This window comes from Pyrus communis, chromosome 13, assembly GCF_041283825.1.
Source record: "Pyrus communis isolate YQ-2024b chromosome 13, ASM4128382v1, whole genome shotgun sequence".
NCBI classification, from domain to species: Eukaryota; Viridiplantae; Streptophyta; class Magnoliopsida; order Rosales; family Rosaceae; genus Pyrus; species Pyrus communis.
Window position 1 is genome coordinate 2,606,925 of NC_142577.1, and position 55,692 is coordinate 2,662,616.

Genomic DNA, 55,692 nt, shown 5'->3' on the forward strand with positions numbered 1-55,692 from the left:
ACTATTTGTTTTCATAAAACAAATCAATATCAAAAACGAATTTTTTCAAATATTGGAAGTAACTACTACTACTACAGTTTTTGCATTCCCTTGAAATTGGACTTTATAGTCATCTTAGGCTCTTGGATGACCATGGACTTATTGGTTAATTCAACAACGAGCCAACATTGTTGAATAAGATCTCGGGGAGGTTGTGTCAATTTAATTACGTGCTTTCAATTCAATTAAAACATTTTTGATTGAGCCATTAGAAATGAAAGACAATGATTCATTGCTAATTAGGGCGTTGGACCCATTTAATCTTTTTATCTCATGTCAAAACCCTCTTTTAAATATGTCTCCTTACCAATAGTTAAAGAAACTCTAGTCTAGTACTAGAGGGAATCAACTAACTAAAAGAGATTAAGAAGTAATAAGAATTACAAACCGATTTGTACAAATTCCTACAAATTACACATACTAAGAAGGAGAGATAGATTAATGTCAAACATGATAAGGTCCAATTGAAATAGAAATTAAAACACATTCCCAAGGTTCAAACAATTTGAGTTTAGCGCCTTATTCTCGTAGCTCAATTATCGTTCAAGGCATAAGTCCATAGTCACCCATTTTTCTAATTACTTAATCACATTAAATGATTAAATGGAATGCAACATAATCAATTAGATTTAGTGCATATGGGCATAATTAAATGATGAGTTTAAACATTAAACAAAATTAAAATCAAACATTTCAATTTTTAAATAGTAGGGGTCTAAATGCAAATATGAAAAAGTTAGGGGTCAAACCATAAATACTAAAAGTAAAACCAAACTTTTCATGATTACAAAAGGACCCTCAAGTGGGAAAACTATTGAGTTTGGCCGGCCAAATGAAGGGGAAGGTGGGTAGGTCTCACCCACCTTGCATTATTTCAACATAAAGAAGAAAAAGAATTCAAATTATGCTTGCACTTGATTTTGCTTTAAGGAAATTAGGGAAAAATTTTAAAATATCCTAAAGAAGTCTAGGATTGAAAAAACCTTTTGTAATAAATATTGATGATAAGAATATCATCCAAATCCATAAAACAATTTATGAACTTAAATAAAACTATTTTCCAAAAAAAAAAAAAAAAACAAAATCATGAACACCAAGAACTTCAAGAACACATTTTTCTAGCTTCAAAGTGTGTGTGTGAGGTTCAAAACAAAACACAAACACATAGCCAAAAAATCCCCTTTTTGCCGTACCCTCCCTATGATTCAAAACCCCAAAATTTGTTCTAAACTCACTCTTCATTCATGCATCCAAAACACCTTTTGCATACATATCTTTTTCAACTATTGATTCACAATTTTTCAACATTTGAAAAACAAAAGATAAACATACTTTGAATGAAGAACTAATATGTCAAACATAAAATTAATACCCATATGCATAAAATCCAAAAGGACACATCAAATATAAACCTTTGGCTCTTGATACCACTTGAAGGGAAAATATGAGATTTATGTGGGATTTCTATTGACTAGCATGCATATACCATTCAAAATTTATATACGAAAACAGCGGAAGCATGTCATCAATTAATATCAAAGCTCTAGTCATGAAAATCCCCTTCAAGATTCATAGGTTTATTTATGATGCATCAAAAACAATTTATTGAAGAACAAAGTTTAGGAGTAGTTTTATACCTCTTGATCTAGATCTTAGACCAAGGATGGACCACCTCCAAGCTCTTTGCTCCTTGAACTCCTTGAGCCTAGCCTCCCTCCTTGCCTCCTCCACTTTGTTGAGAATGAGTGCTCCTAGGTCCTCTTCAAGTTTCCAAAATTGAAAACCTCTAAAGATCCTCACCCACTAGTGTAGTGAGAAGGATGAAGGAATAACCAAAGGGGGGATAAAATGATTAGCTAAAATCCCCTTATGGTGGCCAGCCCTTTGAGTGTTAGAGAGAGTTATTTTCTTTTCTCTTTTGTTGTTTTGAACACTAAAACAAAACCCCCATTAAACTTTCATTATAAAGTTCCTTTTATAACATAAAGAAACAAGTCAACAATTGACCTTCTCTCTCCCTCTCTTTGGCCGGCCTTCTTAGTGTTGTTTGGGCCTTGGGCTTTTATTATTTCAAGTCATCCAATGCTTGAATAAAAGCCCAGTGGGTTTAGGCCCAATGGGCCCAATTAAACCCGAACATTTCTTTAAGCCCAAAACAATCTTTTATCGCTTTTATGATTTCTTTAGACTTTCTAAATTAATCACAACACTTAATTAATCCAATTAATTATTTCCATCATCCATTAGTTACTCACTACAAGAGTGTATTGGTGAACAATCTTTTAGGTTCTAATTAGCAAGGCAGTGAGGTGATTGGCACCAATCCAATTGATTATATTTAATCCATCCACTTAGTGAATTAAAACTTACTTTTAATTCACCTTCTTCTTTGATGACTACATTTAATCATCTAGAAGAACTCACAAGCCATGAGTGACATCTAAACATATATCATGGCTACCCAAGCTAATGTAGAAGTTTATTCAGAGAACCTATTCAGTTGGAATTACAATGTAATTCGATCCTTCTCTAAAACAATACTCTCAATCACATCACTAGGGTATGGATATACTATGTCAAACCCCTAATGTGATTATGCTTTCTTATATTGTTGTGTAAATTACTTGACACACAAATTAAACCCTATTTGTGACAATTGTAGTAATGAAGTAAGTAGGGATCGTTCTAACCGGGGATTAACTAGGGGTGCTAAAACCTCTAAACTGACTTAGAAACACAAAAAATAAACTTAAAAACGTTTGAAAAGACTCAAGGGACTCAAAACAGATTCACAAGACTCAAAACAAGCTAAAAACTCTCAAAACTGTCTAAAAACACAAACTGGGCAGTTTTGACACTAAACTCAACTTTGGACGAAAATTAGGTTTGAGCTTGACTCAAAATGCTTCAAAACACAAGATAAGACAGATTCTAAGCCTAAGACTTAACAAAATAGGGGGGGGGGATTTGTGTTTGGACGAAATTCAATTAAATGGACAAATTGTAAAGAAAACAGATTGTAAAGCAAATTGATGTAAACCAATGGATAATGGAATGGCTAAGGGATTCTTCTCCACACATGAAATATATGCAACTTAAATCAACTTCCAGTTATCGATTCGACAAGTTATGAACCTCGACACTGCAAGTTAATTAGGTCCGCTTAAATTAACCTTAAGATTTCCCTAAGATCATTGAATTGAATGAATATGCATTGCAACCAAATTATTCCTAACAAGTTCTCTATATGAACAGCATGATAAAGATACAAGTTAGAATCATTACGTTCATTGGAAATCATAAGCATCGACAAGGCAATTGTAACTATGAAAAGCATGATACTTTCGCCAGGAATCTACTTAACACGATCATGACTAGTGACCTTCACTACTTGTGGATATAAACTCATAACGATTAGGTGAAACAAATTCATATCCTAGCACCAGATTCAAGCATGCAAATTAAGTGTGCACTCTCAATCAACATACAAGAATAAGTTCTAAATCACATAGTTAAACAGATTGTATTCATGACTTATGCAATGATAACTGGAGTAATCAACTTATTTCACATATATATCCATGGTTTCGAATACACCCTTAGCCAAAAACGAATTTAGCCAATCATACTCAGAGCAAAACAGAGATTACATGAATTAGACATTGAAATATAAGAGAGAATACACCTAAAATCGTTCAACAGCTCAGAATGGAGAACCAAACAATTTTGCGCATCTGTCTCCTTCCTCTTGCTTGCGGCAGATTGGATGGGGATGAATTCTGGGACGTTTTGATGATGTAGAACAGTTTGTGGGATGTTTAGAGACACGGCAAGGGATGTAGGATGGGTGTGGATGAGTGTTTGATGGTTGGGAAGTGGTGGAATGGCTGATTGTATCTCTAGGTTGAAGAATGGTGTTTTGGGGTCAATGGATGCGGCTGGAATAGAATGGACGAATTTTGATGATGAATGAGTGATGTGAAGGGTTTGTGAATTTCTCAATGCCTTTGTGATGCTTGCAGCTGCCTTATTTATAGGGCTAGGAAGGGTTTAGAACTTAGTTGAAACCAAAAGGTTTTGTACTAGAAATTCTATACATGAAACACTTAAAGGATATATGTGTGTAGCTTGGACAAGGTAGGAGACAAGGTAGGACGGCTAGGAGACAAGCTAGGACGGCTAGGAGACAAGGTAGGACGGCTAGTGACAAGCTAGGACGGCTAGGAGACAAGGTAGGACGGCTAATGACAAGCTAGGACGGCTAGGAGACAAGGTAGGACGGCTAATGACAAGCTAGAAATTAGGCACCATGTGTGAATAGATAAAGCCTTAAGGTTTTTAGGCCCCCTTGCAGCTCCCTAACTGAATTCAAGCCTTCAAATTCGTCCATCCTCATGCCTCCATGCTTGCACTATCCAATCTTGGCCCAAAAATGCTCTAGAATGCTCCAAATTGCTTCTTTTTGCATACTTTGACACTAAAACCTGAAATTGCACGAAAATGACTTTAAACACTAAACTAACTGTTGTTTAAGCTAATTAAATGCAAGAAAACAAGCTAACTAAGTAGCATAAATATGCTCCTATCAAATTCCCCCACACTTAGCTTTTGCTAGTCCTCAAGCAAAACAAAGATATAAACATAACCTAACCTTCCAACATTTGCTTCAGGGATTTCCAATGATACATAACATGCCAAAGATCATTATTCCCACAGATTTTAGTCATCCCTACTCTTAAGCATATACTTAATCATAGTTACCATTCACTAGCTCACATTTAATCGTTTAAAATAACATTATGGAAGTAGTAACATGCCTTAGAGAATCCACTCAATTCCTTACTGGATACACTCTTATTTTTACACAGATTTTCTAACTACACTCCCTATACTAAGCATATGTGAGAAGATTGATGTAAATATGAAAACGAACACTCACACATGTTATAACAAAAGAAGCACTTTTCTGGAATGATTAAGCATTTATAGATATGATCTCATGAATGGAATGCTACTACTTAGATGCGAGAACCAGGGACACCATATGCTCAAACCAATCCCAAACTCCACATATTGAAATACATAACACTCAAGATAGATGTTAAGGATTGTAACGGGGCTAAGGGGTATTGGCTAACAAAGAAAGGTTAAGGATAAACAAAAGTTCTTAAAGCGATAGCAAACAAGTAATGAACTTGGCACTTAGAATTCACTTTTGCATGCAGAAAATCACTTAGACACACAAGGGGATGAAATACACAATACTTAGGGTCTAATTTAACTTTTTGGACCCTTTCTTCAACAACCAACACTTGTGAGTTCTTTCTCACTTATTTTGACCTCTTGTTCATTCTTTTCACATTTTTTTTTTTTTCGTGCCCAATTCTTGTTTTTGGCACAAATTCTCACACATAAATCCCTTCCCCAACACTTGTTTTTCTGCACAAGAATAATCAAAAGGAATTCATTCTAAGTCATGTTCACTATGCTTTAAGAACAAAGGCATGGATGGTTCTATTCTAGGCTAGGTAAGGATAACGTGGTTTAACAAAGAACATAGGCTAAACAAGGCTCAACGGGGCTTAAACCTACAAAACAAATGAACATGGGGTACAGCTATTTGGCTCTTGGTTCACAAACAACTTCATCTTGTTATGTGTTATGCTAATCAATTTTATGCTTTGAATGAAACTGGCATGAGTTCTAGTATTTGGAACTAAATGATGAAACGCCTTCTAAGTAGTAACCAAGCAAAGAATAATGAGATCATGCAACGACTTTAGAAGACAACAAATGCACAGATTATTAACTCTCCAAAGAACGTTAAAAGCTCAAGTCTCTCAGGGTTGTAGCGTTAGTTTGAGTTTCTTCCTTCAAGCATGTTACAAAAACTAATTTTTCTTTTGATTACAAGTGAATTCATGAACTATAATTACAACTAAGCATAAACCAAAGAGCATATCAAACTTTCATCCATGTTTGTAACTTACTTCAACAGTTATGCAATTAAAAACCAAATCCTCATCATTGTGTTGGAAGGTACCCTAAGACACAAAATGACTCAAAAACAACTCTTTTTGGTATTTTCAAAACAATTTTTCAAATTTTTATGTGATTTTCGGATTTTTAAGTTAAAACACATTAAAAAGCACCAAAACAGCTTAAAAACACCTTAAAACAGCAAGGAACAAGTCTATAAGTAATGGGTGATAAAATCCCACGAATTTGCATCAAAAACACTTAGTTACCCCCCCCCCCCACACTTCAATCAAACATTGTCCTCAATGTTTCAAGCATAAAATCACACAAAACACAAAGAAACGCACAAACAGCAAGTAAAACAACTAAATAGGCAGATTCTAAATAAACAACAAAGGGAAGGGTTTAGGAACGCAAATCTGGAATTGGAGTGAGTCCGAGAGCTTCCTTTGTTGAATTGCATGGGTTGCCTCCCAAGTAGCGCTTTCTTTTACGTCTTGCAGCCGGACGTTGCCACGGTGATCAACCTTCATGGAAACCCACGACATAGTGGGTTGTCTTCTCAACATCATGTTCTACAAAGCCCTCGTAGTAAGGCTTCAATCTGTGCCCATTCACTTTGAACTCTTGACCTGTTTTGAAGCTACGAACTTGGACTGCACCATGAGGAAAAACGTTAGTAATAACAAAGGGTCCAATCCAACGTGAACGTAACTTACCCGGAAATAGACGAAGACGAGAATTAAACAACAACACTTTCTGTCCAACAGAGAAGGACTTGGTGCGAATCATCTTATCATGAAAGGCCTTCGTCTTTTCCTTGTAAAGGCGAGCATTCTCATAAGCTTCATTCCGTATCTCCTCAAGTTCATTCAATTGAAGCTTACGATGAATTCTCGCTGCATCCACATTCATGTTGAACTTCCTCACGGCCCAATGAGCCTTGTGCTCCAACTCCACAGGTAAGTGACATGGCTTGCCATAAACAAGCCGAAAGGGGGACATTCCTATGGGTGTTTTGTAGGCGGTCCTATAAGCCCACAATGCATCTTCTAGCCTTAAGCTCCAATCTTTTCTTGTTGGACCCACTGTCTTCTCAAGAATCTGTTTTATCTCCCGATTCGACACCTCGGCTTGCCCGCTTGTTTGAGGATGATAGGGTGTGGACACCCTATGTGTAACGTTGTACTTCTTGAGCAAGGCCTCAATTGTACGATTACAGAAATGTGAGCCTCCATCACTTATAAGAACTCGAGGCATTCCGAACCTAGCAAAAATGTTAGACTTCACAAAATCTGCAACTACCTTGGAATCGTTAGTACGGGTGGCTTTTGCTTCCACCCATTTGGAAACATAATCCACCGCCAACAAGATATAGAGAAAACCATGTGATGAAGGAAAAGGACCTATAAAATCAATGCCCCACACATCAAATATTTCAACAGAAAGTATAGGGGTTTGTGGCATTTGATCCTTAGCACTTATATTACCCATTCTTTGACACCGATCACATGTAAGGCAAAACGTCCTAGCATCCCTAAAGATGGTTGGCCAATAAAACCCACATTCTAAGACTTTAAGGGCAGTGCGTTGGATGCCAAAATGTCCCCCACATGCATATGAATGACAAAATGTTAAAATAGATTGAAACTCAGATTCATTCACACAACGTCGGACAATCTGATCGGGACAAAATTTCCAAAGGTATGGGTCATCCCAAACATAAAACCTAGCATCCTTTCTAAGCTTATCACATTGATTCCTATTAAGTGTGCTAGGGGTATGTTTAGACACCAAAAAGTTCACCAAATCTGCGTACCAAGGCTCACTTACCTGGATAGACATTAATTGTTCATCGGGAAAGGTTTCAGAAATTGGCATTGCTTCCTCATGCACCATTCGGCTTAGGTGGTCAGCCACCACATTCTCCACGCCCTTCTTATCCCGAATCTCAATGTCAAACTCTTGTAGAAGCAACATCCATCGAATCAATCTAGGCTTGGCCTCCTTTTTCGTGAGCAAATATTTGAGAGCTGCATGATCAGTAAAAATAACAACTTTAGTACCAAGTAAGTAAGATCGGAACTTATCTAATGCAAAAACCACAGCAAGTAATTCTTTTTCAGTGGTTGAATAATTTAATTGAGCATCATTTAGTGTCCTAGAAGCATAATAGATAACGTGGGGTTGCTTGTTCTTTCGCTGTCCCAAAACAGGACCAATGGCATAGTCAGACGCATCACACATTAACTCGAATGGAAGGCTCCAATCTGGAGGTGTGATAATAGGAGCCGAAGTGAGAGCTTCCTTCAAGTGCTTGAATGTCGTGGAGCATGCTTCATCAAACTCGAAAACCACCTCTTTTTGAAGCAACCGGCATAGTGGCTGTGCAATCTTGGAGAAATCCTTAATGAAACGCCTATAAAAACCTGCGTGGCCAAGAAACGAACGAACCTCTCTAACCGAAGTTGGAGAGGGTAAGTGGCGAACAAGGTCTACCTTAGATTTATCTACTTCAATGCCTTTTTCAGAAATGATATGGCCTAGAACAATACCTTGCTTAACCATGAAGTGGCATTTTTTCCAATTAAGTACAAGATTCGTTTCAACACAACGTTTCAAGATTAAAGTCAGATTATTCAAGCAATGATCAAATGAATTGCCAAACACGCTAAAATCATCCATGAATATCTCAATAATCTTCTCCACATAATCAGAGAACATACTCACCATGCATCGTTGAAACGTCGCCGGAGCATTGCACAAGCCAAATGGCATGCGTCTATATGCAAAAGTGCCAAAGGGGCACGTAAATGTTGTCTTCTCTTGGTCCTCCGGAGCGATCACAATCTGGTTATATCCGGAATATCCATCAAGAAAGCAATAAAATTCATAACCGGCTAACCTTTCCAACATTTGGTCGAGGAATGGTAATGGAAAGTGATCCTTCCTTGTCATGGCATTTAACTTCCTGTAATCAATGCAAACACGCCAACCAGTCACAACACGAGTGGGAACAAGCTCTTGTTCTTCATTCTTCACCACTGTGACGCCAGACTTCTTTGGAACAACCTGCACAGGTGACACCCAACGACTATCAGAAATAGGATATATAACACCACAATCAAGTAATTTTATAACCTCCTTTTTCACTACTTCCAACATAGGTGGATTAAGGCGACGTTGAGCTTCACGAGATGGCTTGGCTTCCTCCTCCAAAAGGATGCGATGCATGCACGTGGTGGGACTAATGCCTTTGATATCCGCCAAAGTCCATCCAATGGTAGATTTGTGCTCTTTTAACACCCTTATCAACTTGTCTTCTTCTTGAGCCGTGAGTAAGCTTGAAATGATGACGGGTAGCGTTTGATCTTGGCCCAAGAACACATACTTCAAGTGACTAGGTAATGGCTTTAACTCAAGTATAGGTGGCTGCACAGTTGATGGAAGTAACTTGTTAGTCAAAACCGAATCTAAAAGTGAGATTGGAGACTTACCAGAGTGGGAGGGCAATGACTCGAGGGCAGCGACCATTTCAAGTACTTCATCACAAGAGGGCACGGCAATATGGTCAGATTGCATGCCGTGGGTTGCCAAGACTCCCTCACACTTATTTCTTGTTCCTATGTCGTGGACTAAGGCTACCTCAAGTGCATCTTCGTTCATTTGATCTAAATGCACCTGTGCCAAAGAATCAACAATGTCAATAGCAAAACAAGAATGGTCCTCAATTGGATGTTTAATGGTTTCAGAAAGATTAAAATGAATAATGTCCCCATCAAACTCCATGGTCAATGTTCCCGTATACACATCAATCTTTGTTCTTGCTGTTTTCATGAAGGGACGGCCTAGCAAGATTGGCAATGATGGAGCATGGCTTGAATCCTCCATGTCTAAAACATAGAAATCTGCGGGGAAAATAAGGTGATTGACCTGCACTAAAACATCCTCAAGGACTCCCTTGGGATAAGCGTTAGAACGATCGGCCAATTGAATTATAACGCCATCTTGTTTTAACTCACCAAGGTTCATTGATGCATAAATGGAATATGGCATTACATTGATGGATGCACCTAAATCTAACATGCATTGTTCAAATCTAGTGTTTCCAATTATACATGGGATAGTAAAACTCCCTGGATCCTTACACTTTGGAGGTAACTTGCGTTGCAAGACCGCGGACACATTTTCACTTACTTTGACAACTTCTTTGTTTGAAATTCTTTTCCTAGTTGTGCATAACTCTTTTAAAAACTTTGCATACCTGGGCACTTGCTTAATAGCATCAAGTAAAGGAATGTTTACTTGAACTTTGCGAAAGGTCTCCAAAATGTCCTTTTCGCCTTCTTCCTTCTTTGATTGTGCAAATCTGCGAGGAAAAGGAACATTGGGCAGATTAGTGTTTGAAATCACAACATTTGGAACAACATTACCTGAGGTGGACGGTTTGGAAGGTGTAGATTGCTGCGGCATGGTTGGTGCCATCTTTGCCGTGGGGTGGGATTGCTCCTCTTCTTCCAATTGTAACTTCTCATCTTCCTTGTTTGGGGCAGATGCATGTGCTTTGCTTCCCACTTCTTTTCCACTTCGTAAAATGATGGCTTTTGCAGATTCAAAACCACCCTTTGGATTGATCTCCGTAATGCTTGGTAACTTACCACTCTCACGAAATTGTCCCAAAAATTCGGCCATTTGGCCCATTTGCTTCTTGAGCTCATTCACCTCCTTTGCTTGATTTTGCATTCCCTGCGCCATTGTGGTTAATAATTGATACGTTTTATCATCATTCATGGACATACTTGAGTTGGTTTGGGATGATTGTGCTTGAGGAGGTGGTTGTGGTGCCATTGGCCTCGGGAAGAAACCCGGGGGTTGTCGGAATCCACTTTGTTGGGCAGGTTGTTGTGCATCCCTCCATCTGAAATTGGGGTGGTCACGCCATCCCGGATTGTATGTGTTAGAGAAAGGATCACCCCTTGGTTGGTTTGGATTCCCATAACCCACGGCATGGGCAAATTCCCACCCTCCATTTTCAATTAATTGAGGGCATTGATCAGATTGGTGTCCTTGAATGGAACATACACCACACATTGTAGTTCCTTGCGGTTTGGGGCCTTCAACAAACTGTGACAACATGGACGTAAGGTTAGCCATTTGGAATTGTAATTCAGAAATAGAACTTACCTCATTGACATGATGTGGCCGTAGGGCATCTCTTTGCCCAACTCCTTCATATTGTTGTGCGTTGAGTGCGCGATTAGCAATGAGAATTTTGGCATCCATGGGTGTCTTATCCACTAGAGCTCCTCTCGCGGATGCATTCAACATTTGACGTTCAATTGGTAAGAGCCCTTCGTAGAAATATTGAAGAAGAAGCTCCTCCTTCAATTGGTGCTGTGGACATGAAGCAACAAGGGTTTTAAAACGTTCATAATAAGTTGGGAAAGATTCACCTTGGTTTTGCTGAATTCCACTAATCTTCTTGCGAAGAAGAATGATTCGTGATGTTGGAAAGAACTTCTCTAAGAAAGCTCGCTTCATACTTTCCCATGATGTGACAGTGCCAGGAGCTAACTCGTACAACCAATCCTTGGCCTTTTCCAACAAAGAAAAAGGAAAAGCCTTCATCTTCAATATGTTGCTATCCACGTTCACCGGTGTCATACTTGAGCATACGACTTCAAACTCCTTCAAATGCTTATTAGGGTCCTCCATTGATAACCCATGGAACTTGGGTATATGATGTAGCAAACTGGACTTCAATTCAAATTCATCGGTCTTCTCAGGGGCTGCCCTAGGGTATTGGATGCAAAGAGGGGCTGCATTGTCCAAACCCGAGGCGGAAAGCTCCTTGATGGTTCGGTTGTCTACTGCCATGGTTGGTACTTCTTCTTCACACCTTGCCGTGGGCTCTTCTTTAACCTCCACTTCTTGCTCTTTGATTTCAGGTTCGGAACTAGAAGGATTAGATGCTTGTAGTTTCCTTTCTCTCCTCAAAGTCCTCTCAAAATCGTCGTTAAAGTCGAATATATTCTCACGAACAGGTTGTGAGCTACGAGTCATAAACTAGTACCTGCACACAAGAGCAAACAAGATAAGTAACACACTTAAAAGACTCGGCACAAGTAAGAAAACAATAGGCCTATACACGGCACAAAAACAAACACATACACACGGTGCAAAAATATAAAACAAAACAGAAACTAAACAAATTAAACAAGACTCAAGACAAGGGATTAGCAACTTTGCTAATCCCCGGCAACGGCGCCAAAATTTGTTGTGTAAATTACTTGACACACAAATTAAACCCTATTTGTGACAATTGTAGTAATGAAGTAAGTAGGGATCGTTCTAACCGAGGATTAACTAGGGGTGCTAAAACCTCTAAACTGACTTAGAAACACAAAAAATAAACTTAAAAACGTTTGAAAAGACTCAAGGGACTCAAAACAGATTCACAAGACTCAAAACAAGCTAAAAACTCTCAAAACTGTCAAAAAACACAAACTGGGCAGTTTTGACACTAAACTCAACTTTGGACGAAAATTAGGTTTGAGCTTGACTCAAAATGCTTCAAAACACAAGATAAGACAGATTCTAAGCCTAAGACTTAACAAAATAGGGGGGGGGGATTTGTGTTTGGACGAAATTCAATTAAATGGACAGATTGTAAAGAAAACAGATTGTAAAGCAAATTGATGTAAACCAATGGATAATGGAATGGCTAAGGGATTCTTCTCCACACATGAAATATATGCAACTTAAATCAACTTCCAGTTATCGATTCGACAAGTTATGAACCTCGACACTCCAAGTTAATTAGGTCCGCTTAAATTAACCTTAAGATTTCCCTAAGATCATTGAATTGAATGAATATGCATTGCAACCAAATTATTCCTAACAAGTTCTCTATATGAACAGCATGATAAAGATACAAGTTAGAATCATTACGTTCATTGGAAATCATAAGCATCAACAAGGCAATTGTAACTATGAAAAGCATGATACTTTCGCCAGGAATCTACTTAACACGATCATGACTAGTGACCTTCACTACTTGTGGATATAAACTCATAACGATTAGGTGAAACAAATTCATATCCTAGCACCAGATTCAAGCATGCAAATTAAGTGTGCACTCTCAATCAACATACAAGAATAAGTTCTAAATCACATAGTTAAACAGATTGTATTCATGACTTATGCAATGATAACTGGAGTAATCAACTTATTTCACATATATATCCATGGTTTCGAATACACCCTTAGCCAAAAACGAATTTAGCCAATCATACTCAGAGCAAAACAGAGATTACATGAATTAGACATTGAAATATAAGAGAGAATACACCTAAAATCGTTCAACAGCTCAGAATGGAGAACCAAACAATTTTGCGCATCTGTCTCCTTCCTCTTGCTTGCGGCAGATTGGATGGGGATGAATTCTGGGACGTTTTGATGATGTAGAACGGTTTATGGGATGTTTAGAGACACGGCAAGGGATGTAGGATGGGTGTGGATGAGTGTTTGATGGTTGGGAAGTGGTGGAATGGCTGATTGTATCTCTAGGTTGAAGAATGGTGTTTTGGGGTCAATGGATGCGGCTGGAATAGAATGGACGAATTTTGATGATGAATGAGTGATGTGAAGGGTTTGTGAATTTCTCAATGCCTTTGTGATGCTTGCAGCTGCCTTATTTATAGGGTTAGGAAGGGTTTAGAACTTAGTTGAAACCAAAAGGTTTTGTACTAGAAATTCTATACATGAAACACTTAAAGGATATATGTGTGTAGCTTGGACAAGGTAGGAGACAAGGTAGGACGGCTAGGAGACAAGCTAGGACGGCTAGGAGACAAGGTAGGACGGCTAGTGACAAGCTAGGACGGCTAGGAGACAAGGTAGGACGGCTAATGACAAGCTAGAAATTAGGCACCATGTGTGAATAGATAAAGCCTTATGGTTTTTAGGCCCCCTTGCAGCTCCCTAACTGAATTCAAGCCTTCAAATTCTTCCATCCTCATGCCTCCATGCTTGCACTATCCAATCTTGGCCCAAAAATGCTCTAGAATGCTCCAAATTGCTTCTTTTTGCATACTTTGACACTAAAACCTGAAATTGCACGAAAATGACTTTAAACACTAAACTAACTGTTGTTTAAGCTAATTAAATGCAAGAAAACAAGCTAACTAAGTAGCATAAATATTCTCCTATCATATATGTTTCATTTGAGTCGCATAGGAACGTTTTCCTTTATTACGCTCGAGACTTCGGCCGAAGATTCCTGAATCATATCTCAGAGTATTCTTCCTCTCATAACTAGGATCAGAGATTCCTTGTTGATCATTCACATGCCTACATGTTTAGATACCTTAACCCCAACAATGCCGTGGACACTCCAATGGAATGTCGTTTGACATGATCAAAGATCAAGGACCTAACCATTAGACATCTATGATGTCTTAGGTCAAAGGATTACTTACATTATTCCAACCTTCAGAGTTACTTGCTTGACATGTGAGTAGACCTCCATGCAAGTACTCTCGTTCGATTGTGTTCAGTGAACTCATTCCCTTAATGAGCACCTACATACTTGTCTTAGTGTCACTACACGAATGGGATGAGACTTTCCATCCTTCCATTTGAAGCAGACATAGTATGTACCGGTCTATGCATTGTCAGTATCCCTCCGACAATCCTATGACCAGGAACCTTTTTGGACATAATGGTTATGAGAAGAAGGTATCTGTATTCTAATCATCATTAGATTACTTCTTCCATCAATCCATTGTCCATGGATTCATCATTTAGGACATATTTCGTTCATTGAGATAATCCTAATTAGTATCTTTGCCTTCCGATGTATAAGAGTCATATATACATCATTACATTGTCCTGAAAGGTTTCTTCCAAAGATTGACTTTCAGGGCATATTTCCAACAGATGCGAGAACCAGTGACACCATATGCTCATATCAACTTCAAACTCCACAAATTGAAATGCACAACACTCAAGATAGAAGTCAAGGGTTGTAATGGGGCTTAGGGTATTGGTTAACAATGGAAAGATAGAGGGAAATAAAGGTTCTTAAAGCAATAACAAGCAAAGTAATGAAATCGAAACTTAGAACTCACTTTAAAACACAGAAATCAACTTTTAACACAAAGGGAAGAACTAAGCAACACTCAGGGCCATATTCAACATTTTTGGACCCTTTCCTCAACTACCACAAACATGTGAACTTATTTTCATTTATTTCATACTCTTTTTTCTTTCTTTTCACAACTTTTTCTTTTCTTTTTTCTTTTTCCACGAAATTCTTTTTTTTTTCCTTTATTTTCTTTTTCCTTTTCTCTTTTCCACCCGTGGCTATGGCACACTAACTCACATGAAACCTACTTCCCCCACATTTGGTTTCTGCCAAACATTAATCAAAGGGAGTTCAATTCAAATCATGCTTTGCTATGCTTCAAGAATAAGGGTATGGAAAGTCCTAATCTAGGCTAGGTGAGGATAGTGTGGGTTAACAAAGAATGTAAGCTTAACAAGGCTCAATGGGGTTAACTTAAACATATAATGAAGTAGGATACACGACAATTTGGCTTTGGTGGTGGTCACTACACAACTTCTTCTTGAATATGTGTTTATGCAAATCAATAACATGCTTTGAATGAAATGGGCATGAGTTCTAGCATTTGGAACTATATGATGAAACGCCTTCTAAGTAGTAACCAAGCAAAGAATAATGAGATCATGCAACGACTTTAGAAAACAATAATGCACAGATTTTAACTCTCCAAATAACGTTTAGGCTCAAGTCTCACAAGGTTGTAGCGTTTGTTTGAGTTCCTTCCTTCAAGCATGTTACAAAAACTAATTTTTCTTTTATGATTGCATGTGAAGTCATACATTATAACCATAACCAAGCATATACCAAGAGTAAATCAAACTTTTCTCCATGTTTATAACTCTTTCTAACAGTCATGCAATTAAAAACCAAATCCTCATCATTGCGTTGGAAGGTACCCTAAGACACAAACACACAAAAACGACTCAAAACACTCTTTTTAGGCTTTTCAAAACATGTTTTTTTTTTTTTCAAATTTTTATGTGATTTTCGGATTTATAAAACAGAACACACTAAAACACTCCAAAACAGCTTAAAAACACTTTAAAACAGCAAGGAACAACATTTGCAGTTATGGGTGATAAAATCCCACGAATTTGCATCAAATATACTTAGTTACCCCCCCCCCCCCAACACTTAAATCAAACATTGTCCTCAATGTTTCAAGCTTAAAACCACACTAAACACAAGCAAACACATAAACAACAACTAAACTCATTAAACATGGCAGAATGTAAATAACAAAGAGAAGAGGTTTAGGGACGCAAATCTGGTTATGGAGTGTAAATTCCTTCTTCTCCTTGGCGATTGCATTGGCGGTTTCAAAATTCAGACACATGGCAGACAAGCACGAGGTGGAGGTGATGACCTGTTTCTTTGTTCAATCTTTCCAATTCGTATTGAAGAGGGTTAGAGGATGACTCAACATATGCAGTTGTTGCGTTTGCTGACGATCCACAAGATTGATGTTTCATTGTCACTCGTCTTAGCTGTTCTTCAAGCAGATGTGGTCCCTTCTTTGGAAGTGTATCAACCGTTGAAGATGACTACTCGAGAGCAACGCTAGGTAAGCAACCAGGGAATAGATTCCAGGTAGTCGGTTCCAGATCGGAAGACTGACTCCAAGTGCCGGCTGATTGCTCCTTTCTCTTTGCCATGCGAGTAAGAACAAGGACAAAGGAAAAGACAGGGAAAGAGCATGATATGAGATACCTTTGCTTTCGCCCTTGATGATATGAGATACTTTTGCTTTTGAAGAAGCAGCGAATGAATCAGCACATATATTTGTTGCGCTTGTCTCCACATGCTTCGATCTACCGTTTCCTCCTGCCTCATCTGTACTCCAGGCATCTGGTATCTTCTATGGGGGTACATCAATGGTTGAATAGGTGTTCTCAAGGGAAGAAGAAAACTGAGCATGTTGAGAGGTTTGGTTGTAGCTACATTCTCGGCCGAGAAGAAAAGTCATGCGTCTTTGGATGTATGCCTTGCCATGAATGTTGACGTATATAGGAATTTTAATGGCAAGTAGTAGTGCCGAGATTGCAGCTTTGTCACCCACGCTTGTCGACAAAAGTGCGTTATCTGAAAAGCCGAGATTGTGTCTGAAGAGTGTTGACGAACTTTACGCAGGAAAATCCGGCTTTTAAGATTTGAAGAGTGGTGTCTCTTCAATTTTGAATCGGTGGTTGTGTCGCCTCTCCTTTTATAGAGGTATCGATCACCTCTAACATGCACACTTTGAAGATTGCCCATTCGTGAAAATCGCCTCCAGCCCTTTGAGATTTTACTCCATCCAACCCTTCTCTTTTAACATCTTTGAAAATGGCTAACCCATCTAACATTTGTTTAGATTTGAGTCTCGGCAGTGATACGGGTGCGCCGCGTCAGGGTAATGTCTGGTGCCCGTCTTTCTTATCTTCTCATGGCCTTGTTACAGGTGAAGACTCCATGATGACGGATGTAACAACAGCTGCGATAGTAGCTAGGAACCTCCTCACTCCTAAAGATAGTAGGCTGCTTTCAGGATGGTCCGATGAGTTGGCCGTTCAAGAGTCGCTAGCTCTCAGTGTTCAGTGTGCGGGCTCTATGTCCAACATGGGCCAACGCCTACTTGCTCGATCCCGTCAAGTTGAATCATTGATGGCGGAGGTGGAAAATCTTAAGCAAGAGATCAAACAGCTTAAGCACGAGAATAGAGGTTTGCACGTGCTTACAAATAATTATTCGATGAGCATGAAGAGGAAGCTTGATCAGCTGCAAGAATCTGAAGGTCGAATTCAAAGTGACCGTCAAAGGCTTGCAGCTTTCTTCCAGAGGCACCTTTTTCCTGCGTCATCTAGCGTTCCACCAAGTATTGAGGCCTCGAATGATCTATCTTCGATGCCTCCCGCTCCTGGAGTTTTGCCAAGTAGTGGGGCTTCACGTGAACAACCTTTGTGAAAGCTCCATCTTTCTTTTTTCTCTTTGTTATTTTTTTTTTTTCACGCACTTGTAATTTCTCGGAGATCAATGGACATGCTTTATTTTATTCAGTGTATTGGGTTGCCTCCCAAGTAGCGCTTTCTTTTACGTCTTGCAGTCGGACGAAGAACCCAATCACTCCAGATTGGAGCCCACGGCACCCAAGGGGGTGTCATCCACGGTGTGCTCCACAAAGTTCTCATAATAGGGCTTCAAACGATGCCCGTTCACCTTAAATTCATGTCCCGTTTTCAAGCTTTGGATTTGGACTGCACCATGAACAAAAACATTAGTAATAACAAACGGTCCAATCCACTCGAAACGTAACTTACCGGGAAACAAACGTAAACGGGAATTGAACAATAGCACTTTCTGCCCAATGGAGAAGGATTTCCCACGGATCATGTTGTCATGGAAAGCTTTGGTCTTTTGCTTGTAAATGCTTGCATTCTCGTACGCCTCGTGACGTATTTCATCAAGCTCATTCAATTGGAATTTCCTATGACTTCCCGCTTCATCTAAGTGCATGTTGAACTTCTTGACTGCCCAAAGAGCTTTATGCTCCAACTCCACGGGAAGATGACACGCCTTGCCATAGACAAGTCGAAAAGGGGACATCCCAATGGGGGTTTTGTATGCCGTACGATATGCCCAAAGTGCATCATCTAACCGTAAACTCCAATCCTTTCTTGTTGGCCCAACGATCTTTTCTAGGATTTGCTTGATCTCTCGGTTGGAAACCTCGGCTGGAAACCTCGGCTTGGCCATTTGTTTGAGGATGGTAAGGTGTAGAAACCCTATGGTTGACACTGTATTTCCTCAATAATGCCTCAATGGTCCGGTTGCAAAAATGGGACCCTCCATCACTAATGATCACTCGTGGCATGCCAAACCTTGCAAAAATGTTAGTTCTAATAAAATCTGCAACCACTTTAAAATCATTAGTCCGGGTGGCTTTTGCTTCCACCCACTTCGACACATAATCAACCGCAAGCAAAATATACATAAAACCATAAGATGATGGAAAGGGACCCATAAAGTCAATACCCCAAACATCAAAAATTTCAACATTTAGGATAGAAACCTGCGGCATTTGGTCCCTTGCACTAATACCACCCATTCTTTGGCATTTATCACATGTTAAGCAAAACGTTCTAGCATCCTTAAAAATACTAGGCCAATAAAATCCACATTGTAACACTTTAAGGGCCGTGCGTTGTGTGCCAAAGTGCCCTCCACATGCATATGTATGACAAAAACTCAAAATTGAATGACATTCAGAATCATGCACACAACGACGTATAATCTGATCGGGACAAAATTTCCATAAGTATGGATCATCCCATACATAAAACCGTGCATCATGCCTAAGTTTGTCACGTTGGTGCCTATTGAACTCACTTGGAATACGTTTTGACACCAAAAAATTGACTATATCGGCATACCAAGGTGTACTAACCTTTATGGATAGCAATTGTTCATCGGGGAATGTCTCTGCAATGGGTAGGGACTCCTGTCACGAATCTCGATGTCGAACTCTTGAAGTAACAACATCCATCGAATTAGCCGGGGCTTGGCCTCCTTTTTGGTGAGCAAGTACTTTAGAGCTGCATGATCAGTGAAAACAATTACTTTAGTACCAATTAGATATGATCAAAATTTATCTAAAGCAAAGACAACGGCAAGAAGTTCTTTTTCCGTAGTGGAGTAGTTCAACTGGGCATCGTTCAACGTCCGTGAGGCATAGTAGATGACATGCGGCCTCTTGTCCTTTCTTTGTCCGAAAACAGCCCCTAAAGCATAATCGAACGCATCACACATAAGCTCGAACGGGAGGCTCCAATCCGGGGGAACAATAATGGGTGCCGTGGTCAACAACTCCTTGAGTTGGTTGAATGATGTCGTGCACTCCTTAGTGAATTCAAACGCCACGTCTTTTTGTAGGAGGCGGCAAAGAGGTTGTGCAACTTTTGAGAAATCTTTGATAAATCGCCTATAGAATCCTGCATGGCCAAGAAAAAAACGGACCTCTCTAACCGAAGTAGGAGAGGGTAAGTGACGTACAAGATCTATTTTAGACTTATCAACTTCAATCCCTTTTTCAGAGATGATATGACCCAAAACTATACCTTGTTTAACCATAAAATGACATTTTTCCCAATTCAAAACAAGGTTAGTTTCCATGCATCTTTTCAAGATTAAAGTGAGATTATGCAAACAAGCATCAAATGAGTCTCCAAACACACTAAAATCGTCCATAAATACTTCAATTATCTTTTCAACATAATCAGAGAAGATACTTACCATGCATCGTTGGAAAGTGGCCGGTGCATTGCATAAACCAAATGGCATACGACGATATGCAAAAGTACCAAATGGACAAGTAAAGGTGGTCTTTTCTTGATCATCCGGCGCTATGACAATTTGATTATAACCCGAATAACCATCAAGAAAGCAATAAAAAGAATGACCGGCTAACCTTTCAAGCATTTGATCAATGAATGGCAAAGGGAAGTGATCTTTCCTTGTTGCGGCATTTAGCTTCCTATAGTCAATGCACACCCTCCAACTGGTTTGAATGCGTGTAGGCACAAGTTCATCTTCTTCATTCTTCACCACCATGACTCCGGACTTCTTGGGAACCACTTGGACCGGTGAAACCCAACAACTATCCGAGATGGGATAGATGACGCCACAATCTAGCAACTTGATGATTTCCTTCTTCACTACTTCCATCATTGGTGGGTTGAGTCGACGTTGGGCTTCCCTTGATGGTTTGGCGCCTTCTTCCATGAGAATTCGATGCATGCACGTGGTAGGACTTATACCCTTGATATCGGCCAAAGTCCACCCAATGGCTGTTTTGTGGTCTTTGAGAACCCTCACCAACTTCTCCTCCTCTTGTGCCGTGAGTGATGAAGTTATAATGAAGGGCAATGTGTCTTGCTCTCCCAAGAACACATACTTCAAGTGATTTGGCAATGGTTTGAGCTCAAGGGTAGGTGGTTGTTCTATAGAAGGAAGCAACTTATTAGTCGAAATTAGAATGGAAATTGGACTAGGGGACTTACCTTGGAGCCGTGGCAATGACTCTAGGGCTGCCACGGTCTCAATTACATCTTCATCAAAGGCCACGGTATAGTTGTTCAATTGTATGTCGTGGGGTGCTATGGTGCCCTCCATGTGACCCTTCGTTTCTATGCCATTTGTGATGACCGTTTCAAGTGCATCTCCATGTAATTGATCAAGGTGTACCTGCGCCAAAGAATCAAGAATATCAATAGAGAAACATGAGTGATCATCATTAGGAAATTTCATAGTTTCAGAAATATTGAAATCAATCACTTCCCCATCGAATTCCATCGTTAAAGTGCCTTTAAACAACTATCTTTGTTCGGGCTGTCTTCATGAAGGGCCTCCCAAGAAGAATCGGCAAAGATGGAGCATGGCTAGGTTCTTCCATTTCAAGAACGTAGAAATCCGCCGGAAATATCAAATTATTCACCTGCACTAAGACATCTTCCAATACGCCCTTTGGGTAGGCATTAGATCTATCGGCCAACTGAATAATCACACCATCATTTTTTAATTCACCAAGGTTCATTGAAGCATAAATAGAATATGGCATGACGTTAATTGAAGCTCCTAAATCTAACATAGCATGTTCAAACTTAGTTTGACCAATAATACAAGGAATTGTAAAGCTACCTGGATCTTTGCACTTTGGTGGTAACTTCCTTTGTAAAACAGCGGAAACATTTTCACTTACCCTTACTACCTCTTTATGTGACGCCCTCTTCCTCGTAGTACACAATTCCTTCAAGAACTTAGCGTATTTGGGCACTTGCTTTATGGCATCTAGGAGCGAGATATTGACTTGAACTTTCCTAAACGTTTCAAGAATGTCCTTCTCATGCTCCTCCTTCTTTGTTTGCAAAAATCTGTGAGGAAAAGGAACATTGGGTGGAACGGGGTTAGAATTAATCAAATTTGAACCCAACTTACCTTTGGTGGCCGAATGGGATGCATTGGATGAATTTGGGTCCTTGTGTGCTTGCGGCAAAGGATGTTGTGTCCTTGCCGTGGGCTTCCCTTTAGCCTTCTCTTCATGTTGCAATGTTTCTTCTTTGTTAGGACTTGTTTTGGGTGGTGTGGATGTGGTGCCAACCTCTTTTCCACTCCTCAAAGTGATTGCTTTGGCAGATTCGAACCCTCCCTTTGGATTGACAATGGTTGAGCTTGGAAGCTTGCCTTGGTCTCGGAATTGTCCCAAAAATTTGGCCATTTGTCCCATTTGCTTCTTTAGCTCATTAACCTCCTTTGCTTGGTTCTGCATTCCCTGTGCCATTGTGGTTAATAATTGATATGTTTTATCATCATTCATAGACGTACCTGAGTTGGTTTGGGATGATTGTACTTGAGGAGGTGGTTGTGGTGCCATTGGCCTTGGAAAGAAACCCGGGGGTTGTCGGAATCCACTTTGTTGGGCAGGTTGTTGTGCATCTTTCCATCTGAAATTTGGGTGGTCACGCCATCCTTGATTGTAAGTATTGGAGAAAGGATCACCCCTTGGTTGGTTTTAATTCCCATAACCCACGGCATTGGCAGATTCCCACCCTCCATTCTCAATTAATTGAGGGCATTGATCAGATTGGTGTCTTTGAATGGAGCATACACCACAGATTGTAGCTCCTTGCGCTTTAGGGCCTTCAACAAACTGCGACAACATAGATGTAAGGTTAGCCATTTGGGATTGTAACTCAGAAATAGAACTTACCTCATTTACATGATGTGGTCGTGGGGTGTCTCTCTGCCTAACACCTTCATATTGTTGTGCATTGAGTGCTCGATTAGCAATGAGAGTTTTGGCATCCCTGGGTGTCTTGTCCACTAGAGCTCCTCTCGCGGATGCATCCAACATTTGCCGTTCAAGTGGTAAAAGACCTTCGTAAAAATATTGAAGAAGTAGCTCCTCCTTCATTTGGTGCTGTGGACATGAAGCAACAAGAGTTTTAAAACGTTCATAATAAGTTGGAAAAGATTCACCTTGCCTTTGTTGAATTCCACTAATCTTCTTGCAAAGAAGAATGACTTGTGATGTCGGAAAGAACTTCTCCAAGAAAGCTCGCTTCATACTCTCCCATGATGTGACAGTTCCGAGAGCCAACTCATACAACCAATCCTTGGCCTTCTCCAACAAAGAAAAAAGAAAAGCCTTCATCTTCAATATGTTGCTGTCCACATTCACCGGTGTCATACTTGAGCATACTACTTCGAACTCCTTTAAATGCTTATTGGGGTCCTCCATTGATAACCCATGGAACTTGGGTATATGATGTAGCAAACTGGACTTCAACTCAAACTCATCGGTCTTCTCAGGGGCTGCATTGGCGTATTGGATACAAAGAGGGGCTGCATTGGCCAAACCCGAGGCAGAAAGCTCCTTGATGGTTTGATTGTCCGCTGCCATGGTTGGTACTTCTTCTTCAAACCTTGTCGTGGCCTCCTCTTCAACCTCAACTTCTTGCTTTTCTACTTCAGGTCCGGGACTAGGAGGCTTAGACTCTTGCAATTTCTTGTTCCTTCTCAAAGTCCTCTCGAAATCGCCGTCAAAGTCGAAGATATGCTCACGAACAGGTTGTGAGCTACGGGTCATAAACTAGTATCTACACACAAGAGCAAATAAGATAAGTAACCAACTTAATAGACTCGGCACAAGTAAGAAAATAAGTTGCCACACACGGCACAAAAAAAACAAAACACATACACACGCTGCAAAAAATTAAAACAAAACAGAAATCAAACAATTTAAACAAGACTCAAGACAAGGGATTAGCAACTTTGCTAATCCCCGGCAACGGCGCCAAAATTTGATGCGTTACGAATGTGACACACAAATTAAACCCTATTTGTGACAATTGTAGTAATGATGTAAGTAGGGATCGTTCTAACCGGAGATTAACTAGGTATTGCAAAATCACTTGGAAACTGACTCAAAAACGTAAAATAAAGTTTAAAACACTAAACTACACTCAAAGAATGCAAAACTAAACACTTAAAACACTAAAACAAACCAAAAGACTCAAACAGCACCCAAAACACTCAAAACTGCCCTAAAAACACTTTCTGGGCAGTTTTGAGCACTTTGACTACTTTGGACGAAATTGGGTAATAAAATGAATCAAAACACTTAGAAACACAAACTAAGACACTTTCTAACTAAGTTGGACACTAAAGCAAAGGGGGATTGAGTTTTTGACGAATTTGAAAACAAAACTTAAAACTTTGTAAAACGAACAGATTTTAAAACGAATTTGGATTTAATGAATGGAATGGAAGCTAGCTAAGGGGTTCATCTCCACACATGCCATACTTGCACACAAAACGATTTCTAATTGCTTTTCAATAACCCATGAATTCTCAACGCCCCAGATTAACCGTGAATTGCACTAATTAAACCTCAGATTTTCCTAACGTTATTGAATTGGATGATTGCATACGACAACCCAAAGCATTCCCCACAAGTTCCCTACATGAATTGCATAATAGAGATACAAGCAAGAATCATTAAGTTCTTTGAAAACCATAAGCATTGACGAAGCATTCGTTACTATGAATTGCATGAAACTTATGCCAAGAATTTACTTAACGCAATTGAGGTCATCAACTTTTACTACTTGTGAATATAAGTTTGTAACGATTAAGAGAAACTTCCTTATATCCTAGCATTAGATTTACGCATGATAATTAAGCGTGCGCTCTCAACCAACACACACAAATCAGTTTAATTCAAATAGATAAGTAAATTGAATTCACAACTTATGAAACGCAATTAGAGGTAATCAAATCATATAGCAAGCATGATCATGGTTTCGAATCCCCCCCTAGCCAAGGGGGGTTTAGTTCCTCATACGTACAAGACAAAGATAAGTAAATTTAGCCATTGAAATCAAAGAGAGGAAAACACCTAAAAATTCCAACAACTCAAACTTGAATTGTATGAACGTTTAAGCCCTCTTCTCCTCATCTTTGTTGCGGCACAAAGGTTTGTTGTGAGTTTTGGGGGTTATGGATTGTGTAGAATGATGTGTTTAGGATCGGGATGGATGTAGGGGACGGCAAGGCTTATTTCTGGGCAGAAAATATGAAGAATGGTGAAGTATGGATGTGTTATAGAGAGGGGATGAATTTCTGGCGTGAATGGTGAATGAATGGTTCTTTTGTGGCTTCAATGGATGTTTATTTATAGGTGGCTAAATGGATTAAAAAGGGAATGATGATGGGAGAGCATGTGAGTGAATTATAGAATGGGAAAGCATGTGAGTGACAGCTAGGGTGATTGGTGGATGCAATAATGAAAGGGGAAAGCTGGAAAGCTGCAGCAAGGTGTGTGGAGGTGCTGGAATTGATGGTGAATGCACGGCAAGGAAGAGGAATATGGCTTGGGTGATTAATCCATGGGAGAGGCAGCTAGGGGGGGAATATATGCATGATGATGGCTGAATTATATAATGAAAAGTGAATGACTAAAGCTCTAGTGTTAGGACAAAAGGTGCGGCTGAAATGTGTGTTTTGGGTCCCTTTAGAATGGATGGAAGATGTGGCTGATATTGGAGGAGAAGGCTTAGGGTTTTTGGATGGAAGTTATGGATTCTAGGGAAAATATGGAAGGGTGGCTGCAAGATGAAAAGAATGAATGATTGGGATTCTAGGGTGAATTAAAGGATGCGGCTGAGATTTAGGTGAAAAAGGAATGTGTTTTAATGACTTAGAATAGGAAATAAGGACCTCCCTTGCACGACAAGGAAGGGAACCACCTATGGGATGCACGGCAAGGCAATTAGGTTGCAAGGAAGGCTTGATTTGTGTTCTAAAATGCATAGGAGTCTTCAATGTTGCTCAAACATGAGGTCTTACTCAAAGAAGGTTTCCTACTTTTGATTAGGAATCCTCTTGTGATTAGGAATCCTAACATCTTTAGGTCTTCAATTTCGTCCATTCCTTTTGCTCCAAGCATATGCTATCCATTCCAAGCCCAATTTTGCTCCAAAATGCACCTTTTTGCTTCCTTAGCCATATGAACCTAGAAACACACGAAAATGGCATAAAAGACTAAAATAACTAAAGAAACACAACGTAAATGCATGAGAACAAGCCAATTAAGTCGCATAAATATGCTCCTATCAGCACCCCAATGTTAGTGCTTTGCCCAAGGCCAGGGCCTAGCCTTCACGTGATTGTTCACTTCCCGCACCACACGCTCACCTTAGATCCAAGACAGGTGCCAGCCTATTGTGTAGACCACATTAGGTGGTTCTGACTCGTAGTTGACTTGCGATTTATCGCACAAGCTTCACGTGATCGTAGCACTTCAGCGTACTTATTTACACCCACCCTGTCGTACAGACCACATTAGGTGGTTCCTACTCATGTGCAGGAATTGGTAGATGAGCTATAAGCTCAGCCGTACAGGTCAGGTTAGGAGACTCCGGCTGACATATCATTTTACATTGATTGATTTCCCCTGGCTTACTTATTTCATTGCTGAGATACTTGACATGGCATATACTTGGTTTTCACTACTCTCGAGCATGACTTCTATATACATATGTATTATTTTCTGGAAAATTATATGGTTTTACAGTAAGGGGTTATTATTTTCGGAAAGTGAAATAGTTTTAAAAAGATTTGTTTTTGCCCACTCATGTTGGTGGCTTACGAGGACTCTATAGTGGTTCTGATAGACAAATAATGTAATGATTTGTTTCGTGCCTTGTATAATTCTTACCTAGCTGGCTGGACTGCATCTAGGTTACCTATGCTCTGAATATGTGTATCTACACTTTAAATACCTTCACTCACACTTTTATACTTGTCTAGTGTAAGATAGCTAGTTTGGTTTTTATTTACTCATATTTTCATATCATTGTCACTTAGGTACTGCGTATATGGCTACGTCATCCTCACATGATGGCCAGCATGCCTTGATTTAGGTCGGGGTATGTCAGTTTGGTATTAGAGCCTAGGTTTGGCAGTCCTGCATATTGTTTGAATATTCTAATCATTTTGATGTCTTATGTTAGAACCATGCCGCCTTGTAGTGAGCCACGTACTTCCTCGGAGTCTAATTTTCCCGATATTGCCCAACTTGGTGAAGCCATAGCTAATGCTATTTAGTTTACACTTCGCCCTCCCTAGAGAACTCCCTTGGAGATGGTATATAACTTAAAGTTGAATAATTTTGTTGGCACTAAGGGAGCCGAATGAGCTAAGCATTGGCTCAATCATGTTGAGAAAACCTATTGAGTGATACAGTGACAAGGGAATTTCCCTGAGGATAAATGGGTCGAGATGACTACTTGATTTTTGGGTGAGGAGACTTCATCCTGATGGAGGCAGGAATCTTTTCAGTTGTCACCTAAAGAAGCTTCAGATTGGGAGGTTTTTAAGCATCTATTCCAGAAGAGATTTGTACCTTGAGAGTATTTGGTTGTAAGAAGGAAGAATTCTCGTATTTGAAATAGGAGAAAATGTCAGCTAATAAGTATTATCGAAAGTTTATTGACTTGTCCCGATATTGTCCGGAGATTGCGAAAAACCCTGCTAAGATGCTTCTACGATTTAAGTGGGGTAGTCGAAAGAAATGGTGTTCCATGGCGACTACGACTTCCTGTTCTACATATGAAGAGTTTTATGAAGTTCTACTTCGGGTTAAAGACTCTAAGAATGCTCCAGATGATAGTGAGAAGGAAGAAGAAAAATATAATAGCTAGAAGAAAAATAATAATAAAGATAAAGGCCAGTCATCACAAGGACCTCGCAAGACACAGAGTTCTAAGAGTAGTGGTACTAGTTCTGGTTTTTCTATGGGGACTCGAGTTCCACTGCACCACAGAAGGGTAGTTGTTCAGGAAGTTCCTACTTTCAGAGACAAAGAGAATTTGGTGGTTTTGGTGGTCCATTATGCCGTAGATGTAATAGTCGACATTTTGGGGAATGTAGTCAAGGCAACAGAGGATGTTTTATTTGTGGTCAGACAGGACATTGGGCTAATTAGTGCCCACAGACTCAGCAGAAGCCCCAGCCATCTGCCCTGCCACCACCAGTTCCTATTCAGCAAGTTCTAGGGCCTAGTGGTTATACCCCGATGGGTTATGGATGAGTATATCATTATCAGGGTGACATAGCTCTATATTCAGGAGGACAATATCAGTACCAACACAATCCATATCACCAAGGTGGTTAGGCACAGTACCCAGGAGGTTACAATCCATATCCACTATATCCAGGTGGTGGATCACAATGGTATCCAGGAAGGCAATCCTAGAACATTAAGGTTACTTCTAGCACTGCAGGGTCATCAAGGTAGCCAAATCCTCCTGGTCAGGGACATGGTTTGTAGGGATGTGGAAAACAAGCTAACAGAGGTCGTGGAGGACGGCAACAGCCACAGGGCCGTGTTCACCACATTACTCTGCAAGATGAGCAGAGTATTCCTGATCTTATTATGGGTATGTTGAATATTCTTGGCCATTTTGCTAGGGTATTAATTGATTCTGGTGCCACACACTCTGTTATTTCTCATACGTTTGTTAAGAAAACACAACCCTACCCTACACCTTTTGGTTATGAATTAGAGTTTTCTATGCCTAAAGGTGAGACATGTTATGTTAGCTGGGTATATCAAGGATGTCTTGTTCTGGTGGAGGACATCGTCATGCCAGCTAACCTTGTTCCATTAGATATCGTTAATTTTGATGTTTTTCTGGGCATGGATTGGTTACATTACAATTGTGCCAAGATGGATTGTTATGAGAAGACGGTCACTTTCCATCGGCTGAACTTGCCTGTGGTTAACTTTGTGGGTGTACGTAGTGGATTAAAACACGGCATCATTTCTGCTGTGAAGGCCAAGCGGCTATTAAGGAAAGGTTGTCAGGGTTATTTAGCTCATATGGTATTGAATAAGGATACTCCTATCGTGTAGAGGATATACGGGTAGTCAGACATTTCCCTGATGTTTTCCCGGATGATTTACCTACATTACCACTAGACAGAGAAGTAGAGTTCATTATTGATTTACTTCCAGGTATTGATCCTATTTCCTTAACTCCTTATCGAATAGCTCCTGCAGAGTTGAGGGAATTGAAAACCCAGTTGCAAGAATTGGTTGATAAGGGTTTCATTCATCCTAGTACTTCACCTTGGGGAGCTTCAGCTTTATTTGATTGGAAAAAAGGATAGGAATTTAAGGTTGTGTATCGATTATCGACAGTTGAATAGAGTAACGATTAAAAATTGTTATCTGTTGCCAAGTATAGATGATCTATTTGACCAGCTTCGAGGTGCCTACTTGTTCTCCAAGATTGATTTGAGGTCCGGGTATTATCAATTAAAGATCAGAAGTGAAGATGTCCCTAATACTGCTTTTAGGACTTGATATGGTCAGTACGAATTCCTCATAATGCCATTCGGGTTAATGAATGCACCCACAACTTTTATGGACCTGATGAATCGAATATTTAGGCCAAACCTCGGTAGGTTCTTTATTTTCTTTATTGACGATATTTTGGTGTATTCTAAATCTAAGGCAGAGCATACTTGACATCTCACTCTGGTTTTGAAGAAATTAAGGGAACACCAATTATATGCTAAGTTTAGCAAATGCCAGTTATGGTTAGATCAAGTGGCATTTTTGGGGCATGTAATATCAGCATAAGGTATTTAGGTGGACCAACAGAAAGTAGCTACAGTTGAAAATTGGGAGTAGCAACGAACTGTCATCGAGGTACGGAGTTTTCACAGTTTAGTAGGTTGTTACCTACTGTTTCTTAAAGATTTTTCAACTATAGCGCTACCACTGACGAGGTTGACTAGAAAAGATGTTAGATTCGAGTGGGATGATGATTATGAGCGGAGTTTCCGACAACTAAAGTATTGACTTACTCATGCACCTATTTTGGTGCTTCCAGACGACAGTGGTAATTTTGAGATTTACAGTGATGCTTCTTTGACTGATTTAGGCTGTGTGTTAATGCAGCATGGCAGGGTAATTGCATATGCCTCGTGACAGTTGAAACCTCACAAGATGAATTACCCTACCCATGACCTCGAGCTAGCAGCCATTATTTTTTCCCTGAAGATTTGGAGGCATTATTTTTATGGAGAAAAGTGCCAAATTTTCATAGATCATAAAAGTCTCAAGTACCTTTTCAAGGAATATTCCGTCAAGCTTGACGGAATATATTGACGGCGTTAGGTAACCCCATTAGTTTTTAAACGAAATATTCTAATATTTAACAGAATATTCCCTAACGCTGTTAAGGAATCCGTTAGTGTGCCAGACACGTGCCTGCGCGTGGGACATCAGAAAAATTTTCTAAAAATATGTCGTGGTGTTTAGTGGGCCACAATGGTATATTCAAACACCCCAATTGAGCAATATATAAAAGTTATCACACGGTTTTGGTTATGTGCTTAGAATTAATGTTAAATTAGATTTTCACATATAGGTGAGACGTTACCGAAGGACGAGTGTAGCCAGGTAAGACTTGGGGGTTACGACCCTATTACATACCAGTGAGTGGGCATTTGGCTTTCTATATATATATATCTATATATATATATATATATATATACGTATATATGTTTTCCATTTTCCTAGAAATGGTTTTCAAATGGATTTACGTTTTAAATGCCATGTCAATTGCATTACATTTTAGTACATGCATTAGTATAGATATGCATATTATTGCATGACGTGCGGACTCCCATGTAAGCTTCGGGTGAGTACATATTATTGATAAAGACTGCAGTGTGTATGGTTATGTTTAGATACATTTAGTGCTCATTATCCTGCACCCCAGTGTTAGTGCTCCGCCCGAGGTTAGGGCCTAGCTTTCATGTGATTGTTCACCTCCCGCACTACATGCTCACCTTGGATCCAAGGCAGGTGCCAACCTATTATGCAGACCACATTAGGTGGTTCTGACTTGTAGGCGACTTGCGATTTATTGCACAGCTTTCACGTAATCGTAGCACTTCTTTACACCCAGCTTGTCGTACAGACCACATTAGGTGGTTCCAACTCGTGTGCAGGAATTGGTAGATGAGCTATAGGCTCAACCGTATAGGTCACATTAGGTGACTCCGGCTAACATATCATTTTACATTGATTAATTTCACTTGGCTCACTTATTTCATTGTTGAGATACTTGACATGGCATATACTTGATTTTCACTACTCTTGAGCATGACTTCTATATACGTATGTATTATTTTAAGGGAAATTATACGGGTTTTACGGTTAAGGGTTATTATTTTTGGAAAGTGAAATAGTTTTCAAAAGCTTTGTTTTTACCCACTCACGTTTTTTGTTTTACGCCCCTCCAGGTTCTAGTTAGTAATTCGTGTTGGTGGTTTACGATGACTCTATGGCGATTTTGACCGACTTCAAATAATGTAGGGATTTCTTTCATGCCTTGTATAATTCTTACCTAGCTGGATGGATTGCATCTAGGTTACCTATGCTCTGAATATGTGTATCTACACTTTAAATACCTTCAATCACACTTTTATACTTGTCTAGTGTAAGATAGCTAGTTTGGTTTTTATTTACTCACATTTTCATATCATTGTCATTTCCGTACTGCGCACATGGCTACGTCATCTTCACGTGATGACCCACATGCCTCAATTTAGGTCGGGGTTATGTCACCTGGTTTTGCAGAGAACTTGCTAAGTGTGGGCCAAATGACTGAGCATGGTTACTTCCTCTTATTTGGAGATTATAAGGTGGAGTGTTTGATGACAAATTTCTAAGAAACTTGGTGGTTAGTGTGAATCAGAAAGGGAATAAGTGTTTTCCCTTAATCCTAAACACAAACAATGAGCTTGCATTGAGAACCAATGTGCAAGAGTGTGCAAAGATATGGCACAAGAGACTTGGTCACCTAAATTTCACGAGTCTTAAGCTATTACAGAATCAAGAAATGGTATTGGGACTGCCTGAAATTCAAGATAGTGATGCAGTGTGTCAAGGGTGTGCATTGGGGAAGAATCACAGGGAGTCATTTCCCAAGGAATCAAAGTGAAGAGCAAAGGAGCCACTATAATTAATACACTCAAAAGTTTAAGTGGAAACAGGTACTTCATTACTTTCATAGATGATCATTCAAGGATGTGCTGGATCTATTTTTTGAGAAACAAATCAGATAGCTTCCATGTGTTTAAAAAGTTTAAAGCTATGGTAAAGCTTCAATGTGGATACTCTGTGAAGAGGTTGAGAAAGGGAGGAGAGTTCACTTCAAATGATTTTGGGAAGTTTTGTGAAGACCTGGGGATAAAAAGACAATTCATTATTGCATATTCTCCACAATAGAATGGAGTTGCAGAAAGGAAAAACAGGACTGTTGTGGAGATGGAAAAATGCATGATTCATGAGAAATAACTCCTTTACAATCTCTAGTGTGAAGCAGTGAACACATTTATGTAACTGCTAAATAGAAGTCCTACAAAGGCTTTGGGGAACATTGCACCTTTTGAGAAATTCAATGGAAGAAAACCTAGGATTAAACACCTGAAAGTGTTTGGTTCGGTATGTTACTCACTTTTTCTAGGAAATTTAAGGCACAAATTAGAAGAAACAAATGTTATAGGTGTTTTCATTGGATATGGTGCTTGTGAGAAAGGGTATAAGGTGTTGAATCCTGCAATTGTAAAGGTTTTGCTCTCTAGGGATGTAATCTTCGATGAGAATGGTACATGGGACTGGGAGCATAACGTCAAAGAAGTATGCATTCCATTATCTGCAAATGAATCTCTGGAAATGAATGGAGTTAATGATGATGTTGTATCTGAATGTTCTCAAGTCCAAATTGAAGACTCTCCAGCTATTGTCTCTAGTTAAGCAAGCAATTTAAGTCCTTCATCTCAGTATGATCATACTCTACAGAGGTACATGAACTTGAGTGAGAGTTATGAAAGATGTCATTTGTGCATTGTTGAACCTGAAGATTTTAATGAAGCTGCACAAGATGAGGCATAGAAAAAGGCAATGGAAGATGAAATGAGCATGATTGAGAAGAACCAGACATGGGAATTGATAAGGAGGCCATTTGATAAGCCTGTGATTGGGGTAAAATGGGTATATAAAACTAAGTTGAACTTAGATGGCTCGGTTCAAAAGAATAAGGCTAGGCTAGTTGCAAAAGGCTATGCACAAAAGCTTGGGATAGATTATAATGAAACATTTGCACTTGTGGCAAGGGTGGATACCATAAGAACCCTTATTGCACTGGCTGCAAAGAACAATTGGAAGCTGTTTCAACTGGATGTAAAATCGGCTTTCTTAAATGGTGTACTTGAAGAGGAGGTGTATGTAGATCAGCTAGATGGTGCACTTGCAAAGTGTGGTTTCAAAAGAAGTACTAGTGAGGCAACATTATACACCAAGTGTAGAGGAGACTTGGATTTGATCATAGTGTCTATTTATGTTGATGATATAGTCTATACTAGAAGTTCTCAGGTGTTAATGGAGAAATTCAAGGTTGACATGATGCATAAGTATGAAATGACAGATTTGGACTTCCTGCGCCATTTTCTAGAGATGAGAGTTATGTAAACTGAAGACTGCATATTCATACATCAGAGGAAGTATGCCTCAACTCTGTTGAAGAAGTTTGGACTCTAGGATTGTAAACTTATGAGTATTCCACTAGTACCCAGTGACAAACTGAGAAAAGAAGATGATAGTGGAGCTGCAGATGAAGCTCAATACATGAAAATTGTGGGAAGCTTGTTGTATCTCACAACAATAAGGCCTGACATAATGTACGTTGCATGTTTGTTAGCAAGGTTCATGCACTGCCCTACTAACAAGCATTATGGGATAGCAAAGAGAGTCCTAAGATATGTTCAAAGGACTCTTGACTTTGGTTTGGAGTATAAGAAAGGTGAATGAGCAATTTTGGTAGGATTCTATGATAGTGATTGGAGTGGTTCAGAAGAGGATATGAAAAGCATACTTGGGTATGTTTTTACATCTGGTAGTGGAGTTTTCTCTTGGGCGTCTGTCAAACAACAATGTGTTGCTTTATCCATAACTAAAGTAGAGTATATCAGTGCATCGAAGGCAACTGCGCAAGCTACTTGGTTAAGATTTGTACTAGAAGATTTTGTTGAAATGCAATCTATTGCAACACCACTGAACTGTGACAACACTTCAGCTATTACTATCACTAAGAACCCCATATTTCACCAGAAAACCAAGCATATCAACAGAAGGTATCATTTCATCAAGGAGGCATTGCAGCAGGGAGTGTTTAACTTAGTTCACTGTCCTACAAAGGAGCATGTTGCTGACATTTTCACAAAGGCATTGGCGAAAGAGCAATACACTTATCTTAGAGATCTTTTTAGAGTGAAATCAGTTCACAATTTAAAGGGGAGTGTTAGTGTGTAAATTGATGAACTGATTAGTGAAGATTATAAGTATTTCATTTGTGTTATGCCTCAGCTCATAGACTGAGTTTGTGTGTTAAAATGTAATGTGTTGGTTAAGTCTCATAGGGCTTAACATTGGACAAGTGTCTTAATCTCAAAATAGGATGTAATGGATGGCTGAGATTGAATTTAGAATTGTGTCTATCTCTCTATAACCTCCAACGGTTATAATTGCAAGTGTATGAGCTCATATGCTCAAAATGAGTGCCCGAAATATATGGAAGAATGCAGAAGTATATTCTCTAAGATTTTCTAATTCAGTTTCCTTTCATCTTTTTCCTAAGACTTTCTGAGACTCTCTTCTATAACTATTGCTAGAATTCCCATGTAATTTTAATCCTCTAATAGATGCACCACACCGTCTGAATAGTTGAAACGCCTTTAACGAAGTTGTACCACATCTTGGTTTTTCGATCAGTTTTGCACGCTTATGCTTGAATTTCGAACAGGTGGACAAGAGGTTGAGATCAGTAGAGAAAGGGACAAAAGGTCGTGAAGGGGAAGAAGAGGAAGATTTTTATTTTATTTTAGTTTTTAATTATATAAAAATAAAATTTATTTTTAATTATATGGCATTATTTAATTAAACTTGTAGGACTCAGTTATGTGCCACATCAACACATAAAATAATTTTTAATAGAATTGTGACTAAAGGAACACATTAATTTGCGACACTTAATTTCAGGGACTACATTTGACACACCCTAACCCGGAATGTCCACTAGGACCTCGAATCGAGCTGTGCTGGCCGACACCTGGAAGGTGACGAAGCCATAAAGTGTGATAGTGTATAAAATGTGAATAAATTAAAACCTAAAAGTGCTTAAGTACACAAGTGAGCGATGAGCGGGTCTGGACCCATTTCACGCATGATACAGAGCATAAGTATAGTACAGTAAGGTAAGATAATGATTATACCATCATAAGAAGACATCTGTACTGAAAAGTGCCACAAATCTTCATTGATACGGAACTCTGCTGCTAGAACCTGGAGGGGTGCAAAAATAAAAAATGTGAGTGAGTGAAACAAAACTTTTCAAATCAATTTTAATTACCAAAGGCAATAAACCCTCACCGTAACACCTGTATAATTTCCCAAAAAATAACAGGCGCGACGATAACTCAAAACCATAACCAAAATAACAGTCTCACAGTTATGCCGTGTCAAATATCTCAACAAGAATAAGTAACCTAGGTGAAATAAATCAATATGAAATGGTATGTTAGCCGGATCCACCTATTGTGGCCTGTACGGCTAAACCAATAGCTCATCAACATGCCAGCTGGAGTCACCTCACGTGACATGTACGGCTGAATCAATTACTCATCAACATGCTAGCCAATAACTCATCAACATGCTAGCCAATAGCTTAATAACATGCTAGCCAATAGCTCATCAACATGCTAGCCAATAGCTCAGTAAGTATACCTGCACACGAGTTGGAACCACCTAAAGTGGTCTGTACAACAGTATTGTCCACCTACCTTGTATCCAAGGTGAGCATAAGGTGCGGGAGGTGAACATTACGTGAAGAATTGTGCCCTAGCCACGGGTGGGAGCACTAACACCGAGGTGCATGTTTATGAGCTCTAACTGCATCTAATATAACATGTACTCTGTACAACAAGGTCGGAGTTGCCTATTATTGCAACCTGTACAACAATGTCGGAGTTGCCTAAAACATAAATGTAGTCATGCCATAACTCCATCATTTCAATTTATTCCATAAACTCACCTGAACTTACCTGTGTGTCCTGCGTTCACCTTTGCACTTCAAAGCATTCACAATAATTATGTGTAGATAATATACATATGGATATGCCATGATGCAATCTAATACTCAACCATAACATAGTGTTTTCAAATACACACACACACACACAACATGGCGTGAAATGCATAATCTATAACACCCCACTTCCAAACTATTTATTTTTGGGAATAATTATCGGTGATAAGCCTAACTAGACACTAGTTTAATTAACTATCATTACTTACGTTTCCTTATTGATTTATGACCAACATTTAACCACCAAATCATCAGGTTAAATCTCACCTTTTCCACCAATGTCCCTCACATTGCTCAATTCCCCAAACAAGGCTATTGTCTCAATTATTTAGTCTCATTTATTATATGGTTGCATCTAACGTCTAGTTAGACTGCCTATACCCTAAATAGGGATCAAGCCATTCGTAGTTCACACTAGCACTTCAAAGCATTCACAATAATTATATGTGATATTAAATTTATAACGTTTTAGAATTATTAATCATATATATGCATATACAATAGAAAGGAAAAGTCCATGCTATGGTTCTCTAGCACGCAGCTCGAGGCGTCCCGAACGATAGGCGCCTAGAACAATTATCAAATCACATCTTAGAACTCTTATCAATAGAATACGTAATTCACATAAAATACATCCTCAAGGACATTCTAAAATAGTTTGAGACCCATTGCCCACAAGTCAACCATCGATCGAAGATCGACGGTAGGGTCTACAACCAAGTATAACTCGATCCGGAAGATCCACATATCAAATTTCTAATCCGCAACTTCTAAATATCCACATTATGCTTCTAGAATAACATACTAAAATTTCATTACAATCCAACAGTCAGATCTTCGCCAATTGCCCAAACCAAGTGGCGGTTAACATTTATTTTACAAACTTACAAATCCAATTCAGAAAGATCCATACATGAGATTCTCGATCCGTAAGTTTCTATGGTCATCAAATATTACATACTATAATGTATTAAGGTTTGGTGACGATCCAACGGTCAGATCGTCAATTCATATTGTAGAGAATTTAGGTTCCAATGATCAATCTACGTCCTATGAACCTCAAAACTGAACTCCAGGCATCCAATTTATCCTAAACATAGCATTGACGGCCCTCTGGCCACATGCCGCCGCACGCACCGTCATGAGTGGCGGTCGGCTGCCCCGACTCACCGGAAAATTCAACTATTTCTAAAAATTCTCAAAAATTACAGAAATGAAGTCCAAGTGAGTAGAGCAACTTTCATACCTATGACCAAGGCCAATTTGGCCTAGAAACACTTCAATTTCACACAAACCCGTTGGAAATCCCTAACTTGGGTGTCCTTAATTCGCCTCCAAACAAGCTCCAACGCCCCAACCATTGCTTGGGCTTTGTTCCAGGCCCCAAGAGGATGCAATGGGTGGTGGTGATCAGAGGAATTTGTTTCAGATTTGCTCGATCGAAAACAAGGAACTCCTGCACCCACCAGTGCGGGTTTCACGATTTCAAAGCCAATTTCATCAATTTTTGGGTTAGAAAAGGAAGAGGGAAGGACTAGATGATGTTTGGGAATGTTTTCTTGGTCCAATTCGTGGAAAATCTGATGGAAAACCATAGCGAATTATGGAGAAAATGGGTCGAAGGCACGGGTTGAAACGGGTCAAGGGAATCCAGCTGATTCCCTCCCTCTCTCTCCCTCCTTTCCCTCCTAAAACTCCCCTTCTTGCTGATTGGGCAGCAACCCTCTCCTTCTCCTCTGATTCTTCTTCTCGCCTATTCCTCTTCTAAGCCACCCCTGTGGCCCAATCATTTAGTACAAAATAATATAATATACTTAGAATAATTATTTCTTCAAAATACATTCGGTTCGTAGCTCCGAAAAACTTTAACCATAACTCCAAATTCACTTCTGCTGTGTTTACTTGTTAATATCATCGAGTACTTCAGGAATACACTAAAAGAATATTTAGTACATCTTACTACACGTTGGTCAATGAAAGTCAACACCTTCACCTCTAGGGCATTTTCGTAAATTCATGCTTTTAAAATTAATAAAAATGTAAAATTAGGGACGGGTTGTTACAACATTGATCGATTTTCAATTTCAAAGACCATCTTAATGGGACACGTCAATTTTAGGAACTACTTGTGATGAAGACCCTTAATTAATTAAATCGGATTAATTCCATCCACTGCGCATTCCCTATATATACATCCCGCCCCTTGCCCACTCAAGCTAATCAACTTCCTCTTTTTCCTCCTTTCTCTCTCTTTCTCTCTCTCTCTCTTTCTCTCTCTCTCTCTCTCTCTCTCTCTCTCTGTTTTTAAAATAATTAGCAATGGCACTTGAGCATGTTCAAATTCTGACTGAAATCTCCAGAATAGAAGACCAGCAAGAAGCTCCACCTACAGAGACATCTTTGAGGCCATATTCTACCACGTGCCTCTCCTTCACCTCGTTCTTGCCTGTCACGTGTCCAAGTCCTGGAAGCATCAAGCCCTAGCTCATTATCTTCACCCAAACCACTAGGTCTCCCTACAAGCAATGTTCTAAAAAAAGGGCCTAGGCATTGGGTGGTGGTGAGCCGATGCATTTTTTTTGCAAATTGGTGGGAAAAATCCAATGGGCTCTAGGCGAGGATGTGAAAATTAACTTGACACACAAGTTAAACCCTATTGATGACAATTGTAGTATATATGCAAGTAGGGATCGTTCTAGATCGGGGATTAACTAGGGATGCTAATCAACACAAATAAGACTCAAAAACACTGACCTAGACTCTATAGACTCAAAACTAACTTAAAACACTCAAAACAGCAACAATAAAAAAGACTCAATTTTAGACCTAACAAGTGATTTTGACAAAAATAAAACTTAACTTGACTCAAAAGACTAAAAGAAAACAGATTTTGACTCAAATAACAAGACTAAATGAAATGGGGATTGTTTTTGATGAAATTAAAACTTAAAACAGAAACTTTGCATGAAACACTTTGTAAAAACGAATTTGGGTGAATTAAATGGGTGAAAGGCTAGTTAGAGGGTCCTTCTCCACACATGATATATGCATACAAACCAATTTCCGGTTATTATTCCTTTAGACTATTAATGACAAAGCCCCAAGTTAATTGCTTCGCACAATCAACCATCAGATTTTCCTTATTTTATTGAATTGGATGGAATACACATTGCAACCAAATTATCTTTCTCAAGTTCCTTATATGAAATGCATAATAAAGATACATATCAAAGGTCATTAAGTTCTATGAAAATCATAAGTATTGACAAGGCATTCATCACTATGGAACGCATGAGACTCATACCAAGGATTTACTTAACATGATTGTGACTAGCAACCTCCACTACTTGTGAATATAAGTGAATAACTATTACGTGAAACTCCCTTATACTCTAGCATCAAATTCATGCATGCAAATTAAGTGTCGACCCTCAACCAACATACGTAAACAAGTTTTAATAACTTAGATAAGCAAATCACATTCAAGGCTTAAGAAACAATAACTAGATGTAATCAATTCATATAAAACATATAATCATGACTTCGAATTCACCTCTAACTAAAAAGAAATTAGTTCCACATATTCATCATAATTGAAAACCAAATTAATATAAGCGTTGAACTAAAACTAAGGATAGAATACACCTAGAAACACTCCACACTCCAATGGCATGCACGACACTCCCTTGGATGGCAGATTGCACAAGTCTTCTTCTCCTTCCTTCCTTACTTCTGGCACTAGGGTGATATGGTATGAATTATGGTGTTTGATGGCTGAATGTATGAATGAATGAATGAGTCAATGGATGGATGAATGGTGTGGCAAAAGCTTGAATTTATAGGCTAGGTTATGCATAATTTCTTAAGGAAAAGGATTGCACAATCCTAAGGGAAAAGGACTAGGGTTTTGGACCTTCTAGAAATCAGAAAACCAAGGAGAATATTGAGAGGGTGCGGCATACATTTAGGAGTAGATAAGGGCTTCTAGAAAGAGTATTTAGGGCAGATTTCTGGACCTAAATGGACAAGGACTCACAGCATAGGTGTAGAAGAGGGATTACAACTCCTAAACCTCCAAGGAATGGCGTACATGCGGCACACAAAGGGATTAGGCTCCTAGAATCTGAATTATGTGTTTAAATGTATAACTAATCCCTTCTAAATAGTTAGAATTAAGGCACAAACTGATTTGGATAAGATAAGATAGGATAATGCTAGATTTAGGAAAGGATAAGATTGGTTAGGATAGGATAAGATAAGGTTGGATAATGTTCCTTATTTCTTGCTCTTTCCTTATCTTCTTTGTATTTGAACTTCTTTCTCCATATTTGTAGCATTCCCTAGCCTCTCTTGGCTTCAATTTCGTCCCTCCACTTTGCTCCATAGTTAAGCTATCTAATTCATGCCCAAAACTGCTCCAAATGGCATCAAAATGCACTTTCTTGCTCCTTTTGCCATTAGGACCTAAAAACATACAAAAATAGCTTAGAAGACTATAATAAGTAGTAATTAACTAACTAAATGCAAGGAAACAACATAGCTAAGTAGCATAAATATGCTCCTATCAGGCGGCCGCCTAGGTGGGCTAGGCGGCCAGGTGGTTTTTTTTCTTTCTAATGAAATTTAAAAAATAAAATAAAAAATCCTATCTAAGTCTAAGTGGTTTAAAATTGTGAACTTGTTGTACATGTGTCACCCTACAATACTCCTCACTATCGTTATATGGCATATATGGTTAATGTGTTTTTAAATTTTGGACTTGTTGGATACTCTTTTTGCATTTTATCATTCTTTTATTATCTTATCCATGGATTTCATACAAGTATAATTTTTTTGTAAGTATCAATATGCACTTATTTACAAGATATACAAGAAATTTACCTAAATCCGTCTAGGCCACCTAGGCACTAGACGCTAGCCCGCCACCCGACTAGTGTTTTTTAGAAATTTGCCTAAGAGACCACCTCACGTGCCTACGACCCAGCCTCGCACGCTTGGGTCGACATCCACTCTCAGCCGTCCATCAATTCCATCTGCACCCTCTGATCCTCCCACTCCACACTCCTCTACATGCTGTTTCGCTCCAAATTCGCTTTCTTAACCGACCCCCTCCACCACACGTGGAACCACATGGACACCCCGTTCGTCTGGCGCAGCGACCCAATTTTCGCGCTGGTGGGCCGCCTCATTGTCATCGCAGGTGGCACTTACGATTACGAGGACGACCACCTAGCCGTTCGACACAAGGGAGGGCACGTGGGAACGTGCAACTCAATGCCCGCTATCCTCAAGGACTCCGCTGCCTCCACGTGGTTCTCTGTCGCCGTCGACGACAGCAAAATGTAGGTGACAGATGAAAACACACCGGTTTAACCTACACGTTCAATCCAGATTCCAAGACATGGTGTTGATCGTACTATCTGTGTCCCGACGGGACGGTGTTCGGTGCCATGACGTGATTTGCTAATGGCCGCTTTATTTTGGTAAAGGCTGTCAGAAGCGCGGTGAATTTGAAAATCGTAAAAGTGTGGGAAGTGAACGGGGTGTCGCTTGAGTGCAAAAGGTTGATTGGGGAGATGCCGCCAGCGATGGTGACGAAGTTGAAGGGCGAGACCGACTGCGCGGGGACGGTTTCGATGAGCTGCACGAGAGATATGGTGTGCCTGCATAACACTTGGTCTCGGGAAGAGCTGATCCTCTGTGACTTTATCGACGGTGGGTGTAGGCGGGGGAGAGTACGGAATGCGGTTGTGAACGACGGCACCCGAATGCAGAAGTTGGTGGTGACGTGTTCGAATGTTGGTCTACCGGATTCGCATAAAGCCATACAACTTAGAGCGTTGAAAGTGGTTTGAAAAAGGCAGCAAGAATCATGGTGGAAGATTAATCATATTTTATATAAGGAATATTTTTAATTTACCAAGGACTATGTTGTTTTGAGAGCCTTCGCTGAATTTAATACATCTAAATAATCATGACACATGTTACGTTAAAATGTAATCCTAATAATACAATCATTAACACCACATCATTTGATTTAGTTTAAAATTGGTTAAATTGGATTAATAGTTTCCATGAGAATAGAGTAATCAAAAGATAGGTCCCGTGGTGAAACAAATTTCGAATTTAAACTCTCGTGGTGAACTCCGTTAAGATTCAAGGCTAAAATTAACATTTCTATCAGCTCTTCACTAACTCAAAATAAACAATCCCACCCTTCCCCAAAGATTTCATTGGATTTTCAAAGGTTAATCTCGATTTACTACTATGAAGTTTCTTGGTTTTCAACATTTGGTACATGAAGTTTTTCTGTCCTAATATGATACCTAAAGTCATAATTTTGGAACACTTTCAACATTTGTTAAGTTTTCCATCATAACCTCCGTTAACTGATGATGTGACGCCAACGTGGACAATAATTAGGCATCACGTGTCAATATGGGTCCACATGGATATAAAAAATTTAAAATTTAAAATAAATAAATAAACTTTTTTTTCACCCACCTTTCTCCTACAGCAATCCCCCAATCCCCTTCCTCCCTTCTCTCCTCTACAACCCACACCAAACCTTCTTGCACACCCAACCCAACAAAATCTCACCCAAAAGAATTAAAATTCAACAAAAGAACCCTTTCAATTTCTGAAATTTATCAAAAATCCTCAAAAATCCAGGTTACCCAAATCCCAAATTTGGATAAAACGCAAACCGTAACCAATTCTTTTGCATTTCTAGCCCCTGCCTCCACCCCATTAGACTCCAGCAATAGCACCGGCATGTGGTGGCTCCCCTGCTTCGGTGCTTGGGTTCTTATATCTCCTCAGGTGGCTCACGAACTAGAGTTGCTCCTCAGATTTCTGAGATTATGGTTCTTGCAAAAGGGGAGGTGATAAGGGTGGGGGAGAGAGAAGGGAGGAGAGGCAAAGAGGGTGGAGGTAGGTCGGATATAGAGAGTTTGGGTAGGCGCAGAGGAGAGAAGGGAGGGAACGGGGTGAAGTGAGGTAAGAGAGGTGGGTGTGCGAGAAGGGTGGGTGCGGGTTGCAGAGGACAGAAGGGAGTTAGGGGGTTGAAGGGGGGGTTATGAGGTAGGAGACTGGTAAATCCAAAAAAACAATTTTTTTTTTAAGTTTTAAATTTTAAATTTTTTAATATCCACGTCAATCCTATATTGACACGTGGTGTCCAATTATTGTCTACATGGGCACGACTTTATCAGTTGATGGATGTTCTGACGAAAAACTTAACTGATATATAAAAGTGTCATAGAATTATGACATTAGGTATCAAACTAGGATGAAAAAAAGCTTCATGTACCAAATATTGAAAACCAAAAAACTTCAGGTAGTAAATTGAAATTAACCTAGTTTTTAAACTACAATGCCTATTTTGTTCAACCTCAATTTTTCATGCGTTTTCTCCCTGCGTTGTATTTGAATGGATGGGGATCCCATCCGGATCCAAATGGTGGGGATCCTAGGGATCCTCACATCTTAGCCATTCATCATATATCGTGCGGTCAGAAATCATTTGAATTTTATTATTTGAAATTAAACACAAATAGTACCTGATGAAAATTGACCGTACGATATACGATGAACGGTTAGGATGTGAAGATCCCTAGGATCCCCACCATTTGGATCCGGATGGGATCCTCATCCTATTTGAATAGCTACAACCTCAATCTTTTGATTAGAAAAAGCAAAAGAAGAAAGAATAATTGTGTGCAAGTTGAGATAGAAAGTGCATTCGAAGCAGCAACATTCTTACCATCAAATCAATGGCACCAAACAATCCAAACCCATCTCCCATCTCCCATCCAAAAGAGAACCCCATTACCATGTTTCTTCAATCTCCATGGATGCATCTAACAGAAGAAACCCTTTTTCATCTTTCTTCAATCCCTATAGATGCATCCAACAGAAGAACTCCATTTCCTTGTAAATGACTACCACTACATATTTTGGATTTTCATCGCCAATTTTCTCCTCCCATCATTTATAATTATAACATTCATTTTCATTTCACCACGAGAGTTTAAATCCAATTTTTTTTCACCACAGTACTTATCTTCCGATTACCCTCTTACAAGAAGAACCATTCATCCAATTTAGCCTTAAAAATTTATGCATTACCCTAATATTTAACAGTAATAAGAAAAATATGCAGTGGTGCCATTATTTTCTACTTTTCTGTTCCACAGTTAGTAGAACACTAGTTTCCAAAAAAAAAATACATGGGTTCGAGTTAGGGATGGCAATTCAAACCGCTAAATCAATAATAATAAATAACTGCCTGAATGGAGCAGATTTGGGTATTAAAATTCGGGTATATTATGGATATGGGGAAAAACCGCGAACTTTATTTGGTTATGGTTTGGATATGGTTATAGGGGTCCCAAATCCGTATCCGTCCTTGAATCTGAATTGAATAATAATATAAAATATCATATAATTTATATATAATACTATTGTTGTAGGCCAATATAAATGATAGGGAGAGAAAGGGCCGTCGGCATAGAGAGAAGAGAGAGATGTGTATTTATGAGGTGTGTGATATGTCACCTCATTGTGCCTTTAATTTTAGTAGTAGAGAAGGTAAATTCCTTACCGCAATAGGATTACAACTCTAATAGGATAATATCTAATCTAAGAGATATGGTAGAATCCCAAAGGGGATATCCTAGATATGTTAGGATTTACACAAGTACATTCCTAATCTAACAGGATTGCAACACTTTCCTTTGAGTGTGTAAACACTGAAATAAAATATCGCATCAGGCCTTCAGCAGATGAAGTAGGTTAATTGACACAACGGGCGAATGCGAATCTCAAATTGAAGAAAGTATGCATTGGCAGTAAAACTCACAAAACCTCATTATAGTAAAACCTAAGATAGGTACAAAACCCATAGACTAAGGAGAAAAGTAAGAAGTATGCATAATGTTTAAAACAAAAGTCATACAGGACAAAAGTAATGAACCTCAACGGAGTATGATTATCCCATGATGGGTGCCTCATCAAAACCTCGTTAGGTAGCAAAAACCCAGTGGGAAAATGCTCCTAATAGGGAAAAAAGTACATTAAGATCAAGTGAGTATACTTTGGGATACTTCCCCTGAGTTAGACATAACTTCCAAATAAGAGAGCTACAAGCTATTCAACTTAGAAATTTTACACATACTGATTCCTTGGATGAGCTTCTGAAAAGTAGACTTCAACAATGACTTGGTGAAGAGATCAGCCAGGTTGTCTTGGGAATGGATTTGCTTGACTCTGATGTTCTAATGCTATTGTTGCTGGTGAGGATAAAAGAACTTCGGCCCAATGTGCTTGGTGTTGTCTCCCTTGATGTATCCCTTCTTTAGTTGCTTGTTACATGCAGCATTGTCTTCAAAGAGTGTAATATGAAGGTCAACGATGGTAGTAAGATCACTAATGCTTTGAATATGTTCCATGACTTCTTTTAACAAAAAGCATTCAAGCGAGGCATCATGCAAGGCAAGAATCTTAACATGGTTCGAAAAAGTCGCAACTAGTATTTGCTTGGTAGACTTTTAAGATATTGCGGTGTCTTCAACAATAAAGACATAACCCATTTCAGAACGTGCCTTATGTGGGTCAAATAGATGCCCTGCATCTGCGTAACCAAAAGACAAGAATGAACCCGAAGACCGAGGGAGCAGCGGCTCCTTTCGAGGATTCATGGTACAGAACAGGCTCAATTTTGGCATACCCTTGAGGTAGTAGAAAATGTCTTTAATAGCATTCCAGTATTTATGTGTAGGCACAATGTTGTATCTTGCCAAAAGATTCACAAAGAAGGAGATGTCAGGTCTAGCGCATTGAGCAAGTACAATATAGCACCAAGTGCATTTTGGTATGGAACTTTAGGCTTCAAAATCTCTTCCTTATCCTCTTAGAACAAAAGGGATCTCACTTAGCATCTCCGAACGACCATAGGAGTACTCGAAGGCTTCAGTTTATCCACATTAAAATGCCACAACACCATCTGGGTGTAGTTTGATTGTTGTACTGGGATTCGATCCGAACAGTGCTTAATCTCTAGGCCAAGGCAATATCAAGTTTTTCCAAGATCCTTCATCTCAAATGCTAATACCAAGAGAACAAAAATTTCCTTAAGCTCAATCTCTAGGTCGAGGCGTGCTTTGTATCACACTATTTCATTCTTCTTACTACGCTTTCTCACGAAAACCTACTTGTAGCCCACGGGCTTCACATGTAGTGCAGTAGGAGCTACGGATCCAAACACCTTACGTTTCGCAAGCGAATCGATTTTGAATTGGATTGCTTGTTTCCTGTTTGACCAATCCATTCTACGTCGACATTCATCAATGGAACGTGGTTCAATGTCATTGGTAAGCATAATGTCAATAGCTACTGTGTATGCAAAAGCTTGATGTCAATAACTACTGCGTAATGAACTGAAATCGTGATTCTCGAGAGGCTGATATGTCTCATATAAGACATCACTGTAATCTAGAATAACCTCATGCATTGGAATAGATGAGTAACCGATGGTCATATTCATACTAGGTTCACTAATTTGTGCCGTTTTCCTCTTCCGGGATTGTGAATCCTTTAAACCAAGGGGTCTGCCATGCTTCAAGGTATGAGCAAATGATTAGCTAGTCACCAATGTACCGGGCTGCGTGGGAGGTGCAGCCAACCCTCCTTCAGGGATGACTCGTCCTTTTGAGGCGATGTTACGGCGTACGTTAGGTACGTCGATCCTTTTAGATGCGTTTGCAACAGGTATATGTGATATTGTCACCTTTGCTAGATCAGTAAAAGCATCCAACATGCTTTGAGAAATGCTTTAAAGGTCTAGAAAATGACGAACCTCAGTTTTAGATTGAGATGTGCAGGGAGCTAAATGAGACAGAGTGGGAGTAATCCACGACAATTCGCAGCGTTTGACAAGAACATGAGTGTTATTATCTTCCCTTAACGACGAGAAGATTGTCACATCAAAGTGACAATCCGCAAACATGTGGTAAAGAGATCTCTTGTCAAGGGATCTAAGTAGCGAATAATTGATAGCGAATCATAACTGATATAGATTCCCATTCTTCTTTGAGGACCCATTTTCGTACGTAGTGGCAACACTTTTAGCACAAAGACTGCGTACCCAAACACACATAAATGTGAGACGTCAGACTCATATTCAGTAACCAATTGTAATGGTGAATGAGGTTAGGTAGCGGTGGGCTTCAGGCAGACCAACATAGTTGCATGCAATATTGCATAGCCCTAGGCGGATACTGGCAACTCGGTTTGCATAACCAAAATCCAACCGATCGTTTCAAGGCACTTTATGAAAGCTTATGCCAAGCCGTTTTGGGTGTGAACATGAGGTACAAGATGCTTTAATTTCAATCCTAACTGACATCAAATAACCGTCAAAAGTTTGTGATGTAAACTATCCACCATTATCCAGTCGAATTGACTTAATTGGATAATCAAGGTTGTGTGCCCAAGGCTTAATGATTTGAGCTAAGAGTTCCGCAAAAGCAGTGTTGCATGTGGACAATAAGCAAACATGTGACCAACGTGTCGATGCATCAACCAACACCATGAAGTATTTAAATGATCCACATGTTGATTAGATAGGTCACAAATATCCCCTTGAATTCTTTGAAGAAATATAGGGGGTTGTGAATAATATTTGTAGATGAAGGTTGAATATTCAACTTCCCCAGGGAGCATGCTTTGCAAGATGAATGGCCGGGATAAGATGTTAGGTGAAGCCCATATGACACTTTAAGGATACAGCACATCATATCTCGTCTAGGATGTTGCATATGGTCATGCCAAAGAAACAAAGTGCTTTGGAACCCAAGCACAGGGCCGCCCACATGGTGGATCTCAATGGCTCAAATGGTTGTGACGTACAACCCACTCGAGAAACATTCCAGCTTCTCGTGAGTAAGCTTTTGGCCATATTCATAAGACTTGATACAAAGAAATTCAGAACCACTCTTTTTAGTGGTTTAATATGATATTGATTGTCTCGAATATCTCTAAAACCCAACAATGTTCTTCCAAAACAAGGAGAATAGAGGGCCTCTTTAATAGTTAATTTGGTACCATTAGACAACATTATATGGGCCTTTCTGTATCCTTTAATCAAGTTGGATGAGCCTGAGGTTTGTTAAAGGTGTATTTTTAGGTACGAAGTTAGTAAAATAGTGTTGCTCATGCAAAATGGTGTGCGTGGTAGCATTATCAGCCAGACGACTAACTTTCCCACTACTCATACCTAGAAATAAATTAATTGAATCGCTCACATACATAAATATAATTTCATTCATTCAATTAAGCAATCAAGAAATAATATCCAAAAAAATAATTATCCATAATTCAAAACAAATTATTCCAATGACTTGCAAAAATTGTCCGAAAAAATTAAACCATAAACGTAGAAAATAGTGGGGAAGGTTCGTTAACACCTAGTGGGTTCGGTCACTACGGATGAAAACCACCCTAACATGTCTTAGAAAAATAGAATTGTATTCTTTCCATAGGAGCTTATGCCTCCTGAAATTTTGAAACCTCCATCGTTATGGTAGTATCGCTAGGATGTTCCACATGCGTAAAGTTAGACTCACAATGAGAATGATACTTGGCAATAGCCTCAGGAGTAGCTCAACATACGCATGACCAATGATCCCTTGTTCTTGAAGTTTAGGGCCTTAGGGGCAAGGGAATTGCCCTTCAGGGTCAAATTTCCTCCTTTGGCATTTGTTGACCTTGGGCCCGTGGCTGGAGTTGCTTCCACGATCACAACGAGTTTTCCATCGTTTGTGGCTACTAGAATTAGTCACATGTGCTTCATGCATAGCATTCGATTCAATGGGTTGAGCTTGATGACTTTTCATCAAAAGCTGGTTTTGCCTTTCTATGAGAAGTAAAACAGAGATTAAATCCAAAAATGTGGTGAACTTCTATGCCCTATGTTGTTGTTGTAAGACAATATTAGTGGTATTGAAGGTCGAATAGGTCTTCTCCAGGAGATCATGTTCAGTCAAGTTCTCATTACAGATCGTAAGTAGTGATCGGATTCTACAAACTTTAGAGTTGTATTCATTCACGAGCTTAAAGTCTTAGAAGTGTGGATGTTGCTAGTTGTGTCTTGCTTCAGGCAAGTAAATGTCTTTCTGGTGATCGAAGCGATCGGCTAGAAACGAGCCATAGGGCACGTGGATCCTCTTCCGCAAGGTACTCGATTTACAACGCATCATGAATGTGTCTTTGGATGAAGATCATGGAGGTGGCTTTCTGAACTTCGTCAACTGGGACATCCATAGCCTCTTCAATGGCGGCTTGTAAACTTTTAGCAATGAGATGGAGCTTCATGTCATCGACCCACTTAGTTTTTTTCCAGATACTTCCAAATTGGTAAATTCAAGCTTGTTCAAGTTTGACATGTCCCTAAAACAAAGGGTACAAAAGGAATGTGGTTAGTCATATGGAAAGCCATAGAAATACAATTTTGAACATTTGGGTTCTATAGACATGTATAGGTTCAATTTAAGGAAAACTAATGAAAATGGCTTGAAAACTTTGAGTCTTAATGATAAGGACAAAATAAAGGGTAAAGTGAATAGTACCATAATTGACTTTTTAGTGTAAAAATGTGGTTTTTCGTTACAGTGAACAGTACAGTGGGCTATTTGTTAAAACTCCCTTTAATTTAAACATGAAAGCCTCGAGTTTCATGGTGTAAGCTTTGAATGAAAACTTCAGGTTTCAAAGGCACTAAATTCGAAGGTACAGGTTCGATTTAATTATAAACTTCCAATTCATAAGCACTTGCAAAAATACAGAATATACAACGAAGTGTAGTGAATTTGGGGTTTGCTTCAGTAACCTAAGTGTGAGTGCCTCGCAACTACGAAAGATAGTATACGATTCAAAGAAAAGAAATAATTTATTGAATTGTTAATTGCCAAAAAGTGGGCTTCACACCAATAATATTGGACGTCTTGTCAAATTAGTGGACTTCTGGTCACTTTAATTAATTCAATAGATCGTAACCATATAGGTTTGATTGTCGGAGCAAAATAATGACATTCGGGTCATATTAGCTTGAATTTTGGCTCTGGGTCAAGTGACAACAAAATTATAGCTTGATAAGCTTTAACCAATAATGTCCCAATAATTATATGGGTATGGTTATGAAACAAGGATGCAAAATATGGCATCGGGTCGAAAAATGACGCAACCCAGCTCGGTTAGGTTGGCTGCAGTGCACGGGTAGGGCTCTACAGCATGGCTACAGGTCTATTAGGTCATAGGGAAGGTTGCAGGCCATTGAGCCGTGGGTTGGGATAAACCCAACAGCAAGAGCTGTTGGAATTTGGGCCAAAACTAGTGTGGGGAAGCAGGCCCAACACAAGTTGGCCTGGGTGGATGCGCACTGAAGCCCAACGTAAGCGGGCTTTGGGTTTTGGGCCAGGGCCTGGCAAGCCCAGTGGCACAAGGGATGCTGGCACGTGGGTCGGGGCACAAGGAAAACCTAGTAAGCAACCGGGGCTTGCTGCAAGCGAGCTGTAACACTTGGGCAAGTCCAGCAAGCAAAAAGCTTGCTGCAAGCGGGCCGGGGCTCATAGGGACAAGCCCAGCAGCAAAAGGATACTGATTTTGGGCCAGGGGCGCATGTGACAAAGCCCAGCATTGTTGGAGGCTTGCTGGAGATGGGTTGGGGGATGCAAGCCTGTGTCAAACCCTACTAGGCCAAATCTTGGGGTGTTAGTGTGTATGCAGCAAGCCCAAATGGTTGATGCTGTGGTGGTCCAGACGTCAAACAGCGTCGTCCCAAAACTGCTCAACACAGCTGGGCTTCTAGCCAGCTAGAGTGGCTCAGCTCGGTGGTGCCAACGGCAGTGCGGCTGTGTGTCGTGGCCTATGCCGCAAAAAAAATCCCAATTTTTTTTCTACATCTAGAGTTAAAAATCCTAATTGCTTCTAAATTATTTCGATTCTTTGACTCACAAATTCCATATAGCATAATTGCATATTGCATGAACGTGTGTGTATATATATATATATATTGACAAATATATGAAACATATACAATAACTATTGGAAGGAAAATGTAAATATAGGGGGTTCATGCATCATGAGGAATGTTTTCATGCTTCATAGTCGTTTCAAATATCTTAATTTATTTTAAAAGAACCTGATTGGCAGAAAACAACTGAGCCTTTGATATTGAAGAAGAGCCTCCTCCACGAACCTTCAGTTCCTTAGCTTTTGGCAAGAGTGTGCTGTAGGCCTAATTTATTGAAAAATATAAAGGATAGGGAGAGAGGGGGTCGGCAGCACAGAGAGAAGAGAGAGAGGTGTAAGGTGTGTGTATGCCACCTCATTGTGCCTTTATTTATAGTAGTAGGGAAGGTAAATTTCTTACCCCAATAGAATTACGACTCTAATAGGATAATATCTAATTTATGAGATATGGTATAATCCCAAAGGGATATCTTAGATCTGTTAGGATTTACGCAATCATATTCCAAATCTAACAGAACTACTTATATTATATATATGTATATGTGTGTGTGTGTGTGTGTGTGTGTGTGTGTGTGTGTGTGTGTATGTGTGTGTGTGTGTGTATTTATATTCAGTGAACCTATACTATTATTACCATATTCATTATTCACCGCATAATATAGTTAATATATAATATAATAGTATGCAGTGGACCCTATATTATATTTATTATGTGTCAAACCCTATACTATATTCATTACGCATCAAACATCATACTTATGGGAGATATCAACGGCCAACATCATCAGTGTTTACTCAATACTCTTATTTTTATACTCTACAAAATTCATTCATTGCTATGTTTTTTATTATTGGATGTGGCTATTTAATGACGAAATTAGTTTCTACTAAATTTTTGTGCGTCAATTGTATGAATATAATTTTTTGGTTTTGACGAAAATGGATATAACCGTTAACCGTTAGAAAATCCGTTACCCAGTGGGTATGGTTATGGATAATCCCCAATGGTTAATTTGTGATTATGAATATGGTTAATTTTGTGGTTATAGAGATGCATATAGCATTTCTGTTTCCATACCAAACCATTGCCATCCTTAGTTCGAGTCTTATAATTGATCTCCTTTTTCTACAAAATATTCATCATCTCATTGTGCTAGTGTGAGAAATAACGGAAAAGGATCCTCGCCGGATGTCACGCCCCAATCTAAACGTACATCCAGGATCGACATGTGACGTCACCAAGTACCCGTATAACTAACATACCCCGCTTCCAGGATATGGACAAAGCACAACTCAAGCTTTGATTTGCTAAGTAATTTCTTATACTTTATGGATGCATCTAACCTCCTCGTTAGACTGCCTGCATACTCTAAATACGGATCAAGCCATTCGTAGTTCACCATTGTTAAACTCTGAATTTTTCATAAACATAGAGTACCACACTACACATCAACCATAAGCCAAACAACAATTGTCATCTTGCCATGCACACAGGTATGCCATTCACACTCATATGCTTCCAACACCATTCCACAATCACATCAATCAATAACACATACAATGCATCAAAATTCAAGGCTAGAGTGACACAGTTCGGCCGAAGCCTACATCTTTGAAGAATGGGATTTCGGACCACCCAACGAAATCCAACAATATCAGGTTCCAAACTACTCAACAGAACCAAAATACCAAACGACTTCTCGTAATGTACTCAGACCTGTCGCATGTACAATCAATGCCTACACCATAGGAATGGTGCACCAAGCAATCAAGAGCCCAGATAAACTACGAAGCTCGTGTGAGTGACAATAATACAACGTATGTGATAATCAATAAAAAAAAAATCATTGATCACAATTTATAAACCTCAAATATAAATTCATACTTATGAAATCATAGTCAAGTCACTAAAAACTCCGAAGGAGTCACCCAAACATCCAACGGCTTTTCTAATTCAAACCACAAAGATTCTCAAAAACTATCGTTCATCAATACACTAAAAACTAGGGTTGGAGGGACGCAGTTCGGCCGAAGCCTACGTAAGTAACCAAATAGGAAGTGGCTCCATAGCGAATTAACCAAGTAGAGCCCCCCCCCCCCTCTTTCCCCCTTGAGAAGGTAACCAAGTAGGTAGTGACCCCTAATCGTGGATTAACCAAGCAGAGTCAAAACCTACGAAGCTATTAGGCAGTGATCACCCATCGTGGATTAACCAAGCATGATCACCCCTAAGTATGTATAGCCATAAAGATTGCCCATCACGGATTAACCAAGCACAATCCATAAATAGTATGGTCCCCTATCCCGGATTAACCAAGCAGGACCACCTCTAAGAAGATAACCAAGTACGTAGTGACCCCCCATCGCGGATTAACCAAGCAGAGTCACACCTTCGAAATTGTTAGGTAGTGATCACCCATCGTAGATGATCACCCCACGGTATGTATGGCCATAAGGATCACCCATCACAGATTAACTAAGCATGATCCATAAATAGTATGGTCCCTATCGTGGATTAACCAAGCAAGACCATCCATGTACCAATGCTACATGGTGCAGACTCGATGTCACCTAACCCCATGACGCTAGGATAACAGTCCTCTACTAGCCTTCACGTTTAACAAACATTTCAAATATATATTTCAAAACACAGTTCATAAATATTTCAAATAGGCAAGTAACATAACATTTCATAAAGTAGATTGATGACAAAATTTATAAAAACAATTATTTAACATAAAACATAATTTAAAAATTCATGTTGTATCCACGAAGTATACTAGCACGAGAGGTTTTCAAGGTAATAACTATCTCACATATATTAAAGTCACTCATTGAAATAAGCCCTCAAAGCCTCACTGAGTCTCTAGTAATACTAATTTTAATATTTCGGTTCGAGACATGTTGACCAAAGGTCAACTTTCAGTCAACAGTGGGGTCCACAACCCTACGTAATTCGATCCGGAATATCCACCCATGAATTTTTGATCTGTAACTTCCCAAGAGTCTCATTAATCTTCTAGAACAATATCCTAACAATTTGAAACGATCCAACGGTCGGATCTCCGCCAATCGCTAAAATTACGAGGCGCTCAACATATGGTTTTACAAACTTACAAATTCAATTCTGGAAGAGCCATACATCAGATTCTCGATTCGTAAGTTTCTAAGGTCTTCAAATATTACGTACTATAACCCATTGAAGTTTGGTGATGATCGAATGGTCAGATTGTCGACTCATATAATGATCAAGTGGAGTGCCATAATGAAACTAGGTTCAGACAATCAAATCACATTAAGCGGATATCAAATCTGAAACCAGGACATCTAATCAAACTTGAAAAGGCATGTCGGCCCAATGGCCACGCGACGCCTCATGTGGCGGTTTCCGGCAAACGGAAACCCAATTTTCCAACTAACTCTAAAAATTACCAAATTTTATAGGTATGTAGATCTCAATGAGAGAAACAACTTTCATACCTGGCCCGAAGTCCAATTTAGACGGGAAACACCTTAAATCACCCTCGATCCACCGGAAGCCCAAAAATGGGTGTCCTTGATTTGACCTCAAAACGAGCTCCAATGCCTCCACCACTGCTTGAGCTTTGTTCCTGAGGTTGAGGAAAGTCTATTGGTGGTAGTCATTGACGAAGTTAGCTTCAGGTTGGCAGATCGCCACTGTGGAACCTCCACACGCACCGGTGCGGTTCTTTATGAAACCAAGCCAAATTTCATCAATTTTGGGGTGGAAAAAGAAGAGGGAACGATAGGGAATGTTTTCAATGTGGTGGCAAGCATTGGATTGTCGAAAAAAATGCCATAGTCAATGTCGTAATGTGTGGAGGAACCGGGTCACGGATTGCATCCACAAAACTATAGGGGTAATTTTATCCTTTCACTTATTAAAAATAAAAAAAAAAATTATACGCCGCAAATACAAACGCGTCAAAACTACAAATAAGAATATAAAGTACGAAATACGCAATCTTAAATAGTGAAATCCAAGGATGGGATTTCACACTAGATCCTTTTCTTGGGGATCCGAGAGATCCCGTAATCATAACCGTTCATCGTATATCGTGCGGTCAGAAATTATTTTAAATTTAAAATTAAATATAAATAATACCTAACAAAAATTGAACGCAAGATGTACAATGAACGGTTATGATCACAGGATCCCTCAAATCCCCACAAGATCCTTTTCCAAAAAGAACCACAAAATTGAACACTAAAAAGGGGCAATTCCATCCTTTCACCGTGCTT

At 39.4% G+C, this 55,692-nt stretch overlaps 1 protein-coding gene and 1 pseudogene across 1 annotated transcript; one reads left to right on the plus strand and one right to left on the minus strand.

The window, feature by feature from the left end:
* Positions 1-3,532: 3,532 nt before the first annotated feature.
* On the minus strand, positions 3,533-12,081 carry LOC148691580 (uncharacterized). Its single transcript, XM_088682398.1, has 2 exons — positions 8,631-12,081; positions 3,533-8,531 (listed from the first exon to the last, which is right to left on the minus strand). The coding sequence occupies exons 1-2, from the start codon at positions 12,079-12,081 to the stop codon at positions 6,541-6,543; spliced, it is 5,442 nt and encodes a 1,813-aa protein (XP_088538524.1). The 3' UTR covers positions 3,533-6,540.
* A 21,080-nt stretch (positions 12,082-33,161) lies between these two features.
* Positions 33,162-42,318, plus strand: LOC148691581 (F-box/kelch-repeat protein At1g23390-like; annotated as a pseudogene).
* Positions 42,319-55,692: the final 13,374 nt, after the last annotated feature.

Coding starts and splice junctions, on each gene's coding strand:
- LOC148691580 (XM_088682398.1), bottom strand. CDS start 12,081: ATGACTCGTAGCTCACAACCTGTTCGTGAGAATATATTCGACTTTAAC. Junction 8,532..8,630: donor GACTTTAATCTTGAAACGTT/GTGTTGAAACGA, acceptor AAGGCATTGAAG/TAGATAAATCTAAGGTAGAC.